Below are 72089 nucleotides of genomic sequence, written 5' to 3'. Positions count from 1 at the left end.
TGAGGCATGGGCAATTTACATGAAACAAGTCTTGTTATATACAATTGTAAATGAAGAATCACCAGAGGCAGGAATGTGATTGTAAATGGAGAAGAAAGAGTTTTATCACCAGAGGCAGGAATGGAATGCAGGAATGTGACTTTACAATTGCAAATGGGCAGAAGTGTTATCACTAGAGACAGGAAGGGAGAACTTTGTAACTTTTAATATAGGAATCAAAAAGGTCTTTTGGGATATAGGAATCAAAAAGGTCTTTTGGGAGTCTGGGATAACTACACTAAAGGATTCTAGCAGTGTGAAAATTAAATGACAGATGTTTGGATATGAGCATTATCAGGAGTATATGTTCAAAATTATTTAATATGGATTAAACACTGTATAAACACCATGTCTATTGTACAATGCAGGTGAAGAAAGCTATGGCTTACTGCTTTTATGCCCATTGAGATATATGAAAAAAAAAGATATGCTACACTGGCTTCAGAGGGTTCTCAGTGGTGAGCAGATATTTTTTTAAAAATGTGACATATGCCATAATATCAACCAAGAGCAGAAAACACCATATGCATGAAAGATGATAGGTTAAAGATATAGTGTATTTTGAAGAACAGATTCAGATAAGAATGGTAGATTTTTAATACCGGTATGTCAAATCAAAATAGATAGCATCACCATTTCCAAAACAAAACAAAATTTTATAAACAGTTTGTCAATCACTTCTTGAAATTGTAAAATGAGATATATTAATTTTAGAGTATGTAAACGCTTTTGTTTTTTGAAAAAAAAATATTAGGCCAGTGAAATGCTGTGGACATAGTATATCTAGACTTCAGCAAGACATTTGATAGTAGACCACAACCTACTCTTTGGTAAGCTAGAAAAATGTGGGATAGACAGCATCACCACCAGATGGATTTGTAACTTGCTGACAAACCATACTCAATGAGTAGTTCTTAATTCTACTACATCTACATGGAGGGAAGTAAGCAGTGGGGTACCACAAGGTTCTGTCTTAGGCCCAGTACTCTTCAATATCTTCATAAATGACTTAGATGAGGGAATAGAAGGGGAAACTCATCAAATTTTCAGATGACAGTAAGCGGACAGGAATAGCAGACAGAAAAGCTCAGAATCCAAAAAGATCTTGACAGACTTGAGCAATGGGCCCTAACCAATAAAATGATATTTAATGTGACAGTTTTATTCTTGGGCAGGAAAAACCAATGGTACAAGTGCAGATCAGGTGAAACCTGGCTCAAAAACAGGTTTTTGAGAGGGACCTTGAAGTCCTAGTAGATGATCACGTAAACATGAGTCAGCAGTGTGCGGCAATGCAACCCTTGGTTGTATAAACAGAGGCATAGAATCAAAATCACATGAAGTATTAGTACCACTTTATAAAGCTTTAGTAAGGCAACATATGGAATACTGCATCCAGTTTTGGTCACCACATTACAAAAAAAGATGTTGAGACTTCGGGAACGTGCAAAGAAGAGCAACTAATATGATTGAAAGCCTGGAGACTAAAACATATGAATAATGGTTGCAGGATTTGGGGAAGGCCAGTCTAGAGAAAAGAAGGACAAGGGGGAACATGTTAGCAGTATTCCACTATCTGAGAGGCTGACACAAGGAGGAGGGGGTCAATTTATTTTCCAAAGCATCAGAAGGCAAGACAAGAAAAAACGGATGGAAACTAATCAAGGAGAGAAGCAACCTGGAATTAAGGAGATACTTCCTAACAGTGAGGACAATTAAGCAGTGGAACAGCTTGCCCTCAGACATTGTGGGTGCTTCACCACTCAAGGTTTTAAACAAGAGACTGAAAAGCTACTCGTCTGAAATGATATAGGGACTAGAAGACCTCCAAGGTACCTTCCAGCTCTATTCTATTCTGATTGATTGCTTTCTATAAAGCTTGATAAACCAAGGATATGTAGAACTTTGACAAAAATTATATAATGTTGAAAATTACATTACATTACTTTTTATAGATACATAGAGATATAAATATCTCCTTTTCCTTTTTCTCCTTCTCACAAAACATTTAAGAAAGGATACTTGGTCGATGTTAACTTTGTTGCTAAGTTTATGTAAATTGAAGTGTTCAACTCATCTATAAAGACAACATTCCAGTAATTGTATGCTTATAGATAAAATTTGAACCGTTGGTCAGAAAAGTGAACGTTGAATAATGTATTATTAGTAAAAAATGAAGTGCCAATCTGAATTAAAGAATTTCTTCCAAATTAATTTGCCACCTGAGTTTCTTTATTCACAGCATGGAAAATTAGGAAAGTGTTTATAAGAGATCTATTCATTCTAAAGCATAGAAAGAAAGCTATTCAAAAATGGAACATATGAACAATTTGAAAAAAAATGAATCAAAACACAAGCATAACCCAATGCTATTTTTAAAAAAATAAGGTTAGTCATATTCACTTAGATCTTCTGAAAGCAAGAAAAAAAGAAAGAAAATAAAATTTTTATTAAACATGTTTAAAAGGTAATAAAACAGACAGATAATTGGCTTAATAACTGAGAATGGGAGAAAGCTATTAACTGAATCTGTATAGCAAGAGATATATCTCATTTGCAGATGAGATGAGAAATCAACTTGTTAAATATTTATTACTATAAGATTCTGAAGGAAATCTTCATAAAGTCAGTTAACTCAGGTAATTAAACAAATAAAACAGAATCATACATTATCTTCATCATGGCAAGCAACTGTTATATCTGATTTATAAAGAAGGGAGTGATCCAACCATCCAGAATTACAGAAACCTATATATTTACTTGAAGACTAAATAGGGCTAAATAGTCCTATGTATGAATAATAAGCTCTGATCAAATACTATTTATCCAAGAGAGATCTATAAAGGGCAAAATATAATGCATCTTGAATGCTTTTGATGGTACCAGTCAAAAAATAAGAAAAAGCAGAGACTATTTTCTTAATGGAGTAAAAAACCTTTGGACTGGCTCTTTAGTTCTGTCATCATTCAAGAAGATGAACTATGGTCCATTATCATTGATCGGAAATAATTTCACTTTTTCAAGTGTTCAAATCTGCTGTAAGGAAGAGAGTACCCTCTTTTCTTCTCCTTGTTACTGGCTCTAGAACTATTTGGAAGAAAGATTCAGCAGAATAGTAAAATTTCCAGAATGAAATGGCAAATAAGAATATAGTAATGAAATTGTACTTAACAGTTCTCTAAAGGATTCTCTACATTTGCTAATGGAATATAAACAGCAACACATTATGGACATTCACATTATCAGCAGCACATTCAGTAAGAATAAAACATTTATTTAGAAAATTGATATGGCTGCCCACTCACTCTACTGACTGGGAGGCTTACAAAAATATGATTAAATGGAATTTATACAAAGACAAACAATATTTCAAATAAGTAACAGGGTGTAACATTAGATTTAAACCAATTATATCCTCAGGAAATAATTTACTAGAAATAATAAGTGTAATGTATTGGGCTTGCTTTGTTAAGGGAACACCACGTGGTAAATGCTGGAAGGCTGTTAGAGCAGGGAAGCTGGCTAATGGCTCCCAGCTCCTCAGGCTGCCACCAATGCTTGGACTGTAGGTTCCGGACAGCCACATGCTGGGCCTGCGGGAAAACTGGCCATATCGTGTCCATCTGCAGAGGTCGCCAGAGGGACCAGCTGTTGTGGCCCTGACCCCCGAGCCTGTCCTACCTGAGGAAGAGGACTCTGAGGATGATGGGAAGGAACTGACAAGGCCTCCCTCTCTGGGACCCTCCCCTCTGGCAAGGCCTCCGTCTCCATCTGAAGGCCGACAGGAGCAGCCTGTGATTAGCCAGGCTGGGAGTGAGCCAGAGCAGCTGCAGCAGATGGAGAGTAGCGGAGATGAATCATGGCTAGATCCCCAAGAACGGTGCAGAGCCAAGCGTTTACAGCAGGGTAGGAAGAGTAGGAGGGTCAGGGATTAGCTGAGTCACTGAGCCACACCCCACAAGGTACAAAAGGAGGTGTGGCTGCTCTCAGGACTTTGTGACGAACAATAATTTAATCAACTTCTGGTCACATCTTCGGAATTCTGTTGGATTTCCTACCTGTTTGAAACCCTGGCCTGAATTCTTGACAACGCTTCTGTACTTTTGTTTCTGGACTGTTTGCTTGTTTGCTTGGACTCATTTTGAGTAATTGTTTGGAAGTTATCTCATTCCAGCAGACGCTTGAGATAACGAGCCTATTTTAGCTGACTGTTTGTATTTTGCTACCAAGGCCTTATCAGAAGGCAATTACTAAAGCCTGAGGAATTCATTATTCATTAATTTTATTTATATACCGCCCTTCTCCCGAAGGACTCAGGGCGGTGAACAGGGCAGATATAAAAAATACAAAAATACAAAAGTTAAAAAACATTAAACATATGCCCAAGCTAAAAACAGTAAATACATATATTAAAAATGACAATTAAAAAACCCAACCCATCCCCCATCAGGCCAAGCCGGCTTGTTCAAATAAATGTGTCTTCAGCTCGCGACGGAAGGAGCGAAGGTCGGGTGCCATCCGGAGCTCAACCGGCAACGGATTCCATAGTTCCGGGGCGCCCACAAAGAAGGACCTCCCCCTGGGGGCCACCAACCGACATTCTCTGATCGGTGGCACCCTGAGGAGGCCCTCTCTGTGGGAGCGTACAGGGTGGAGGGAAGTTGATGCCGGCAGCAGGTGCTCCCTAAGGTACTCTGGCCCCATGCCATGTAGGGCCTTAAACACCATTACCAGTACCTTGAATCTCACCCGGAAGACAACTGGCAACCAATGCAGCTCACGGAGCAGAGGTGTAACATGGGAGTATCGGGAGACTCCCAACACAACTCTCGCGGCTGCATTCTGTACCAGTTGGAGCCTCCGGGTGGTCCTCAAGGGCAGCCCCATGTAGAGAGCGTTGCAGTAGGCCAGACGAGAGGTCACGAGCGCATGAGTGACCGTACATAGGGCATCCCGGTCTAGATAGGTCCGCAACTGGTGGACCAGGTGAACCTGGGCGAATTGACCCTTGCTAGTTGTGCCTGTTTGTCTGTCTGTTTATACCTGGGGGGGGAACAGAACACTGTCCTGTGAATCACCAGTCAGAAGATCCGACCAGGAGAGGTACTGGAGCCCTGGGGCCATACAGCGTGGGGTTTTGCTCCAGCCACAGAAGCGTTTGCCATACCGGGGCCTGCCGCCCGATTAAGCCCAAGTATAGACTTCAGGTGGAGCTGCAAGGGGTCCCCTGTAAGATGGAGCTGGACACAGGCTCTGCTGTTTCTATTATTTCCCTTGAAACATTTAATTACATTTGTAGTCGCAGTAAGAGATGGGCAAAGCTGAGGCCTTCTGACATCGTACTAACTGATTTCCAGAATGCCAGAGTCGCAGTCAAGGGTGAAGTGACTCTAGCTGTTAAATTTAAGGGATGTTCAAGGCACCTAGGGGGCCAGAGAACGAGCCTAATTTGGCTCAATTGGTTTGATGCGCTAGGCATCCAAGTAACCGGAATCAACCGGACACAAGTCGCGAGTCTAGCAACAGTATGCGAGGAATTCGCAGATGTATTTGATTCAGCTCTGGGAACATACACGGGCCCGCCAATAGCATTCAAGCTAGACTCGAATGTAGTGCCAGTCAGGATTAAGCCTCATAGGGTCCCATTTGCCCTCAAGCACAAAATAGACACTGAATTAGATAAACTTGTTGAACAGGGCGTTTTGCAACCAGTAGATGGTGGGGAGTGGGAAACTCCTATTGTAACACCACTAAAACCCAACGGGGAAGTCAGAATCTGTGCAGATTATAAATGCACAATTAACCGGGCCCTCAAACAACACGCATACCCAGTTGCAGTAGTAAGTCACATCCTGGCAAACTTGCAGGGTGGCACCATTTTTGAGAAATTAGATTTGGCTCAGGCCTATCAGCAACTGCCTGTTGATGAGGCCACGGCCGTAGCACAGACAATTGTAACCCACAAGGGGGCGTTTAAAGTAAAGTGCATGCAATTTGGGGTCAGTGTAGCCCCGGGCATTTTTCAGGGCATCATGGAACGTACACTCAAGGCCATTCTGGGGGTTTGCCCCTATTTTGATGACATGCTTATTGCCGGAGAATCCACTGAGGTGCTAGCAAGGAGGCTCAGAGCCATCATGCAAAGGCTGCGAGAAACAGGCCTCAAACTTAAAAAGAATAAGTGCAGTATTGGGGTCCCTTCAACTGAATTCTTGGGGTTTTGCATTGATGCTGATGGCATCCACCCTGCTGAGTCTAAAGTAAAAGCCATCCAGATGGCACCTAGCCCTAAAACAGAAGGAGAGCTGCAGGCATTCCTGGGCCTCCTCAATTTTTACCATGCATTCCTTCCTAACAAGGCCACAGTGGCGGAGCCGCTTCACAGACTCTTAGATAAAAATGCTCCATGAAAGTGGAATAGCATTCACAAAAAAAGTTTTCAGGAATTGAAGGCACTTCTGTCGGTCAGTTCCACCATCATTCATTTCAAGGAGTCTAAACCAGTTTGCTTAGTGTGTGATGCGTCCCCATATGGGGTGGGTGCAGTCTTAAGTCACTTAGAGAAAGATGGAACTCAAGTTGACAAAGAGGCATTGGCCATTGTAGCTGGAGTTAAAAAATTCCATGACTACTTATACGGTAGGGACTTCACGGTCTTCACAGACCATAAACCACTTTTGAGGTTATTCACTACAGACAGACAGACACCCCACATATTATCTCCTAGAATGCTGAGATGATCCATTTTTTATCAGCTTATACGTTTAAGCTGATTCACAAACCTGGCAAGGATATGGGCCATGCAGATGGCCTGAGCAGGCTTCCACTGCCACAAATTGAACCAGATCCAGCCCCAGTGGCCCACGTTTTGTCCATTTAGGACTTGCCAGAGTTTCCCCTCTATGCAGGAGACATAGCCGCAAAAATGGCAGCAGATACTGTAAGACACTAAGTAGAGTGCTTTCTTGTGTACACACAGGTTGGCTAGAGTTTTAGAGCTATTTTACAAGAAGACATGAGCTATCAGCTCACAAGGGTTGTATTCTTTGGGGGAACAGGGTCATAGTTCCTACCTCACTAAGAGACAGGGTTTTGCAATCACTGCATGAAGGCCATCTGGGTATTGGTCACATGAAAGCATTGGCTAGAAGCTATTTATGGTGACCAGGATTACATAAAGCCATTGAGGCCCAGGTGCATGGGTGTTATACATGCCAGCAATCAAGGCCTGAAATGCCGCACGCTCCAGTTCACAGGTGGGAGGAGACTCACACTCCCTGGTCTAGGATTCACATAGACTTCGCTGGGCCCTTTCAGGGACAGCTCTTTCTTATAGTGGTCAACAGCCACCCTAAATGGCTAGATGTTTTACCAATTGGAAACATGACTACTGCTAGGACCATCCAGGTGCTTAGGAAACTCTTTGCCATGCACGGGCTGCCGGACATCGTAGTGTCCAATAATGGGGCCCAATTTACTGCAGCAGAATTTCAGGCATTCCTGAGAGCAAACCTCATTAGGCATGCGACGTCGGCCCCATTTCACCCATATACTAATGGTCAAGCCGAATGCATGGTGCGCACCACAAAAGAGTTGCTGAGGCGTATAGTCACTGGGGACTGGCACCACAGACTGGGCAATTTTTTGCTTTGCCAACATTCGACGCCATGCATGGCTACTGGGAAAAGCCCAGCAGAGCTGCGCTGGGGGAGGCGACTGATCACGAAACTGGACAGGTTGCGCCCAGACTGGGTAGCAGCAGAAGCCTCTCACCCCAAACCCCAAGGGGGCTGCAAGTGGGCAACAGGGTGTGGGCCAGAAACTACAGGCATGGGAACATGTGGGTGCCAGGAAAAATCACTGAAACATCAGGCCCTCTCTCATACGAAGTGGGCCTAGAGGGTGGGTGAGTTGTCCATCACCATATCGATCAGCTTAGGAAGCGTTTTCCAGAATAGCCACAAAGTGAGGACTTCGTCATATGTCCTTACCAAGGGTGGCAAACCAGCAGCCAGGCCGATCCATGCATAGACTGTGAAGGCTCAAACAGCCAAAACAACAGGGAGTTGGCCGTAGGGGAGGAAAGCCTGTGTTATGTAGTGGGCTCATTAGTAATACCACGTGGGTTGCTGGAGCAGCTAACGGCTCTCCAGCAACCCAAACTACAAGTCTCCAGTGCTGCTATTGGCTATCCCTAGGCAGCAATGGTTGCTTCAAACCTATTGGCTGCCGCCTAGGGGCTAGACTATATATTGTGGCTAGTTGCAGCCATTTCCCCAGTTCAGATTCTGTAAGAAATAAACCATGAGTTTTCCTGTACTCATTTACCTCATTTTCATTCCTGCGCCAAAGAACCTGCTACACAACACTGGCAACAAAGGTGGGATCCTGCTTCCCTGAAAAAGAGCTGAAGTCTACGAGGGGAAGGAAGCGCATGCCAGAGGGAAAAGGCATTCCCCCCCTCTCTCAAGGTCAGCTAGCAAGCTATGCTAGCAATCTTGTGCTCAGTTGACTCATTCCCTGAGCCTGGGAAGCAGGATTCGGAAGAAAATGCAGGAACCAGCAAATACAGAATGCCGAAGGTTGGGAGACTTTGAGAATTCAACGTGAAGCACCCAGAGGAATGGCCATCCTATTTGTCCCAGGTAGAAAACTATCTCTGGGCAAATCAGATCACAGAAGAAGGACTGAAGGCCGCAACACTACTCTGCCTGTGTGGCCCAGCAACCTTTGATTTGGCCGAGAACCTCTTCTCTCTGACGCCAATAGAATCGGTCTCCTACGCAGACCTAGAAAGAAGCTAACCGAACATTTCCAGCCCAAGATGTCTGAAATGGCTTGGAGGTTCAAGTTCGACCAGAGAGTATAGCAACCCGGTGAATCAGCTTCAGAATTCATCGCGAGCCTGAGGCAGGCCGCTCACCTATGCAAATTCTCAAATTTAGAAGAGAGACTATGAGACCAGCTCGTCTGCGGCCTACGGAACCAAACACTTTAACAGAGACTCTTTGCCAGACCGAACTTAACATTTACAGAAGCACAAGATGAAGTAATGGCCGACGAAGCCGCCGGGAGCGCAGTTCAAACAGTACAGCCCACCAAAACGACAAAGCATGAAGAAACGGTCCACCACGAGGACGCCAAATGCACCAAGGAATCTTCCAAGGAAGAAGAGCCTGAAATCAACAGACTCCAAAAGCAACCCAACGTGCAACATCGCAACAGCCAGCAGCAAGAGAACACTTACCTAGATGTAAAGGGTGTGGCAGCAACCATTTTTGCGCCGATTGCAGATTCTGATCAGCCACGTACAGAGTTTGCAGAAGGACAAGCCACATCGCAGCGGTTTGCAGAGCCCACCAGAGAGACCGGCCACCCAAACACCAGTCAGAAGAACCGACTAGGAGAGGTACTGGAGCCCAGGGTCCTGTTAGTGTGGGGTTTTTCAGAAGCTGTAGAGTCTGGGGTGGGCCAACCTGAAAAGGCCAGCCAGAGATCACCGAGCCCTCCTGAATCGCTTGAACTGAGAGACACTGGTCTACCCAGCCCAGCAGGCAAGCTGGTAGGCCAGGAAGTGCCTGGGTCCCCCAGGCATTCCACAAGGGCTCACAAACCTCCTGCTTATCTGCAAGATTTTGTCCTGAAATAATAAAGCTATAATGTTGTATGTACCTTATTGTACTGTCTGCTTATCTACAAGATTGTCCTGAATAATGAAGCTATAATGTTGTAAATACCTTATTGAGCTGCTAGCTAGGAAACACCTGCATTAGCTAAGAGGAAACCTGTTTTCTCACACCATTGTGTATACCTTTTGAAAAATTGTATTGCTGTAATTGCTTTCTGTTGTTGCTATAATGTTTGTTCATTCTAGGGGGGGAGAGGTGTAATGTATTGGGCTTGCTTTGTTGAGGGAACACCACGTGGTAAATGCTGGAAGGCTGTTTGAGAAGGGAAGCTGGCTAATGGCTCCCAGCTCCTCAGACAACCCATCTCTGCTATTGGTTGTCTCTAGGGCAGCAATGGGTTGCTTCAAACCTATTGGCCACCACCTAGAGGCCAGGGTATAAATTGCTGCATCTGCAGCCCTGCTCCTTAGTTCAGATCCTGCAAACAATAAACCATGATCTTTGCTGAACTCACTCGCCTCGTCTTCATTCCTGTGCAACGAACCCAGTACACAACAATAAGCATTTGTTTGAAAGAACTAATTATTTGCAGATTTGGAAGAGCATTCAGACAGGCATACTCAAATGGAAAATAATAAGCCTACCTTAGCTAGAAAGAACAGGGCTGATTTCAACCAAGGTGGTTGGGCATTGGCTAAAAGAAAGAAGTATCTATATTTTTAAAAAAAGAAATCAATTTTCCAGTGCAACAAAGCATCTAATGTATGGGAAAAGGCCAATTTGTGCATATAATCCTATGCTTTGTTTAGTAATTCAATGGCTTATTTTTCTTAATTACTGTAAATTATTATTATTATTATTATTATTATTATTATTATTATTATTATTATTATTATTATTATTATTATTATTAATTTTATTTGTATACCGCCCTTCTCCCGAAGGACTCAGGGCGGTGAACAGGGCAATACATATTAAAAAACAAGATACAAAAATTAAAAACGATTAAACAAAATGCCCACGAATAAGTTAAAACACATTAAAAAGTAGGTTAAAACAGATTAGTAAAACCCAACCCCATCCCATCAGGCCATGTAAAGAAGGACACAATTTCATGAGGCATAAGCTACATCAAGTGATGAAGAAAAAGAAATATTGCATAACTTGAACTGCACTTAATATTTACAGTAATTTTTGCAAGCTAAAATACTTTGCTAACATTTAGGAAAAACTCTCTCTGAAATATTCCTTTCTGTTTGATTAAAACAGGCCACTGTCTAAAATATGTTAACAAGCAAGTTATGTTAATAAAATATATTTGTTGTTAGTAAGTTACTCTTTCCTTTATGTTCACTTAAAACACAGAGAGAGAGGGGCTTCTATTTTTCTCAGATAAAGCTGTTCTGAAGAAGAAACCATTATGATATATCTTATCAGGCAATTATGGGAAATAGGTCAGAAAAGCTGAGACGATTCAAATATCATTCTCAAGTTCCAAAAATCAATCACCAGCATCACTTAGAAAATAAAAAGAAACTTTCCAGACCCAGGGGACAGGGAATGAAGAAGAGCTCTTTCTAGAAAACTTCAATGGCTTTTCATGAAAGCAGTATTGACTCTCAATTACCTAGAGATAGAGTATTGTTAAAAGGAACAAAGAAGTGACACCTGGAGAATATCTTTCTCTAAATAGCACTTTTGATTTACTTACATGCTGTCTGATATTGTGATCTGGATGGTTGATTTAATCTAAACTTCAAAACAAATATACCTCAATAACTCCAGGAAAAAAAGTGCTAGAAAAGAAGCATTTTGCGATTTTTAGTATACAAAAATCTACAGCGTGATCATGCAGATCCATGTTCATTGGCCAACAATTGATATAAGACAAGCATACTTAAAGAACTTTAAGGATTGGCCTAGCTTCGTTATTGAATTATGTACAGCACCATAGAAAGAACTATGTAGTTGTAAAATTTAACAGTCAAAATGTTCCATTATGAATGGAGAAAGGAAAGGAATGGTTTGTGGAATATATGCAAATAACTGAAATCTAGGACAGTAACTAAAAAAGAAAGAAATACTTCCGTATCAATACATTCCCTTTCTTCTGAGCAGTATGTCCTTATGACTCTAAAACATGTGTAAAACATGAGCAAAATGCACTTTGTAATATTTGTGTTCGACTCTTTCACATTCTATTCCGGCTTTGGTATCTGGTTTTTGTAGTTAGTCAGCCTTGCTTCATTATTTGATGGCTTCTTCCCAAAAGTCATGCTCAATCTTGGCAAGATGCTACATGTAGACAGTTGGCTGCTATCCTTTCTGTTTCATCTATCAAAAACAATGTATTCCTGCAACTATTGAAGCTCAAATTAGATTCCTGAATAGGATGTTGAAAATCAGGATTGCTATGAGCAGCTTTCACCAAAATACTATTCCATTTTTGTTAAATGAGTTAAGCTGAACAGACATTAAACAAATTGTGTTATAATATTCTGCCTTGCATCTGTTTTTTTATAAACATCTATCATTTCCATTTCTAGAACAGATGCTATTTTAGGGAGAGGTTGTTATTTCACATTTGAATTTTGTAACAAGCCTTAAATGGATACTTACTGTCTAGTCCTGGCAATGAGTTTATTTTTAACTTTCTCAAAGAAAAAAAAATCTCTATTCACATTTATTTACCCCAATTCTTCAGATTCTTTAATTCATTGAGTTTTCTCTGCAGCTCTCTTATCTTTTGCCTTATTTTTAATGTAAGTTGATTAATAAACCAATCACTGTCCCAAAGGTGCTTTTCAAAAGGCAATTGGACTTTCTTTGTTTTTCCTTGAAGGTGTTTCACTTCTCATCCAAGAATCTTCTTCAGTTCTTCATACTTCTTGAATGAGAGGCAAAACATCTTCGAGGAAAAACAAAGGAAGTCCAGTTGCCTTTTGAAAAGCACCTTTAGGACAACCGTGACCTGGATGACTGAGATTCTCCATAGACATCAAACCAATTATTGCCTTGGTCAATGTTGATTTTGACTTTATACAGATTTAGATATACATTTAGATGTGGTGGCAATGTAGCTGTGACATTGTCACCCCATTGATCACCAGGGTTGATTTGGCTGAGCTGGTTGGCTAGATGCATGTCCCCTTCCTCCCTTACCATTCCATGTGCATCCCTCCCAAAGCTGCATTTTTGGTGGAAGAAGACAACCATCCCAAATAGAAGGAGTGTACTGATTTTCAGTTTAACAGTATATGATGGCTCTGCTCCCTGCTAAAGAAACTCCACAGAAACTCAAAGTCCATGTGTTATTCTAATTATTTTCTCCACTAAAATTTCTTTAATACATCTTTTATTATTTGCTTATTTATATACATATTCCATGCCAGTATTACTTGGTTATCTTCATCTTGACAAGACTTCCCTTTTTTGAAGTGAACCTTCTAATCTAGCATATCTCTATCATTTATCACTGTGTAATATTAATATCAACCTCTTGAATTTGATGAAACTTTTCTTGATCAAAATTATATGTTAAACTTTATTTTTATGATTTTCAATAATTTCTCAGTTAACCTGACCTTTCACCTTCCTTTTTTTTCAATCCTTTCTGTTAAAAAGTGTTGCCTTTTTAAATAAATTTTGACTGTACTTCTTTGGAAATTTTCCACTTAATAATATGTTAAATTTGATGGCATTTGGTCAGTGCATAAAGTCTACAGCTATAGAAGCAAGAATCAATGATGGTCATGTTCTGTCTACTTCCTTGCACTATTATTTGCACATCTAAGAATTATTACATCTATTACTTCATCTTTGGTAACCATTTTGGTAAGATACAAAAATTAAATCATCAACTTACTCTGATTTTTCACCATTTTTCTATAACTTAACTTTATTTTCCCGAAAAATGCAGTTTATTCTAATACAGATCTGTGCTCATTAATGCATCCTATAATCTATTTAACATCTTCTTCAAATGATTTAGGATCTTAGCCAACAAACTTATATTATTTAAGTATTAAAATGCATAATAATTTATGCCCCCAATCAGCAAAACACTGATTTCACAAGAAGCATTTTAGTTTCCATATTTTTAGCAAATAAACAAAGAACTCTGTCATTCTTTCCAAGTATACCATGTCAAGAAAACAGATATCACGAGCATCACTGAAAGAAGGCACTGAAACACATAGCACATATCAGCACGAGGAGAGGCACTAAGCACCAGATCTATAGAAGCAGGGGTCTACTAGACAGGATCCAAGGTGCAGTCTATGCCTCAGAAACTGTCCAATACATAGTGGCAGGCTATAAGATTGCAGGCAGGAACAGTATACACTGAACAGCGTAACCAAATAGCTGGCATCGTGTATAGGAGCATCTGTAAATTGAAATGGGAAATTCCGCAGAAGCTCCTGGTGAATAACATGCTAAGATTTCCAGATCCATTAGGTACTGCCCAATCAACCTAATATCATGATAGTAGATAAGGACCAGAAGATAGCAGTGGTGATAGATATAGTTATGTCAAGTGACAACAATATCAGGAAGAAGGAGTATGAGAAGCTGTAGAAGTACAGGGCCCAAGAATGAACTAGAAAGCATGCAGAAAGTAAAGGCCAAAGTGGTCCCAGTGTAATAGGAGCACTCAGGACTGTGATGTCTAGGCTAGGAAAGTAGTTCCAAGACATCACTGGAATATGATGTTCTCTGTTCACTAAAAACAACTAAAACACTGTGCAGGACTTTCAAATTGCCAGGCCTTTGTCTATGGAGGTTTTCAGTCATCCAGGTCATGGTTATCCCAAACATGCTTTTTTTTCCCCACAAGGCAACTAGACTTTCTCTGAAGACATTTCGCTTCTCATCCAAGAAGTTTCTTCAGCTCTGGCTGGATGGTGGGGAATGGAAGGATTTATACTCCTTGCAGACAACTGGTCATTTCCATTCTTTTAGAGAGTCGTTGAAGCCCCTGCAGGCTTTAAAAAAAAAGTACCATGCCTTTGTTAGAGGACCTGAGCTAGACCTATACGAGAGATTACACACATAAACATGTATGTAAATGTGCAATGTATCTATACAGTATATAGCTTATAATAATTTAAAGAAAGATTCAAAAGATGTCATATATATGATGCTCTTTCCAACTGGTTGAATTTACAGCTACTTTTCTTAATAACCTGCTGTTTCTCTTATTTATTTGCTTATACATTTTAATTAACATGTTAATTATCATGAATTTTAATTATTTTTATTCAGACATTATATCTGTGATTTTAATGCATTGTAAGCCATCTGAGAAAACTTGCTGTTGAAGAATGGTTCTCACATTTTAAAAATGCATGCATTTTTAAAAATGCATGCATGAATAAAACATGATGTGTATACTGATAATGAGCGTTAATGAAGATCACTATAAACATAAAAACTCTTAAGTTCACACTGTCTACCTTGCATTATTTATTTGTTTGTATAATATAATTTTCTATCTAACGCCTCAAAACAGAATACCCAATTCTCTCTCCTCCTATTCTCAGTAATCTATGAAATACTGTAAATAAGAAATGGTAACTGGTCCAGACGTATTCTGGAAATATAGTAACTGAATATTCAGTCTTGATCTCTCCAGTTCTAACTCAATCTGTTATATTCACTATTAGGAATTCTCTTTGAAATACATGTGCTTTGGCTTAAAAGTTTAGAATAAGTAATAATACTCATATAATTCATCTTCCTATTAAAATGCAATTAATCATCCAAGGACCTAGGTTTCTACATGTCCTGAATGTTTTAGCCGCAGAGATCTCTAAATTTATTACCAATGTGCAATTTTTAATGTGACAAAAGAAGAAATTTTTAAATAAATCAACTATATTCTATCAAAATGAAAATAAGTATTTGTGTTGGCCACTATTTTTTGAAGAATGTGATCTCTAACACAGGTAGTACTCAAGTTACAACCATTTGTTTAACAATTATTTGAAGTTACATTAGTGCTGGAAAAAATGACTTACAACTAGTCCTCACACCTACATCTACCACAGCCTCTCTGTGATCATGTTTGTAATCATGAGTCAGTCATCTGGCAACCAGCATGCATTTAGAATGGTTATAGTATCCCAGAATCATGTGATCAACATTTATGACCTTCCCAGTTATGCTAATTTGGAGCAGCTTGTGAACATACTTCCACACTGCTGATATGGTAACATTCAATATTCTAACTTTAATGATTCCTGTAATATGGTGGCTTGGTAAATTTACTACTTTTATGCTTACAGTAGTGTTGACAAAGCATTCTTGCATGTAGATTTATAATGATTTGAAAACGTGCTGCTACAAGAACAAAATGTTACTATTATTAACAAACCAAGAGCAGCTCTGTATAAATCACAAAGATTTATTTCTTTAATGATATTATATGTTACTTTCTCTCTGTGTCACTTAACAATATAAATCTGTTATTACTACCCCTAATCTGTCAGAATCATCTGTCCTTCTGGAAGAACCAAGGAACAGCACTGCTGCCAGATATGTGCACTTGGGAAATATAACAATTCCTAACGTATTATAACATATTAACTTAAAAACAAATTCTCCTTATATACTTTTTTTTTTAAAGCAACCATTAATTGCATGTTATAGCACACTGGCTCAATACCAGAAAGAATGAAAACAAATTGTTATATTAAGGAAGGAATTTTGAAAACCAATCTTCCCATACTTTCTCAGTTACCCAAACTGCTATTATTATATATTAAACAGATTTCTTGATTTTTTTGTTCAGCAGGCAAAATTTAATCTAGAAACAGCATCATGAACTCAAAATTACTCAGTTTCAATTACAAGAGTCCTTGACTTATGGCTACAATTGAACCCAGCATTTCTGTTGCTAAGTGACACATTTGTTAAATGAGTTTTGCCCCCATTTTACAACTTTTCTTGCCACAATTGTTAAGTGAATCACTGCAGTTCTTAACTTGTGAATCTGGCTTCCCCACTGATTTTGTTTGTCAAAAGGTCGCAAAAGGGATCACATGATCCCAGCATACCAAGCCCATCATAAATGTGAGCCAGTTGCCAAGTGTCTGAATTTTGATCATGTGACCATGAAGATGCTGCAATGGTCATATGTGTGGAAAAACAGTAATAAGTCACTTTTTTCAGTGCCGTTGTAACTTTGAGTGGTCACTAAGTGAACTGTTGTAAGTCAAGGACTATCTGTATAACTCTCACATCATATCTAATTCATCATTACCTAGGAAATATTGCTATGCATTATTTTGATCTTTTATAAACACTCTGAATACAGCAATTGTAGTAGAGGGTTTCCAAACATAAATAATACAGGTCAGTTAAACATAAGAACAGAAGAAGAAAGATTCCGTAAAGAACTGTGTTGGATTTGAACCCCTGAAGACTGTTTCTCTTCATAATAAACTACAGTGTATCATAGGAATGCAACTTTCATTGGGCTGAGGGTGCATCAGGTTTTGAACAGGAGTTCAGGAGTCATACTGAAACAGGAAGCGGGACACTATATAAATAATTAAATATATGAAATGGGTTGACAATTACATCAATTAAATATTAATGTTAGTTCAGGTGGTCCTTGAATTATGACCACAATTGAGACCCAAATGTTTGTTGTTAAGTGAGACATTTAAGTGAGTTTGGCCCCATTTTACAAGCTTTCTTGCCACAGTTGTTAGGTGAATCACTGCAGTTGATAAGTTAGCAATCTGGTTGTTAAGCGAATCTGGCTTGCTTTTAAAACGCAGAAGAAGCAGGGTGCACCATGTTCTCAAACTGCTCCTGATACTTGGCTGAAATCTTAAAGAACCTGTGGAAACTCCAGGTAAATTGAAAATCAAAGGGGATTATCTGTTTAAAGAATCTTTTATCTCTGTAAAGATATATAAAGGCCTAATACCTTGGATAGATACTTATTGTTTTTGTTATGTAAGTCTAATACTCTTTATTTTTCTGTCCAAGTTCAGTAATTATGTATCCTTCAGAATTTTATGAACATATAGGATTGTCTGGGGAAAAGATACTTTCTTAATTTCAAATTTCTTGTGATATACAATATTAAAATCCAATCCACTGTCCCATCTTTGTTATGATGACTTTGGGCTTGTAAACAAGTGAATTGTACTCTAAACAGAATATTGCAAATTCATTTGAGTCAATCCGAGTGGTAATGAAAATGCATAATGACCAGCTAGACCAGGGGTGTCAAACTGCCAGCCATGGGCCAGATGCATCATTGGGAAACCACGCCCACCCCATTGCCGGCAATGGCAAAAAAGCTCTGATACATTGCGCAACATGCCATGACGTCACGAGTTTGACATGTCTGAGCTAGACATATCAGGAGGAGTGTAACTCTCAGGAAATTATAATTTTAATAAGACAAAAACCAAAAAATAAGGATGGATTGATGGATGGAGTATAACCATATTTATTTTATGGTTTATTTTCATTTTAAAAAATCCAAGTCAATCTCATCTCTTTCTGATTTCATGACAAATCCATATAATTTTCTTGGTAACAGTGTGGAAGTGGTTTCCATTGCCTCTTTCAAAATGAGATGAATTCCTGGTGATTCTACCCATGCAGTTTTCTTTGTTGTGTCATAGAAAAGGTTTGCCATTGCCTTCAGAAAAGTCTTTGTGTTTCCTTGAGTAATCAACAGCATATGATTTCAGGGTAATGCCCCATCCAAATGCTAAAAAGGGCCAACCCTGCTCAATTTCCACCACAAAGGCGCTGCCGGCTATTAAATATATAAAGATAACCTTGACTTCTGCTTAACTCTGGTGACTTCATGTAGTTTAGGGCACATTTTAGAAGTAATGTACCATTCCATACTTCCAAGGTATTCATTTGCTTACTTACTTACTTCCAGTCAAGTCTATAGTCCTGGGATTTTCTAAAGGTCTTATCGAAGTGTTAACAAAGCCTGTCCCTATTTAGTATACAAGCCCAGACATGTTACTACCTGCTGAAATTCAATTCACTTTAAATTACATTAAATCATTTTAATTTTTGTTTCAGCATCAGTCCTTGTTTTGTGTTCTTTTGTTCCTTACTCCTTTAATCTGGAGATTACCATTCAAAGTTTAAGTAGGCACTCAGGCCAAAAATGTTATTTACTCTTGAGTTAAAGTCAATTGTATTACTTGATCTTATTCAAAATGCAAGATTTAAAATGTATTAGATGATAAGTCTAGCCCCATGACTTCCATGACTGAAAAAGGGGGATTGTCATTTAAAGATGACAAAAGTTTCAGATTTAGGCTGTGTCACATGATTCATATTATCCAAATATTAAATGATCACAAGACTTATGATGTAGAAATTACAGTTGTGGAATAAATATAAAAAACAGCCAAGAAAACAAACACAAGACTCCACTGAATAAATCAACCCAGAATTCTCATTCAAGGTATAAATTACCAGGCTCAAATTATCCTAATCAGGAGAAAGTTACCTACTGATGATAATTGGGATCTGGAATTCTGTTGCTAAACAATGATGTTGTAAGGCATGGTGTCACATGACCACACCAACTTACAACAGCAGTGCCATAAATCCCATGCAGTTAAAATGTCCCATAGTCACATGATTGTCATTTCTGCCTTCTGCTAGGTCCCATACTGACTGCTTGTGGGAAACCACAATGAAGTTCACAAATGGCAATTATATGATTGATAGTGCTGCTGTGACTTCATAATTGATCCAGTTGCCAAGTGCCTGAATTGTGATCACATGACTACAGAGACACTGTGACCTCCTCAGCTATCCATATAAGTATTTTTGTTCAATGCCATTGTAACTTTGAACATTTACATTATGAGTGGACATTAAATCAGGACAACATATATGTGATACCTAGCTCTTTGGAGAAGGGTTTAATTCTGGGAAAGGTGGAAAGAAAGAGAAGAGGATAACCAGTAGCAAAATGAATGGACTCAGTTATAGCAGCAAAGGCTGTACTACTGGAAGGCCTGAAGGACCAGGTTAGCAATAGGCAGGGAAAAAATTATATCTTTATGATTGCTGAGAGTCAGTGCCAACTTGATGGTACATAGTCAATCAATCAATATGCTAAAATCTTCATCTACACTCTTCAAATCTTAAAATAATAGTTGCAGACTCTGCACATTGATGGAGCTTCTAAGACATGTGATCACCAAACTGGAAGATATTAATCTACGGCTGTTAAACAAAGACAACACACCAGTGTTTTCTGATATTATTTTCCAAATTACTTTATTAATCATATTTTACATGCCATCAGATCTATACCCTGAAGTGCAAGTACATGTTTCTGAGGTATTAAAATTGGAGAAAACCATGCACAAGTTTCATGTATAAAAAAAAACACAGTGCTTATCAGGTAAGGTATTGGATGGGTATTTGGAACTCAGAATTAAGTAACATGACAGTTTTTTTAAATATTATGATATTCAAATCACCCTGACATTTTCTGTACATTCACACAGCCATACACAACATTGCTTAGAGCAGTGTGCACAGTACAGTTATACAGTTTGTCCACTGTAATGTTGAGTACAGCTTCAAATTGTTAGCATAAAATTAACATCCAAATTGCATCCTATCATGCTATGCTGTGTTCTGCATTATGTAGCCTATGACTGGCATACACTGTCAATCAATATTTTGATTTACAGTACAGATTGTCTCTAACTTCCTATTCTTTGATGCCTGATATTAAAAATTAAACCATTGGATAATAAAGCAGCAAAATCCAGATGTTTTGAGACTCTATTTCTCTAACATTAATTGGCTGAGAATTCTTGAAATTATAGTCCTAACACATTTGAAAACTCCCAGGTTCAGAAAGACATGTCTAAAGTGTATCAGAGTAGTTTGAGGTGTAAAGCAAAAATAGTAATAATATTTGGCTTTGACCAGTTGTTTTCAAATTCTTTTTCCTCAGTCAGTGATCTGCTCATATTAAAAAGCCTATTTCTCTGCATGTAGAACGTGAAAGAATTAATTTAGCCATGAGACACATGGCTATCTACTTCAGATAGTTTAGAACACTATTTTCCAAACTTGGAAACTTAAAGATATGTGGATTTCAACTTCTAGAATTTTCCAGCCAGCATGCTGAGTTGAATTCCACACATCTTAAAGTTGCCAATTTTGAAAAACACTGCTTTAGAACAAAAAAGAGTCATATAGATTAAGCAATTAAAATCACATATTTCAGATCATAATTCAGAAATAATCCCTAGATTTTAATTTCTAGGATTGGTGTTAGAAACAGAAACTGCTAAGAAATAGGTAGCATATTAGAGTGCAACAAGAAAGAGACTGACAGTATGCTAGTCTTGCTACACCAGTGGCTACAAACCACCATGCAAAATTACTCACAATGCAGCAAATTACAGTAATGTTTTGCTAGATTCTCACTGTGGGAATTTTAAATGGGAGATCCTAGTTTGTTGCTACTAGCACCAGTTGTCCATGAATGTAACCAACTTAGTTACATTCCACTAATAACTACCACTGATCCAGGAAATAGAAATAGAACACCTTCTATTTCTGTTTTGATTGATATGACCTACATTTAGATCTGATTTTTATCAAAGATGCAGAGTAGAACTGGATGATAACATACCTCAATTTTGTTTCAGCTGTAATGTTAAAGGTAAATAAAGCTGCTATCAGTCAATCTAATGAAGAAATTAGGATTATGAATTAATAGCACTACTGTATAACAAATATTTATGTGAAATTTCATTAAACTTCAAATTTTTCTATAATCTTACGACATTAACGTAGGGAGCCATTAATTAATGAAAGTTCAAGCAGGCCATTTCATTAATGCAATGTGCAGGCTGCTTTCTTTAAGCTTAATTTGCTGAACATGTGGAGGTTTGTCCAACCTGGTCCTTTATAAATGTATGCAAATCATTTGACAAGCTGTAACCCAAAGTTTCATACCTAACCAAAAGTACATCCTGTGTACAAAAGTTTAAATTACCTTACTGTAAATCAGTGGGTTAGGATGCTGAGCTTGTTGATCAGAAGGTCGGCAGTTTGGCAGGTCGAATCCCGAGTGCTGCGTAACAGAGTGAGCGCCTGTTACTCGTCCCAGCTTCTGCCAACCTAGCAGTTCGAAAGCACGTAAAAATGCGAGTAGAAAAATAGAGACCACTACGGTGGGAAGGTAACAGCATTCCATGCGCCTTTGGCATCTAGTCATGCCGGCCACATGACCACGGAGACGTCCTCGGACAAGCACTGGCTCTTCAGCTTTGAAACGGAGATGAGCACCGGCCCCTAGAGTCGGAAACGACTAGCACACATGTGCGGGGGAACCTTTACCTTTAACTTTTTAAATCAAAATGAGAATCATAAATCTTGCAGACACTTTACTTTCCTTTCTTAAGTAGTAGTAAGTTTGGACACCCTTTTCTATAGATTGTTCCATTAATAAGCAGGAAAATATTGAGCCTAAGTGAAAATCTATTTTCACCATCCTAGAGATAGAATGTAGAAGGGAGAGGAAGAACACACAAGTAATGTTCATCAAATAAGAAATGAAATACCATTTTCTTGTTCAAAATCATTCATACTAGCTATTTTATGTTTCACATTATCCTGCCCTTGGAACATCTCTAGAAAAGTCTCTCAAGGATTAATTTTGAGTAGAATAAATGATAGCAGTAATTTCCATGAATGGAACAGAAAGAACCTCCATACTTAATTAGCTTACTTCATGACAGGTACCATTAACAGGAGAGGAGAGGGGAGAGACAGTTTCTACTGGCTTCCTGCAGTTGACTATTTGTTTAATTCTTTGTGGCTAATTACATTAAAACAGTTTAAAAATAGGGAAACAATTTTCAAACAATTCTAAAGAAAAAATAAACTATAAGAATAAGAGAGGGATGTCCGTGCCCTGTCCTGCCCTCACATATCTAAAACGATGAAGAGTTTCAATCTATATAATTGAGTTTTGAATTTGCAATATAAAGTATTTAGTTTAGGCAAGGTACAGTCAAAATATTCATTATAACAGATGCTATGATGAAACAAAGCAAACTATTATCTTTACAACATTCAATCTCATTTCCCAAACTATTATAATCATAGCCACTTTTTATTTTGGGTGTTTTGTGTTTCCCAATATGAATTCAATTATATGTCTATAAACATATAAAATTCAAAAATATATGCCTCTAGAGATATGAATAGAAAGTTTTGACATGTATAATCTTGTAGAAAGTAAGTACAGAAACTGTCTTTTCTGAAAAGGATAGTTGAACTACGAAATTTTCATGCCATTCTGGTTTATACAGATGTATAGATTTAGACAAGGATTTTGCTTTGTTTTACCTTTATGATTCAGTTTCTATTATCAGTTATCCCATTGGCAAAACATCAAAATACCTATTCTTTCACATACATGGTACATCAATGACAGAAAACAGCTACAATGTTAATTCTATTACTTTTTATCTATGTAAAAGCCTAACATTACTGGAAAGAATAACTGGAATCTGATAACAATAAAGTGATACCTTGGTGACACTTCAAGGCAAATACATTTTATGGCAATTGGAGAATGTTCAAATTATTTGCTCCTTCTAGTTGAAAACTGGATTTCTTAGACCACTCAAAATAAGGTTACTGCTGTGCCCTTTTCTGTAGAAAAGGAGGAAGGACAGTACACAAGAAATGGTGCTGATAATTCCTAGAATTACTATTCCTGAAATCAATGCACTGGTGACTGAATTCAGCTGGAAAGAGAATCCATTTGGACTTCCTACAAAGGAAAGAAATAGAGAAGAAAGAGTTAAAATATTTCACAAGATCTGAGAACAATCCAGCTAAAGATATTTGACTTCTCAATATTCATAGTTAAAGTATCAATGGGCAAAAATAACCCTATGCAGGAACATCTATAGAGATTTCAGGTGAAAAGAGTCAGAATCAAAATAAAATACATAATTTGTGAGATGGGCAGTATATAAATTTAAAATTAAAGTAGAACAAAATAAAACAAAATAAAATAAATGCCTGATGTCTTAAGTATTTTTGATCATAAAACAAACCCATCCCACAACCAAAGTGCTTGCTTTCAACCGTTTTTGTTGTTAGTTGCGAAGTTGTATCCAACCCATTGCGACCCCATGGACAACGTTCCTCCAGGCCTTCCTGTGCTCTACCATCTTCTGGAGTCCATTTAGGCTCACACCTACTGTTTCTCTGTCGTCTCCTTCTTCTCTTGCCCTCAACCTTTCCCAGCATTAGTCTCTTTGCTTTCAACAGAACTATACCATAAATTCTAGGCCCAAAGGAAGTGAGTTCTCAAAGTTCTCAAAGAAGTTATAAACCTCATTTTCTCTCTGGAATTGGCAGACTTTATTCTCTTCCACTGATTTAGATGAAATAGATTTTTTTTAAGATACTGGCAGTAAATCAGTGAAAAAAATACCCAACCATTTCCCATTCAGCCTTGCACTCAGCAGAATTCTGGATTGAGCAGCGGTTCTGCTTTATTGATCTCAGCTCAGTGCCTTCTTTCTTAATATTAGGGCACAGTAACATTTCCATATCATTTTTTTTCTCACCATCTCCCATGAAATTCAGCCAGCGATATATCTGATCATGACATATTATGTCTAATCACAATAATATCAACAGAACTATGACTGGCTTTTTAAATATCATATGCTTTTTTAAAAAAAAAAGATGGGATCTACTAAGCTTTTAATTGGATGTTTAACATTTTCTGTCATTTAAATTAGCAGAAAATGTTGCAATGTATCAGCCTAAATACAAAGTATTTGACTAGTAATTAGGATAACATTCAAATATTTCTTTTAAAACTAAGGGTAATTTATTGCTATTGCTATAACTTACCAAGCTGTGAATTGTTGGTTGGGATCTCCTCTGTTTGAAATACAAAAATAGATTCATTTTAGTTTGAAGGTATTCATTTGCTTGTGTTCAGACAAAATCATTGATACTTTAAACAGGAATAACTGATCTAACACCCCAAGTCTAAATTCACAGTTAAGAAGGTATTCATCAAAACAAAAAAATATATCAGGTTTCAAAACAGAAAACTCTATCTATAAGGTAAACATTATAACCATTGTGCTATTATAGCATTTAAAATACAGCACACTATAAAATACACTGGAATGAAGTAGGAAAATAAAAATGTGGGCTTTTTAGTTCCTTTATTGCAGCTACATAATACATAGGTTGATGACTTTAGGGATGATGAGTCACGGAAATGAAGATCCAGCTATATTTATGCAGGTTCTCTGCAGGATTCTGATGTCTGCATAATCTCTTTTCTGAATCTATGAGATCTATGCAGGTAGTCCCAAGTTGAGAACATCCAATTTACAGACAACTCATACTCTCAAACCGATGAATCTATGAAGCTGCACAATTTAAATCTATTACTCAAAGCAAAACGAAGTCCTTGCTTCTAAAAGCAAAGCACCCATATCTCTTGTTCCTCTGGTGATTTTAGAGGCTTCGACTCAAGTCATGATTGAGTCCTGCAAAACCCTTTTCTAATTATGAGAATTTTCAAACAAGTTTACATAAAGAAACCTGTTCCAGAGAAACACTTCAGTCTTCTCCTTCATGAGCAGCATGTCAGTCAAAACTGCCTTGCATAGACATAGTAGCCATATGAGAATTAAACAATCAAATACAAGTGTAGAGTCTATTCTTGGACAAGAAACCATTCTTGAACAGGAAATTATCCACATTATATTTTAGAAATCACATAGGATGGTTGTCCTTACCAGTTCTCGTAATTATGGGGCCAGCAGATATTACTGCACTTCCAGAAATGCTCTGAGAGATCCAAGTGGTTCGCTTCACCACATCTCTTTTTTTTCTATTACTGCAGGTCTAGAAGTTTCAATCAAAGTAATTATGATTCAGAGCAGGTAGAAATAATGGTTTCCTTTGGTGTTCCATTTTAACTTTACATAGAAACTGGATCTTTCAAAAAATAAAACTAGAAGCAAAACCCTCTTGCTTAAAAGAATCTTCCGTGCAAGAAAACATTTGAAAACTGCTGAATATAGTAGTTTATTGTTGGTTATTTCTTAGCATATTCAGAACGTATTTTATTGTATAATGGTTATATAAAGCATTGTCTTCCCTTATTGTCCTTGTGGAATCTCATCTAACTTTTTCAAATTTTTCCTCATTTTGTTTGGTGAATAGCAGATGAAATTCAGGCTACTGAATGCTTCTTTCACTAATTCTTTACTGAAGAGTCTCCATCCAGTAGACACTCCCATAAAACATAAGTAGGAAATTATTTCCATAATCTTACACTTAAATGTTCTTCTCTGTATGTTCCAAGCTTTGCTGAGCTGTTACCAAACCCTTCAGAACACAATTACCCTCTTTACAACTTACATTCTTCTACATATTCAGAAAATCTATTTTGAAGAGTTGATCAGCACTTCAGCAGAACACGGAAGGAAACAAAGAAACTTAAAACACTAGAGAAATATTTGCTCGCTATGGAATGTGTCATTCAAACAATACTTTTTCTCAGTTGGAATACTTATAAAATAAAAATATTTGGTCAGTGATGAACATTTGAAAACATACAATACAAAAGTAAAATCAAGAGGTTGAGATAACATATTGGCACAACATGGAATCTCTGTCATAAAAATGCAATATACCCTATTATAACAGTTGTTAATTACCTGGATTACTGAGGAAAGGATATAAAACAGAGAGGGATGAAGTTACAACAGACTCCAGCAATTAAGCATAATAAAGGGAAAAGGAAGATCTGGCTCTGTGAAAGGAAACTCTTGATTTTTGTCCTGATATACTCCAGGCAGTCCTATGATCATTTTAAGTAAAAGCACCTTTAGATAAATAAATCTAAGCTAGGTGCAAAAGAGTAGCTAAAAGTTTTAATGTGAATATCTTTTATACAAAGATATGGGTAAAAATATCTCAAAAACTAGAATACTGAATCCAAATTGAAACACTATTTTATCAAGAGCAGGTTTGTTATTTGATTCACTATGAAGACATTCTATCTACATATAAATAGAACAGTTTAATTTAAACATAATAGCTTCAATCTGGGGGGAAAAGTGGAGAAAATAATATTAGGAGGGATGTTGCATTCCATTTCTAAATGAATATATATTTGTTAGAGCACAAGAGAAAAGAAAAGTAAGTGAAAACCATTTTCCCAACCTACTTTAGGCAACTCAAACACCCTTGTATTCTGAACATTGCTCAGTGGTCTCTGGATGTGACTGATTATACTTAATTTTCCAGCACTTCAGGAATTTGTGTAAAGCCTCTCCTCACATTAATGTTTTTATTTTAGATTCAGTTTTGCTGACCATAAGCTTATTGAAAGACAAATCTCAATTTTTAGGTAATCATATTACATATTGACTTTCACATCACTCTTTGATAGTTTATAATTAATAATTTCCCAAGCCCTGCCTGTCTGTTAAATGAATAATGTATCTGAAAGTGGAAGGAATCAGCCACAAACAACAAGGTTCACCAAAGCTAACAGAATTCAGTTTGATTATTTCATCTTAGTGTAACCACCACATTGAAGACTCATCTATCATTGAGGGTATGAATTTTATTACACACTAGGCAACTACTTTTAAAAAAGATCATCTATTAGCATCCCCTTCAAGTTGCAGCACTACCCAAACTCTCTGAAACATACTGGAACAAGAAAGGGGCAGTCATCCGCTCTGCACAACTTTGTCACGCAATGTAGAAAAACTGCAGACATTTTCTGGTTCTTATGTTTCACAAAGCGGAACACCTCAAAAGAAAATCGGCCCATCTGACTCTTCCCATTTTCAATTATAGTTGTCTGAGGGTCTTTGTCACAACTGAAAAGGAAATAAATGAAACAAGTAACTTTCACTGCTTGATAAATACCTTTTAAAAAGAGTAGCATTTCATTAACAATACTATATTTTAGAAATTGTTGGCATTTCTTTCTATACACCATCTGAGGATACAAGATACAGCAAGATGCAAGAACATCTGCCTCTGAGACAAACCTGCATTGGATATTACCTAGAGTTTTCACATAAGGAAAACTGATTTCCATGACAAAGTATATATTATACATTTAAATAAATGAATAACCTTTCTTTTGAACATACCCTATTTGTATTGCCTTGTTGACTATTTCAAAAGTTTAACATCAAAGATATTGCAGATATAAATGTACCATATGAGACTAGTTCCCTCGCTACAGCAGCTCATCCTTAGGCCAAATATAAACACAGAATATGAACAAAATTAATTTGCTTCACATTTAAATATGAATTGACATAATTCATAGTTACAAGACTTACATGTACAGTAAATAAGAATACACTACATTTTTCACATTTCCCTACATCGTACAATCAAAATTTCCACTTAGAACTTGCATTCAAAAGTACATGTATTAAACAAATGTTTGTCTCAAAATTCTTACATTCCTTTTTATCAGAAAAATTATGTCAGAATCACACATGAATTTCCAATGTAGTACTCCAATACCTATATAAGATTTCTTTACATCTTTATGGTGATTGTTTTTTTAAAAAAATGGAAAAGTGCTGAATTTTCAGAAAGCAAGAAAGCTAGATTCAGCAATTTATGAAAGAGAAATTCTTGCTGACCATAAGAAGAACTGTTTCAGCTCTAGTAATATATGTCAAAAATATGATCAGATTTACTGACAAATCAGAACAGACCAGTAGATAGAATGTTGGGTTTCTAAGGAAACTGTGCTTATCACAATGCCTATTCAACTGTCCACTTAACTCTGAAGCAAAAATAGCACTATTTACTTTATATATAAATTTTATCTGCATGCCACAGGTATGTGTGTTTTTGATTGAACATGTACATTCAGTAATGTACAAGGATAATTATAATAAACCACATCAATCTGTGCTGAACTGTTGGAAAGAATAGCAGTAATCATGCATGCAGACTTTATCAATATGAGTCTTAAATACCATTTTAAAATGCAAAATGAAACAAATAAGTTCCAAGAATGCTTACTGCACAAAGTCTTTTTTCATTTCTTTCTTTTTTTCTTCACTGTGTGGTGTTAAGCATTCAAATGAGTTTTTTTTATCATGGCCAGAGTATTAGTACTGCTTTATAAAACCCTAGTGAGACCACACCTGGAATAGTGCAACCAATTTTGGTCACCATACTACAAAAAAGATGTTGAGATCTTGGAAAAAGTTCAGAGAAGAGCAACTAAGATGATCCAAGGCCTGGAGACTAAAACATACAAAGAACAGCTACAGGACTTGGGTTTGGCTAGTCAAAAGAAAAGAAGAAATAGGGGTGACATGTTAGTAATATTCCAGTATTTGAGAGGTGGTCACAAAGAAGAGGGGGTCAAATTATTCTCTGAAGCACCAGAGGACAGGACAAGAAACAATGGTTGGAAACTGATCAAAGAGAGAAGCAATCTGGAATTAAGGAGAAAGTTCCTAACAGTGAGGACAATTAATCAGTGGAACAGCTTGCCTACAGAAATTGTGGGTGCTCCATCACTGGAGGTGTTTAAGAACAGACTGGACAGTCACTTGTCTGAGATGGTATAGGTTTTCCTGCTTGAGCGGGGGGCTGGCCTAGAAGACCTCCATGGTTCCTTCCAGCTCTATTCTATTCTATTCTATTATTTGATGGTAAGCATTTAACATCTGTATAAATTGTACTAAAGACTATAAAGCAGGGGTGTCAAACTGCCGGCCCGTGGGCCAGAAGCGTCATCCCAAAACTGTGCCCACCCAATTGCTGGCAATGGAGAAAAAGCTGCGATACGTTGCACGACATCACATGATGTCGGGAGTTTGACATGTCTGCTATAAAGACTATATTAAAAAAGACCAAAGCCATAAAGCCTAGTATTCTCTTTGTACAAATAATGGTCTAACAGCTATAAGGGGATTGTAAACAGATTTGAGTACATTCTTGTTTATGTTCTAACATAAATGAAATTGAAATATGCACTCCCTCCAGTACTGGAAGAAATATATATTCAGTGTGGCTTGTATCCACCTATAATATTATTCTCCATAAATTTTTACTTTGAATTCAATGCAAATTGGAATCCATCAATTGAGAATATTGGCTTAGTATATATTTATTGATGAAGGCAAATAGAATAGGTTAGACTTAGCAGATAGCCATTATTTACGTACATGCATGTTTCTGCACTGATTCCAAAGATTCAATTCTTCTATATGCATTACTTATTACATTAACTGACATTTAATGCTGTAAATAATTATTAAATGGAATTAATATTTTATTTAAGCAATTAAAACTTTTGTGTTTACTTTCAAAACAATCCATATGTTTTGTGTAATCCATCACAACCATGTAAAATATAAACATGCTGTTTAAAAATGTCTACCTAAAGAAGAGATCATATCGCAAATTGTCATTTGGATTTCCAGATGGAGTAGTGTAGCAGTAATCCATCAAAACATTCCATCTGCCAAAGAAGAAGAATTAACAGTTAAAACACTATTTCTAATTCATTAAACTATTTCATGTATGTACTGTGTTTTTACTAACCATACAACATATGTAACTTTTTTGGGTAAACCCTTACAAATGGATTTGCGCAACATGTTAACTTGGGTAGGGGTTTTTTATTTTGATTTATTGTTTGTTTGGTTAGCTTATGGTTCTATGTATTGTAAAAATTAGTAATCGTGTTAAGTATTCATGTTCAAATATCTAATGAGCTTCCACAAAGAAGAAGGGATCAAGCTGTTTTCCAAAGCAAAAATTGAGGTAGTTTCTGTGTTTGAATATAGAAGAAACTAACTGAATGAACACCTGCAGATTGTCTGGATTCATAAATCCTACTTACAATAGTGGCCAAAATTGTGGAAACCTTTTGGGAAAAGTGTACAGTAGAAATGCCACCTCTGGTTAAGTTTCCACCAATTTTTCTTCTAATTTCTTTATAACTGTAGCTTTGTTCACTTAATAATACTATTTTACATCACTTTCTGGGAAACCAGTCAACTCTTTGCACCATTACTTTAATTTTATTATGTTTTACAAACTCACTAAATGAAAGAACACAAAAAACCCAACCCAACCAACTTGATAACGATCACATAACACACTGACAAGTCCTCCCCTCAGCTTCAATACATGACATCAATAACTGAATCCTACTGTGACCTGATTGGCTCATTGCCCAAACAAGATGACACCTGCTTGGCTCTCTAAACACTCATGCTCATTGGCTACAATCAGATGATGGAAAGCTACCTGATATCAACCTAAGCAAGTTGTGCTTCCTTTTTCTGGTTATTTGGCTATAACTTTTCATAAAATACAGTACATATAATTGAACAACTATGTTGCATCACATTCTTGATTAAATTATCTTTCCATTGATATATAATTTTATGGTACTACTCCAAAAAAAAGTGGTTTTATTAGCCATCAAACCTCAAAAATACCAATTTTCCCAAAAAGTTTCCACAATTTTGGCCACTATTGTAGTTATAACACAGGTCTGAACTTGATACGATGTGAATTGAGTAGCCACCATAATTGGCAAACCATAGTTTATAGCTTATATTAATATGCAAGCCCATTCAATATACAATATCCACAACTTTAAAGTAATGTAAACTATGAACCAATTAAAGTGTAAGTACAGATTTTTGACAAGCTGAAAGAAAAGCTCAGTTCTGAATGTCATATGTCATATGCCTAAACCAGGGGTAGGCAACCTTGGCAACCTCTCTCTTTCCCCTCAGCATGGCTGGCTCAGGAATTCTGGGAGTTGGAGTCTATGAGTCATAAAAGAGCCAAGGTTGCCTACTTCTGGCCTAAACTATGTGCTCAGGTTCCTTATACATTTGCAATAATTAAAGCTGTCGATTCTTATTTAAAGAATTGAACAGCATATAATGGAAAAAATATTTTTTGCCCAATATCCTGATGTGTTATCCATGATAAGTTAGAGTTAGTGATACTGGATGAGCTAAACCAGTGATCTGCTTTTATTCAAACATTATTCAACTAAAGACCTACCAGATGTTTTAGACAACCTAATACTCTTGAATATTCTTAACCTTGGTTAGATTTCTTTGTTGCTTGTTTTGGAGAGTTCATGGGAGTTGTTTTTTGTTCAGCTGGGTTTTGTAGCTTAGCATGTTGGATGAACCTAGTCCATCTAATTATTTATTTAATTCAATCCAGGACCAATAATAAAAACAAAGTACACAAATATGGTAAATAAAACAAAACATTTGGTTCATTAACAGCAATGCTGGATGAACTTAGAAAGCAAGTTAGCCAAAAATCAGGCTGGTAAGGCACAATTTGTGAACTTAACCAGTGTGAACAATGTGATAAGTTCACAAGTCATTATAGCGCAAGGAGCTTGGATGGAGAAGTGTTAGGAATATTAAATGCAAAGCCAACTGATCCATGTAACTGGCAGTACCTTCCATCTAGGTTTGTTGCTCTTACAGCTGCAAAAACTTTTGTTTTCAAAGGTAATCCTGTATTAGGTATAATCAGCTGTTGGCTGTAGGTAGAGTCCTACAAGAAGATAGTAAATTCAAATATTGTAGCAATGTCATAACACAGAAGTCACAATGAAATTACAGAAATGTAAAATGTAGTCTGCTTGGAGCATAGCTACTGTAATAGAAAGGAAATAAGATAATTTATAGTTCTCTGCAAGGCAAGGCACACTACTTTTGAATATCAGTGGAAACCCTAGGAATTTCTCTCCTCCTAGGAAAGGGAAATAGCATTGAACAAAGTGTAATTTATAATTTGTTTATACAGTTTTCCTCAAAATTGCTCCCCCAATACCTTTTTATCTACTTAAAAGCAAACATAATCACTAACCAAATGACTGGAAAGGGACTATTGAGAAAAATTCTAAGAGAAGACTAGACTGATTTTCTACCTCTTTCTTAAAACAGCAGTTGCTGTAGGTATTTTTCAGAGGAAAAGTTATAGCCCAGGTTCATGTGTCCATGTTTTCAATAAAAATTTAATCTGGCCCTCATGTAAGACAGAAATCCATGATGATTTTCTTGTTTGTTGCAATCATTTAAAAATAAATGGAACTTGTGCAAACAAATAGCTTTTGGCTTTCACTGATTTACATTGTGTATTGGGCTCCACATAAAACTGGAACAGTGCACTGACATAATTCAATATGACCAAATGCACTTGCATCAATGCACTTAATGTTGTAGTTTATAGGGAGCATATGTCAGGATTTTTAGAGATAAGATCTTCAGAAAATTTTGTGGCAAGTACAAATGGTACCAGACAGTATGTAAATGAACTAAATCAAATATTAACCAAGACAAGTGAATGGTTAAAAAGTGTCACATTGAATTTATATATCAAACTATAAAATGCATTAACATACAAATAATCTCTCTCTTCAATTTAGCAATGTTTTTTTTTAAAAAAAATATTATTTAGAGTTCTCCTTAATACCAAAAAGATACTGAGACAGTAGGAACAGTTTTATAATCTCTACTTTTTGCTAATATATAAACCAATTTATGTTGAAATTATTGTACTAAATTCATTGGCATTCAAGACAAAACAAATTTAGATTTTTACATCTTTTTAACTACATATTTAATACTTGGTTTTGATAATTTGAAATGTTATACTAGAAGTTAAATTGAATTCTAGAGGTTGAATTGAAATTTGAAATAAGATTGGGCAGCATCTCATTTTTTTAAAAATAAATAAATAAGCAAATAAATTACACTTACAATGCAGCTTTATACTTGACCTTAAACAAAACAAAGGCATATTGAATTTACTAGGATATTCCCAGATAAGTGTGCATAAAACTGCAACTTGATAAATATTTCTGTTCTATTAGATTGAGCTATCCAAATTTTGCAAAACATATCTATGACCTTTATTTTGGTGTAATAATTTGTAGGAGTCCTTAACTAATAGATTTGAAGTTACCCCATTCTGATTCAAATTAAAGATTGCTTAGTTAGATAGTCTCTCTATGAACTTGGAACAAATACTTAAATTGATTACTTTGATTCACAGTTTGAAAGGTCTTCTCATATTTATGCATCATGGAATTTTAAACAAATGTACAGGACTCTGAATTAATTTCTTTTGCTAGGATGCTTTTATTACATACATTACAATTCTTTCATAAAGTTGTATTTATCCTTCTAGATACTAGCTTTAGTTACTAGCTGGAATAATGAATTTCAAAATTATTGTGCCTCAATTTAAGAGTTATATCTGACTCCACTTAAACCCTAAGTGCAATATACCCTGTATTGGATAGTGTTTCAGTGGGATCACTGAATATGTCAAGATATACTATATATGGAAAATACTGGAAGACAGATATAATTTTGACACATTTCCCATGAAATGCTTATATTATAGAAATATCATAGATAAAAATAACATTGAATCTCTCTATGGTGAGTGAAATCAGTAAGATTACTAATATATCTTTGGACTGACCATTGCTTGTTACAGAAACATTTTTGACAATATTCTGAATATTACATCTCTATCAAAATTAAAAACAGTGGATTTTTAGGGTTAGGGCTTGGATTTGCTCCTGTAATACAGGAAGGAAAGGTGTCTGCCTGGCTTGCCATAATGGATTGCTGAAAGCCGATAGTTGTCACAGAGTTTTCTCCCAGCAAAGGAATACGACAAAAAAACAATATGGTTACAGCATAATTTACCAGAGGGTCATCAGTTTTTCTTTTTCTCCTTGTTAGGTATTGCAATGATTAACTTTACAGTTTTATTATTTCATGACTTTTATTGCACGAGGGTATGTTTTAGTTTAATTAGTTTAAAATTCATAAAAATAAAAATGCCTATAGATACTACAAGGCTAAAAAATCAGTAGGTTGCAAGTTTTAATATCCAATTAAATAGTGAAAACATTTGTTAAAAATCGGGAGTTCCTGCTTTGAATGAAATTCCTTCTAGCTTAGTCAGGCATCAAAACCAGGTAACTTTACAACTGCAAAATTACAAGGTTATAGCAGAATGTCAATTTTGTTCTGCAAATATAATTCTCAAATTGAATGTCAAGTATCAGCATTTATTTCTTTTAAAAGAAAGAGAAGCTATTCTCCCAAATCTGTATCTTCACTTCTAACCTTACAATGTGGAAAAAGGGAAATCTGCAAGAAACTATAATCACAATTTTGCAGTGCAATGCACTGTATAATGCAATATAATGCTCTTTACTTTCCTTACAAACATTTCATTCCAATATGTGAAAGTTGAGGATAGAAGAATGCCCCAAAGTGCTACACATTCTTTTTCAAAGTACTTCACATAGATTGTTCCTTATGGAGCCACATTATAGTTATTACACCTCTGATCATGAGTCAATTTTGGATTATGAATAAACACCCCAGGGCAAATTGGTATGAATGTACTCTGTTTCAGTATGTGTCCGTCTGAAGATCATATCACAATCTGTTTATTAGGAACATCACAACGATGACAACACAAGGGAGTGTGCTCAAAAGGGAATGACTTTTGTGATTTCTATAAAAGACTTTGCTGCAGAAAGCAAATGAATAGAGAATGGATATTGGAGTCAGCAAACAATGCATCTGCACTGAGCCTTGCAATAAAACAGCTCTTAGTAACCCTCCTTCTCCCATTCACTATGACTTTGGGAATGGAGAAATCTGACAGGTGAACAGAGGCCTTTATTTTACTGTTTCCTTAACAAAGAGTTTCTTGTCACCCAGCTCTCTAGCACTAAATGGTTCCATAATGGACTTATCTGGGCTAGCATTTTTGCTGCAATCCTATAACCATTATTTCCAAAACATTTATGAATGGGCCGACTAATTTCTTATCAACATCCTTTTGTTTTATTTAAAATCTCTCAACTATCTGTTTAAAATTTGGCACACCTCTTTCCTACCATATGGACCACTTTCAATTTTTTTTATCTCAGAGTAATGTTACAAGCCCTTTATTAGCATCATGTAATCTTAAAGGTTCAAAATGCATATACACATTTTTGTCAAATTTGATACCCCTTTTTGACAAAATAAAGGTTAATTTATTTTGAAGCTTTAAATTCATTATATTTAAAACAAAAAGAACCTCTGTTCTTTTATGTTTTTCTCATGCTAGACTATGAGAATATGTAACCCAATATATAAATAAATGAAGCTAGATTATAAAACAATCCAAAAGAAATTATACAAATTCTGAATAGCAATCTCCTACACCTGTGTAACCCATTTCCTAATTCTTTGATATCATGCCTAAACTATAAACAAATGTGCCATTCAGAATAAAGATAGCCTTTATATTTTTAAAGCAGTGTACATGGCTTAACAGTGCTATTGCTTTTTTCATACCTGGAGGTTAGTGATTGTGTTAATTCTTGAGTTATCCAGCTGAGAAAACATGGTTTTCTAATGTTTTGGGATGTGAGTCAGCTGGAAAAATAAATTGATATATGGTACTCACCAATTACATGCTGTAAAACAATTTTGTTAAGCTTTTTGTTTTTAAGGAAAAAAACTGATTATAGTTAGAACAATATCTAACAGATGTTGTTACCATAGCAGCTCATCTGCTCTAAGGGGAAAATCCAAGATGAATAATTTGTATACCTCTTTGCATCAGAAAGCTATTCACCAATAAAGCTTCCAAAATGCTTTATCACAAGAAGCAAAGCTAGTTAAACATTACTGAAGGGAAGTAATCTGCTATGGAGTAAGGTACACCTGCCTTGGCCATATGATTTTATTTATTTTATTTGTATATTAGGTTTATCCTACTTTTATTACTTTTATAAATAACTCAAGGTGGTGGATATACATAATACTGTTTTCTCCTCCTATTTTCTCCACAACAAAAACTCTGTGAGTTGGGTTGGACTGAGAAAGAGTAATTAATCCAAAGTTACTCAGGCAGTTTTCATGCCTATGGTGAGACAAACTTACAGGTGCCTGATTTCTAGAATAGCATTTAACTACTATACGAAACTGGTTCTCATTTACAAGATCAGTGTATAAAACTTACTGCAGTAGCATTTTGAGCACAAAAATTGAAAATCAGAATACAAATTGGCAAAATAGTACTGGCTATGACTAGTCCTAAGAGCAGGTTATCATGAGCTTTAATGAAACCAATTTATTTCAATTTTTTCAGCACAATATGCTATTCCTTCTTCTCAAAGTTTTAAGAAATTTGCTCCTTTCTCTCTGATTGTGTACATACATTATTTTAAGAGTGGAAGTAATAGTTTTAATACAACAGATTTTAATCTAGTCTGTAGAACTGCATATTACTAGAAAGCAAAACAAGACATTTGTTTAACTACAGTTACTATTATTCTGCTATCATACTTATAGCTCATTCATTACACTCCAAATCTAAAGAACAGACTTTTAAATTAACTGCGTGAATTATATTCTAGGTCCATGATGAGATGAATAATAATCTTGAAAATGTAATTGTAATTTAGTAAAATACCAGCTGAGAGACGGAAAGATGATTTTTAAAAAAAATTATATATTTGAATGAATAAAGAAAAATTCTAATCAGCACAAAATAAGATCTGGAGGATTAGCATTCGCCTTATAAATAAAAATCAGTTAAATTCTTCACATTTCCCACTCAATGACCCTATTTATTCAATACAATTTTTTTCAATTACATATATTCAAATTTAATTATCATGCTAATAAATAGAAAGCATTATCTGCCATCAAGAACAATGTAAAATATTAGCTGTCTCAATTCCCTGCCAAAAAAGAGAATAGAATAGAATTAACATTGATTTATATTAGTGGTAGATGTTTTTGGAATACCCTCACTATTGAGAGTTAAAGTTCTGAAATGACACAGGTTGCTTCCCCAAGTTTAAAAAATTGTAATTATATTTGCTGTATCAATACTTATGACTATATATATATATATATATATATATATATATATATATATATATATATATATATATATATATATATATATATATATATATATATATATATATATATATATCAGGTCATTAGTATATGGATGGTTAGGATAACAGGGAAAGTGCCTTAATTTACAATGGAGGTGTTATTTGTGAAGCAGCTTCTGAAGCCCTTATGGAACCTACACCCAGGCTGAATAACTGAATCAGTTGAACTACTGTTGCCCGGTACAGATAGTCCAGTCTTAATGCAGGTTAATCAGAATGCTTCCATTGTAAACTGAAAACAAAATTGGAATTATTATTACTGTTGTTGGTTACCATTATCACCATCATTATCCAGATTATAATCCTTACCTATATGTTCAATAAGTTTCATTCTATCCATGTCACTGTTTTGTCATCTTGTTTCTTTTAAGTTAAAATTTGAACAAAACGTAAGAGACACAATACTATGGTTCCATATTATAATTATAATTATAATTAACATCAATAATAATTATCATTTTGTTTATACACTGAAAAAAGATTTGGGTCAAGAATTCATAGCCCAAAGTTTCCTTCTGAAAAAAGGAAAAAAGAATGAAATACACCTATCTTTCTATGTTTTAGCAAGCATTACTGGAAAGAGGGTAGGAAAATTACACAGCATACATGATGATGTTATTATATAAGTATCATCAATTTGGTGTCATTCCTATTTCTTGTTGAAACACAGAGCCATGTCACTTCTTTCTTTAAAAAATCTACCCAGAAATTGTTTTAGTAATAATTAAGAGTAATTAAAAAATTAAGAATACAAATTCAATCTCCAGTACAAAGCTTCTAATGTCTATCTACTTACAAGCGTCTACTCACAAGCAATTCCTATAAGAACAATCAATTTAAAACTGATTTATCCTGATGATTTCACTGGAATATAGTCTGGAACTAAATGAACTAGAATGAACTGACAATAGAAGGTGTACTGTACTGTATATGTTTAGAATAAAAGGGGCTGAGTGAAGGCTGCAAAATGCTTAGGAGCAATAAAGGATCAGGAGAGCAATCCATTCATCTTTTGTTTTGATATAATCTTCTTCATCAAGAATGTATGTGTTATACAGTGAAGAGCAAAGGACCTGGCTTGAAGACTGAGCCTGATAAACATGGTCATAGGATTTCTATATACCTTGAATGAATTTCATCTGTGGACACTCCAGTTGCATTCCAGGACACAGAAGAAATTCAAATGTATTTTAAAGAAATTGTACAGAATGGAGAAGTAGATCATAAAGTGGTAGATCTATAAGCATTTTGAAAACAATGTAGTGATAAGCAATGTGCTAACAATGTGCAATTGTCTAACTTTTATTGCCTGACTGATTTTCTCTGTCTTTTCATATAGCAGCTTTCCTTAATAAAGTGTAGGAATAACATATTTTTACTTTACTGAGGATTTGACAAAGAGTGCCATGACATCCTGATTAGTAAACTAATTAAATGTAGATTGGATAGCATGATTTTAGATGTATACTTGGTTTGAAAATCACAATCAAAGGTTTTTATATCAAATTGGATCAAGTTGAATGCCAGAAAATACAATCCTAGAGTCTTTACTGGTCCAAAAAATTATTAATGACTTGGATAAAGTTATGGAGAAAATGTTTATCAATCTTTCAACATTTGATGACATAGCTAATATACAAGATGAGAAAAATAAAACTCAATTTAATCTTGCTTGAGATATGTTTGAGATATTATTCTACACAGAATGAAATTTAACAGAGAGGTCCAAAACTGGTCACTTGTCAGATAAAACTCAGATGTTCCAGTATAGGATAACACCTTGGTTGGTAGCAGTACTTTTGCAAAAGATCATGGGATATTCATTGGTTATAAACTGAATATGAGCAGTGTGACACATAGCTATCAAAGAGACAGAAACAATTTTATCAAGTTTCGTTTCCAAATCATGGTGATTAGTGAGTTTCATTTTATTCTAATTTGATCAAAGTGAAATTCTAGCAACTATATCTTTAAAGGGTTAGTTTCATTTAAAAGAGCCAAAAGGAATGATTAAATGCTGGAAACTAATTGTATGAAAAAAAGGTTAAAGGTGGTTCAGCCAATTTTACTTTGGAAAAAGAAGAATATGATAGCACTTTTTAATTTTGAAAAGAGAGGATGAACACCTACTCTCTGCAGAATCCAGAACCGAGAGTCATAACAGAAAGAGGAGTCAGCTCCTAGGAATTCTTCTCTAGAGCAAGAAAGGAGCCAGGATTGCCCAGAACAGCTGCACATAGAGGTTTCCCATGAGGATGTCACCAGACAGTGTTCTCTTACAGGTTTTAGAGCTGAGCAAACTGAGGAAAAGTCATCTTGTCTAAGTCAAGGTTTGGCATCTTTAAATGTACACTGGGTTTTCATATTTCCTCTCTTAACCACCTTAGGAAATTGCTTGTTAATGGCTTTTGGATGTTAAAGACTTTCTGAAGGTTTCATTAAACCAGATACATTTCCCTTTATTGCTGATGAAAGACGTTTCATGCAAGTTTAAGGACTTTATTTTTTTAAAAATAAATAGCAAAAAGATGTCTAGAACATTTGTATAACAGAACAAATACGTTTAGAACATTTATTTCTACTTACATTGTAAAGGAGCAAATTCAAAGTGCTTATAAATGTACCATTGTTCTCTCTTACAGAAATTGCAGCTGATGACCTATGAATAGATTAGAAAGCAAAGCTATTTAATATGCCACACATTCAATGCTTTTTCTTATTAAAATAAGGCATATAAGCTATTTTTTATTTATTTATGCAATTTATTTTTGCAACAGCTCGTCATCCTCACAGAAGGAACAATGAATGCATGAAGCAAATAATTAGGAAATGAAGGCAAAATAGTCATCCAGTAATTTATAGGATAGCATTTATTTCTGAGTCATATATTAAAATTTTGTTGTGTAAAAATTAACCATGTCCAAAGTAAATCTGTTCAACAACTGTTTTGTTCAGTTATGTGCAGTGAAGCATCTAAATATCTGCTTTCTGGTTAATAAATATTTTGGAAGCAAATTTTATTGTGCAATAGCAGATGTAGTTCAAATCAAATGGTAAACTAAATCCTGGGAATCACGTTCTTTTAATACTGTTTTTCTCCATGTCTTCTTTCTTTTTTTTCCTTCTCTAAATTCTCATGAGTGATGACAATTTTATGTATGCAAAGAGAGAGGGCTAACATTTGTCTTGTGCTGGGAATGTAATATGCTTATAGAATACAACCAATTACACTTCTCTAAAATCTGAGTGGTTTCATAATAAAAATTGAGCAATCATAGTAACTTTCAATTTATAAAACAGTAGTCATTTCTTTAAATATCAATCTAATATTCATACTTACGAAGCAAGTTGTGTATTGTTGACTAGGTATTCCAAAGGATAGCTACAGCTAAATTTATACAGAAGTCCTGGTAAATAGCTGATAATTGTTGGTGGATCTGGGGTATCTATATATCCTGAAATATTACCTATTTGGACTGTGGATGCATTGCCATATACATTGATACCTGCAACCGAGGTTACCTATTAGGATAAAGCGAGAAAATTGAAATTACAGAGATGCAAAGGTTATAGTAGAGAAAAATCTATAAAATAATATAGATAGGATTTTAGTGCTTAAAACATCTTTATGGACTTATCTGAATGACTGACTCAACAGTGCACTCCATTTTGGGTTGACTTACCCAACCAACCCTATTGCTTTTCTTTGCAATCATGAGGGAAACAAATGAAGCTACAGGTAAACACTTTGGCAAACAGGCAGAATGTTATGATTTGATAAAGAATTTTGGTCCTGTCATAAAGTCTGTTGAGTATTTGTGAAATTCCACTTTAAAATGTTGGGATATATTTGGCCCTTTAGTAGAAGGTAAGTAACCTCACAAATATTTGAATAAAATAGCTGGTAATTCCTTCTTTTAATCAACAGCCCAAGTGAGGCAATTGTCCTTTATTTTTATCTCTTCAGAAGTGCCTGTTGGGATTGTAATACATTCTGACATTGTTACTGTGGTTTTAAAGTTCAGACAGAACTGCTAAGCAATCAAACTGGCAATGTTTGTATTTAGAGGAAGAGAGAAAAAACTAAAAATAATATTGCCATGTTGCAAGGCAATATCATTTGCAAATTCATACAATTGGTCCAACTCACAACATTTAAGAATATTTCAGGTAAGCCTAGCTGGAATTAAAGCCCTCTCCATTCTGTAAGAATTATTTGTGCCTCCTACCCCATCTATACTATACCAACTGAAATAGTAGAAAGAGACTTTATCACTGCCAGTCAATTCTATCACAGTCATTCTCTACCACTATAGGCGTTTAACCTATTTCCGAAAGTACAACAGATAGGCTCTGTATGTTTGGATTAATATTGAGTTTACTAGGGGAAAAGATTATTAGTATGATTTCTCTATCTATGGCTAAAGCGCCTCTTATTTTACCAGCTTCAAGAAAAAGACATGTCAAGCAGAGTCTATGTATACTTATTTCTTAACAACAGCTGTGACTGATGCTGAATCACACAACTAGTAATGTGCTAAACTTTTCCCTGCAGTATTTTTGTGTAAAAAAAAATCTTCTCTGAAGTCATTAATTGTCCTCACAAGAATATTTTTTGTTTTGAAGAACAGTTTAGAGTGATGTCAAGCCTTGCCTGCGGTTGTGGAGGAAGGAGATAAGGGAAAGAAATTTCTATAAGCCCTCCTATTGTAAATTAGTGGCAACCAAGTAGAACATAGGATTTATCAAAATACATTTTAATTTATATACAAAACACCCTGGATATTACTTTTCTATTTTATATCTTAACTTTCTATAATTAGACTTGCTTTTAATCTTGAATCTCTCTCTGTAGTGGTCAGTGGCCCTACCCAAACAGTAAATTTTCCACCTCTTTTGTTTCCCATGATTAACGTCTAACACTTTTTTTTGTTGGTTGAAATCTATGAAAGCTTAACTCTGAGATATTTATTATTTTAAACTCTCTTCTCTCCCCTTTCCTAAATTAATCTAAGGTTGGTTACAATCCAATCATTTATCTCTTCCTGCTGATGCAGTGCTAGTCTTCTTTCTTAGCATTCACTATTCTTCCAATGGTATCTGTCAGAATTATCTGGGTAAATTCAGTAATCTCTTCTCCACTGTCTTCTTGCATCAGTTAGTTCTACTGCATTTCCAATGACAATTTCTGCATTCATTTCTTATCTACATACTTCTAATAACAAAAGCAATCACTGTGAATGCCCTCTTACACTTCCAAATGATGCTGAGTAGTATATTATTAGGCACTACAGGAGAAATATATCATAATTGGACAGGGATAAATATATAGATTATTATTACATACAGGTAAAAGCTTCATTGCAATGATCTTACATGTCATAATGAAAAGGGGAGGGAGGGAGGGATGGGAAGGAAGGAAGGAAGGAAGGAAGGAAGGAAGGAAGGAAGGAAGGAAGGAAGGAAGGAAAGAAAGAAAGAAAGAAAGAAAGAAAGAAAGAAAGAAAGAAAGAAAGAAAGAAAGAAAGAAAGAAAGAAAGAAAGAAAGAAAGAAAGAAAGAAAGAAAGAAAGAAAGAAAGAAAGAAAGAAAGAAAGAAAGAAACAATCTTCTTGGAAGATTCTAAACATTTAAATCTAAACAGCATAGATCTTACTTATCTGCTCCTTATTATGGAATTGAGAATATTAATTGCCCAGAAATTTTCTTCCTTACTAGCAAACTAAAAGTGTCAGAATCTAAATGTAATATACAAAGCAAATATAAACTGTATATTAAAATGGTATAAGAGTTTTTGAAAGTGACAGAGCGATTAATAGATGACATTTTCCATTTCTGCCCTCCAATAAGAGTTGCCCATTATTACTGTTTGGTTTCGTAACTGAAATTGGCAAAATCATGATTGCATTCCATAATATTACAACCAAGGGCACAAAGGAATAAACACTTTGAAATGAATTAGGCAATCTATCACCAATCAGAACATTATTACTCTTTAAATTAAAAGCATTCATATTTGTATGTCATGCCCTCATTTCACACAATTTTAGGTGCCTAACAACACCTAACAATTGTATGTAGCTTCTGAAGATTCTTGTCTTACCATTAAAGAACTTCCACAGGATTCCAAAGTGCTGAGATTGATTATGAAAATTACCACTGCTGGAAATGTGTTGTTGTTTATAAATCCCCTGCAGTGAGAGTCCCCGTGTTTCCCATTTAGTGCTAAATCAGTTTCAGAGTAACCAGAAAACAGGACAGTGCAAAAATTAATCTTCATAGTAATTGCCTGAACTCCACAGTAGACGTTGATATCTTGTTCTGCTACAATAAAAAAGGAACTATTCAAATTATGTTAAGTTATATATTTGAATGTTACATTAAGGAAGTAAGCCTAATTTCAAATCAATTTTAAAACAGACAATATAAGAAGCAAACTAAAAATAATAGCAATAATAACAAATGGAGCTCTCTTACCAATGAATTCCATAAGATTGTGCCACATCTGAGAATGCTACACTCTGCATCTTAATTACATGACTTTAATGTGACTTCATGTACTTCCCTGAATGGTGGAAATAAGCAGAGTCTTCTCTTCATTCCACATTTAGTTAGTTTTCTCTCAGCATACATAGAAAACAAGCCCCAAATATCCCCAAAAGTTTCAGTAAAGCACTATATTGGTATCATTTATATTTTGCATATAATTCTCCATTAAATAGCCATGCTAAATAGCAATCATTTAATGCAGTCAGAGACAAATATAAGTTAGCAATAAATAATTAGAATAAAATAACAGATTTCAGTTTTAATCAGCATCAAAACATGGAGTTTTACATACACATAAATGATCTGAAAGCAATAATTGATGAAACACCCTTATAACAAATAGTCAGATGATTAATGATTCACAGTACTAGTTTATTTTTGGCAAATAGCAGTTATAAAAAAAATTCCAGGTTATAATTTTAGCCATTACAATCAAGGAAGCTGAGATAGAAGAAAGTTTTCTAACAACATTTTAGCACAATAAAAAATGTATCTGCTATATTATAAAACATTAGATGACTTAGATGAGGGAATAGAAGGGGAACTTATCAAATTTGCAGATGACACTAAGCTAGCAGGAATAGCCACCACCCCAGAAAACAAGCTCAGGATCCAAAAAGATTTTCACAGACTTGAACAATGAACCCTATCCATCATGAAATTTAATGTTGAGAAAAGCAAGATTTTACATCAGGGGTCTTCAAACTTGGCCCTTTTATGACTTGTGGACTTCATTTCCCAGAATTCCTCAGCCAGGCATGCTGGCTAAGGAATTCTGGGAGTTGAAGTCCACAAGTCATAAAAGGGCTAAGTTTGAAGACACCTGTTTTACATTTAGGCACGAAAAACCAAAGGTACAAGAAGAGATTAGGTGAAACTTGGTTCAAAAACAGTAACTGTCAGAAGGACCTTGGAATCCTACTGGATGATCACTTAAATATGAGCCACCTATGCCAAAATAGCTAATACAATTCTTGCTTGCATGCAAAGAGGTATAGAATCAAAATCGTGTGAAATTTTAATACCGCTTTATAAATATCCTTAGTAAGACCACACCTGGAATAGTGCATCCAGTTTTGGTCACCAGGTTACAAAAAAGACTTTGGAAAAAGTGCAGAGAAGAGCAACTAGGATGATTAAAGGCCTGGAGACTCAAACATATGAAAAATGGTTCCATGAACTGGGTATGGCTAGTCTAGAGAAAAGAAGTACTAGGGGTGACATGATGGCAGTATTCCAGCCACAAAGACAAGGGGATCAACTTATTTTCCAAAGCATCAAAAGGCAAGACAAGAAGCAATGGATGGAAACTAATCAAGGAGAGAAGCAACCTGGAATTAAGGAGAAACTTCCTAACAGTGAGGACAATTAACCAGTGAAACAGCTTCATCACTGGAGGTTTTTAAGAAGAGACTGGACAGTGACCTATCTGAAATGGTGTAGGGTCTCCTGCTTGAGCTAGAAGATCTCCAAGGCCCTTTCCAGCTTTATTCTGATTGATTGATCATAAAATCTAATCAAAATAAATGAGTGCCATCAACTCACAGTATCATACAGTATATACATATTGCAGCTCCATATTTTATCCTTTATCATTGCCATATTTGTTTTGGACATCTATTTTAATAGTGAGCATACAGGCATCTATGCATACCTGAATGCGTACAACCCATCCAGTGTTGGTGAATAAGCATGGAAGCAAGCAGTTTCTATATACTAGATTGTGTATAATGTTCAGAATTCAAAACCTTTCAAGCTTGAAATAGTTGCTCCATATTTTGAACAGATTTGTGTAGCCTTTATGGAAGTGTTTGAATTTGAAATATGGCCATTTAATAGATAGAATAGTTGTAATGTTCTGTGTGAAAATTTTGCAAAACCTTACTACATACTGTACAAGCCTCCAGGATTTCTTCCACATACAGAGAGCAATTGGCTGGCTGCAAATGGATCAAGCAGGGTTTTTCTTTCACTTATCATATATTGTCAATAAATATAACTATGACATGATGTATTTTGTTTTCCTGTTTATAGTACATAATAGAAAATTGAGTTACTCCAAAAAAAAGGTGATACATTAGATCTATGTGAATTAGAGTTGATTTGATTCAAATGGTTTTTGGCATTATTTGATTTAAGTTCATAATGTCAGGGAGGAGGCTAAACTGATTCAATTCAACTGTTTTAAAATTCATTCATAGCTTATATTGCAGAAGATCAAAACAGCTGCACCTGCTTTGTTTTGATGAGGTAAAAATTACATGGGTAATAAAATCATTAGAGAATATTAAGCATGGCTACTTTCAGTTGGCTATCTTCAGTGAATACATCCCATAAGCCAGGAGTGTCAAACTGCTGGCCCACGGGCCAGACACATCACCAGGAAATTGTGCCCACTCCATTGCCGGCATGGAGAAAAAGCTTCAATACGTGATGTGACGTCACATGATCTCACAAGTTTGACATGTCTGCTCTAAATCATCCAACCAAGGACCTACATTATGCTGAACCAAGGGAGCAAATGTCCTAGCTCAACTTAAAAATTAAAATATTGTTTTAATTTTGTTTTTTGCTTGCTTTTCTGGATCACCAATCTATGTTATGGCACTAAGGGAGCACAATCAATTTGCTGTTATAGAGTGTTAAAGTCTCCTGTTTACTGATTTCATGGGGTGCCAGGTAGACTGACCAGAAATGAATCCTATATTGGCTTCCGTTTTGCGATTGCAGCACCGGCGGATGTGCCAGGGGATTGCTCTCTCCGCTGTCTGGTTTTTCTTCCACTGGGAGACCCTGAAAAGGGTCAAAGGTCACCCTGGAGGGGTGACAACCATGAGGAGGACCCCCGATTGATCGTGGCAGGGCAGCAGCCCTTCCATTTGATCTGGGGCAGCTCCTCAGACTGATGGAGAATGTTAATGGTCGATCACTAAGCCGTTACCAGACGAGGCCAAAATTACTACCAAGCACAATAAAAGCACCACAGAGGAATTGGGTGAGACCTTACCTTATCTTCTTTGTATTCCAAGTACTTTCCTGTAAAAGCTTCTTGAAATTTCTTCTCCCCCTTTAAAATGGCGGCATTTGACTACCTTGGGGAAATACTTGAAAAGAACAACTAAAAAGACAACTAAAAAAATAACTAAAAAGACAACTAAACAACTAAACAATTGGTCTTGCACTATTTGGATATTTGGGGTCCCCAAAAGTTCCTATTTCCATGGGGACCTATTATCTTATCTACTTGTTAAAAGTTGAAAAAAATTAAAGTTTGGAAAAAGACTTTACATGCTATCAGGGACATCTTGTGGCGAAGCCAGGTACAGCAAGTGAATATCTTTGACTGAGAGACCTGCTTACAGCCTAGACTTGTCCTTGGTATTATCTAAAAGAAATAAGAAGCTGAAACAGCTGGGCGGTGAATATAACTCTTAGGAATAGTGGAGGTGAACTTTCACTGACTCTTGTTAAAAAATAGCCTCCACTAAAGGACTATCTGTAACCATCATTGAAATAGAGGAATACCACCAACAAATTTCAGCTAATTATAAGCTTATACTTGAAAAAATCCTTGAAGATACTGAAGTAATGAAATCTAGACTGAAAGACAGAGGTGCCAGCTTAAATCTACAAAATGAAGCCCTGATTCCAGCTGAAGAACTTACAATCCAAAAAGCAACAGAAGAGGAAGAAATTAATATCAAGACAGAGGACTTTAAAGAACAACAAATACAATCTACTGAGAACTTTGACCACCAAATCCTGACTGCAACTAAAAAACCTATGATCCAAAAAGCAACAGAAGTGGAAAAAAGCAATACTAAGATGGAGAGTGCTAAAGATCAACAAGTACAGCATATTGAAAACCTAGACAACCAAACAACAATCACAACATTGGACATGACTTTTTACTTAAACCAGATGAAACCTGAGGAAGAAGAAGACCAGACTGAACTGAAGACAAATATACCAAACCAAACACAAAGATTTGAAAAACCAGGGCAACAATTTAATGATTATAAATGGGCCAGTTCCTTTGGAAAATTGGTATCTGGATGGTCTCCCTTGATTCAAGTAACATATACAGGAATGAAGGGAGATCCACTTGAGGATTTAAAGGCACTGGTATAGAAGCCTGTTTGGCACAAAAAGAAAGCCAGAGTTAGATTTTAAAAATGGGATCTTGTGATTTATGGTAGAAGAGCCTAAAATCTCACTTAATGGGCTAAAGGAAGATTTTAAAAGGTATCAATTGGCTTAATATTTAGGACTTAGATTTATAAGGGAAATGAAAATTAGCTATTAGAACATAGTTTTGAATTATAATACAGAGGATGAACTGAGACAATAAAGAATATTTTATTAGTAAGTAATGAGGTACTAGGATGAGAATTAGAACATGTTTGTGAAATAAAATAAGAATGTATTTAAGTAAGTAATGTGTGTATTTTAGATATGACAATTGTTATGTAGTGAAATTAAGGAAATTTGGGTTACCCGAAATCTAAATACTATGGATATTAAAGGTTAAATTGGAATACTGTAATTAAAAAATGAAATTAGGTAAAACTAAAAAACAGGACATGGATATGTACAAGTAAAAATATATTGATAAATGTCTTAATTGAATGTGCTATAACTAGAAATGTATCAGCTTGAATGTGATATTGTAAATATTAAGGGAAATAGAGAGGGAATTTTTGATGATGCAACCTGTGACATGTACAAAAGATTGAGCTATTGTTATTGAACTATTGATTACCCAATCACCATGCTGCTTTCTAAATATTTGGATGTAAAACTGGAAAACCAATAAAATTTGTTTAAGAACAAAAAGAAAGAAATGAATCCTATATTGTCGGTATCAGGCTAGACAGAATATTAGTTGTCCTAGAGTATAAGCAATGATTGAATATTTAAGGTAGCAAAGCAGGCATCTCTGATTCTCACTTTTTGCACAAGGGATAAATGGAAGAAAACTTCAAAGCCAGGGAGGAACTTAATGGCTACATGATCATTGTCTGTCATCTTCAACTAGTCAAATTTTTCAGTGAAAACTGCCATTATATGTTCTCATTTTATGTTTTCCTGGGACCCACTAGTTATCAATATATAACTATTCAGTGTTATGTGTAGGAAACACATTTACTTGTGTTCCAGTCCAACAATAAGGCCATTAGTCATGTTCTTCTCAAAGACAGCCAGAGCCCATAAAGAATACCTACAATCTTTATATTGATAAACATTATACTATTTTCCAAATGCAATAATTATCTGTTTCTATAAAAAAATGCCACATTTTCTGCAGCTCTGCATTTGCAGAATTAAAGATATATCTACATAGATGCACTACTTCTTTTTGAAATTTTCTGTAAAATGTCTAAACTGACTAGTTTTTGGAATATAATATAATGCAGATTTTTGCAGGGTACTTTTATAATTTCTTTTCTTTCCATGAATAGGTCACAGGCCATTAAAATTATTAACTACTGTTTGTTCATACATGCAAGGAAAACTGCTATTTTATGTTCAGGCTCTTGTTCCCTTTTTGTCTATCAAAATCTTTTTTGCCTGCCAGTGAGTTTCATTTTCTCCTGCTTTTATTCTGTCTCATTCAGAATAAAAAACTCGTACTGAATCGTGCTATTATTTCTGCCAAATGGGTTAGGGTTAGCATTATCAATCAATGGTTGACAATTACCTCTATGCATTTATGTACCCAGCTGTAATAACAAGGATATTAAACCAATCAATTTTCATCAATAGTGGAGAAAAAAAATGAACATGAGATTTTAGCACTAGCCGAAGGTAAAAAAAAGTAAAAGATCCTTTGCTTAGCAAAATTCAAACTTTTTTTCCAGGATTCAGCAGGATTCTGTTTGTTGCCTTTTCATCTTTTTTGCATTTCACTCTTGTTACAATTCACTTTTTTGTCTATGACTGAAACAACTCTTCTATTGTTGTTGATTTCATTACTAAGTGTTAATAGCATACTATGGCCTCTATAGTAAGGTTAACTGCTGCTTTGCAAAACCTGTTTCAGCTGGTTGTCTTGCATTTAAGGGAATACTTAAAGAGTGACTGGTATCAACAAGTTTTTGGAACAATTCGATTACTGGTAAAGATCTATGTCAGGGGTGTCAAACTGCCGGCCCGTGGGCTGGATGCATCACAACAAAACCACACTCATCCCATTGCTGGCAATGGGGAAAAAGTTCCGATACATCACATGCATCATGTGACGTCGCGAGTTTTAAATGTCTGATCTATTTGTTCCATCTATGGTTTGAAACCAAATTGCGGATAAATCATGTTTCCCAGTCTTGATGAGGAATGCAGTCTCTTTGTAACCTGCCTCCTTAGCCTAAATAACTTTTAAGTGTCTGCTTACATATGTACAGTACATATGTCACAACACACATATGAAAGAGACAGACATTGCATCTTGCCATTTGCCCACAGTCTATTGCTCCTGCAGCCACACTACAAATCATCATTATGTGCCTTATCTTCAAAATATATAACAATGACACCGTTGGTAAAATAGTTTTTCAGTGAAATCTCTTTTAATCCAGTACTGTTTCCTAAGTTCTCCTTACATGATTCTCCTTCTGGTCTGGGATTTATTGGAACATTGTACCATTTGTCCTTTGGTATCTCATGCTGTGCTGTCAGATGGCCCCACACAGCAGCTTCATGGAATGTTAATTAAGACCTTAGAAAGTACCAAAACCTGTGGAACACCATAAAGCAAGGACTGAGGATGAAACCTTTCTCCCACAATCAACAGTAGCAGGAATCCACCCCAGGACAAGAAGCAGAACCAACACAGTACCACCGAATCCCAAACTCCAAAGTCAATCCAAAAGGAAACAATGACTGATGGTATCAAAAGCTATTGAGAGTTCAAAAGCAAGGATGGACACAATGGCCCTATCTTGCTCCCGCTAGAGATTGATCAAAAGAGCAGCCAATATTGTTAAGTTTACCCAGTCCTGAATCTTGACTGAAAGATAACCAGATAAACTGCTTCTTTCTGGATTTCGGATCTGCAAACCTATTGTGCAACCACCTTCTCAACAACTTCCCCTAAGAAGGAAATTTCGGAAACTGGACAAAGGTTGTCTAATATAGCTGGGTCTGGCAATGATTTTTTGAAAAGGGGGTGAACCATTACATCTTTAAAAGATGGTGACACAATGCCTTCTCTCAGAGAAGAATTTACCGCTGTCAGCACCAAGTCACGCATAACCTCCCTAGATATTTTGTGCTTAGCCACTCAAGTTTTGCAGATTTTTAAAATTCTGCCTGACACAGAAGGGCTGAAGATTATGAAAAAGATAAGCTTGTGCTTGCTCAGTGATACATGTTTTCCTGCAATATACGTTTTAAACACTATAATTTTCACTTGCATGCAATGAAAGCAAAGGTCTGGATGCCTATCATACATTTTGCTTCAATTAACCTGTTCTGTGCTTTTATAGATATAAACCATAAAATAAAAGTGCAAATAATAAATGGACAATCTTTTTCTAAGGTTAAAAGGCACATTTTATGCAAATCTCAACTAACACCAAGATTCTACATACAGCTCAAACCAGTAAATATCCCAATAGATTTGGTACAATATCCAGTAGATGTCTTAGTCTTGCAGCAGTAGTATTACTTACAATCAACTATGAGAAGTTAAATCATTATAAATAAATGTTGCTCATCCCAAGCCTCTTCACATGTCAAGAGCAAATAAACATACAATACCTCAGATAAGTGTTCAGATGATATTGCATCATCTATTGTCCAAATTTCCTTTTGCAACATCTTCAATTCATAATTGTTTACTATGATATCATATTTGTAAAAAGAAGTTCAAAATAAACACAATGTTTGATATAGCAATTACTATATGTCAGAGTGAAATCATGCTTCTTCACAAAACACCACTGTATCCATGACAACAAATATCTCCTACATAGTTAACATACTTTTAATAATAATATTATAATAATAAACCTTTATTGTCAAAGTACAACATGTGTACATTGAGATTAGCTGAGCCTCCCCCCGTGCTCTCTCCCCCCCAACACACAGTGACAACAAACCCTCCATCCCACCACACTATGTGAACCAACTACACCACACACCGGCCTCCCAAGTCAATTCTGCATAAGATTATGTCCCATTTAAAAGCCTAACAGCCCACGGATAAAAGCTATTTTTCAGTCTGTTGGTACGGCTGGCTATATTCCTATATCTCCTACCGGATGGTAGGAGAGTAAATAGATACCGTCCAGGGTGTGAGTCATCCCTGAGAATCTTCCTCACTCTTCCAAGGCAACGAGCCCTGGCGATGTCATCCAGTGGTGTCAGGGAACAGCCCACAATGTCTTGTGCTGTAATACTTTCCTATCTGCGGCTGTCAGACCAGCATACCAAACCACAATACCATACGAGAGGACGCTCTCTATAGTAGACCGGTAAAAGAGGGTCATTAGCTGTTGTTCTACCCTGTTCTTCTGCAAGACCCTAAGAAAGTGAAGCCTCTGTTGGGCCTTTCTAGCCACCTGAGTTGTGTTAACTTTCCAGGTCAGATCTTCACAGAGGTAGACTCCCAGAACTTAAAATTTAACCCACTCCTTAAAATTTTCCAGAGTATTTTCACATTTCAGGATAAAGTTGTCACTTGAAGTTGAAAAAGAATGCAACCATTCATCCAACTAGTTTGCCACATAGACACATTCCATTTCATCTTTGACAACTTGTGAAGAGAATCTTGATGTTTGAAGAGCAATGACCAAGTAGCTTACTCTATCCAATTGGTATTTTCAATACTAGTCACCTACAGCACACCTAAACAACTTGATAAAATTTGAATCTGCATGGATATAAGATTTCTCAACAAGTACATTACTCTTACAGTGGATGACATATTTTATGATCCATATGTTGCTAAATTATTCTCCAAACCTGCTCTTAATGCTGATTGCTATAAATTGGATATCCATCCGATTTATAGTTGTGTTATATACCTGTTACTTTTTTTTGCTGTATCTCAGTATTAAAATGTCTGTCAGCTACTGAAATATTCCAAAAAGTATTTGCTGTGTTAATTACTGAATTAAAAGGCATATTTAACATTAGTAGTGACACATGATTGTATGGCACCACTTCATGTGAACATAGTTTTCATAGTTTTTACCATTTGCATTATGTCAATATGATCTTAATTAGAGCAAACGTGAATTTAACAATTTAACAATTGTTAAAATTCTTTGGCTATGTGTTTTTGTCAAATAGTGTTGGCAAATCTCCATAAGGTACATGCCATAAAAATTGCATTGCCAACTGTTCCCACTTTCATATGCAGTCTGGTGGATTTCCTGGTCTTCCAATCTTATCTCGGATTGTCAGAAATCTTAGGAGAAAAGATTACACATAGGAATACCTGAGACCTATTATTTGACTCTGATTTTGTTGTGTCATATTTTAGATCTACAAAAATAAATGGAAATCATGGTAGATGACAGTCATCCCACAAATATTGCCATAAGGCAAAGTCTACAGTGTTATGTATGCCAATAGGACTTACACAACTATGGAACCGAAATATGTTCTAATATAAAGAGAATTTCTTACTGCTGTTCTGGTATGCTGCAACTTTGTTGTGTACTTGTGTGGTTCTTTTTTCACTATTATAACTGATGAAAAGTTTCTTCAGCCAATATGCAACAATCCATCTTTTCAGCTCCTCTGCTTACTAAACAATTATGCGCAAAGAATATAACTGCAAAATCCTTTATCTCTTAGGAAAAAATTATAAGCTAGTTATTTCTCCAAACAACTGGTACTAAATCAACTTCAATGACACTTTGAACTTTGTTCAAAAGCATACCATATCTCTCCCAAACTTTATCACTTTCACAGGTAGATGCCTTTATATGATGAAGTGGAAAATTTTTGGAACAGTGGAAAATGCACAATGGGAATTGTCCATATGGGAATTGTCCATATGACATAAAGCACATGTAATAATTGAATAATGTGTCAATATTTATCATTATGCCAAGCTGTAGATTCACATGATAAGTGTCCCCATATTTTATTTTATTTATTTTATTTTTCCCATCATTACTATGAAATGAAATCAGTGAAGATTTTTGTTGTTATTAATAGTCAGTATTCTGCAATAAAATTGATTACAACCAGATCTGCCAAATAATAATTTATACAGTCTTAAAACAATTTTGTTAGTATCAAATCAAAATATACACTGCATCATGATCCTGGCACAAGGAAGCAGCCCTCAAGTCAGAGAATTATTCCACAACTCTAGTCATTCTATAATACATTTCTAAATGATGATGATGATATCCACCTTATCAGAAAAAGACTTGTGTGTCATGTTACACTCACTGGTGTTTATTACACCACCACAATTCCTATCTCCAGAAAACCATTCATTAGACTCCAGGCTAGTTTTAGTTTTCATATCACAGAATTTGTGGAAAGTGTAATATTTCTATTGCAACATTAGTGTTAGAGTATTGTTTACTTTTTGTCATAATTAGAAGGAAAAGAAGGGATGTGACATTCTGTTTAATCTGCTCTATGATCTTACATTAGTTCCAATGAATACTTATTTACATAGAGAAATTAACCAGTCCAGACTTAGAACTGAGCAGAAAGAAGGCTTGCGTCCAGAAATAAAAAATGTATAAGACAAGGCAGAAATGGTTTAATAGTGTTCTAGTGTTAAGGAGGCTTGTTGCAATGAGTCTTTCATTTCCATCTTTTGCAGGGATCTTCAAGAGGTGTAGCAGTGAGGAAGAAGAATTTGAGTTGGAGTGTTTGGGGGTTTTTTAAGGACTAAGACATAAAGATGCTGGAAAGCAGCAAAGGTTATAAATCACTCCACCTCTTATTTCATTTGCAATAATCCCCCACTTCATTTGCAACAAAGCTCACAAAATCAAAGCTCTGAACCATACATGCATATAGTGCCATATTACTTTTGAAAGAAAAACAGACAAAAAGTTGGGAAGAGAAGAGTAACAATAATAACTATCCTGCTTGGAGTGAAGAGACAGTTCTAAATAAACATTATAGGAAAATCATTTCTAACTTCTGCTGAAGATTAAAAAATAGATATCTTCTACCCCACTCACTCCTATGAGTTTCCTCCACAGTTCTATGCATCATTTTCGTAGTTCTTACATGTACATGTTTGATGGATAAACAAAATATTGATCTTGCTTTTAAACTATTTGCAAAGATGTGCTCAGTAAAACATTTCAGAAATGAACAGTGAGAATTACAGTGGAAAAGGTGACTGGACAAACATATTGAAAATCTGAAGAGTTATTTATGATTTCTTTTATAAACTAAATTTGTCTTAAGAACTAGTTTTAGCTGTGCTAGAATTATCTTTATCTTTTACATGTTAGGATAAATATTGCTGAACAAGAAACATTTAATCTTCTCCATGCTATAATTATTTTTCATGCTCCACCACTATTTGGATCATTAATTTAAACAGGGAATTTATTAGATCATCATTATAATTTAGTGTTTTTAAAATATCAACTGATTAAATATTGTCATTAATCAGTATGTCAGAATGAATAATAGCACTGTGTTTTCAATTACCTGACAATACTGGAATATTGAACACAAATATACAATTTCTAATTATGACAAGGGACAGTGTCTCTAGATCAATTTAATAGTAGTTTCTACAGGAACAGAAGAGATTTTATCAATCCAGGAATCTATTATTAAAATAAGTGAAGGGGAATGGCAGTTACTTAGTAATTGAATTTTTTTTCAAGAAACACTGCCCACTAACTGACTAACAAAATACATTAGCTTATGTATTTTTAATATTGTTGCTTCCCACATGTTAAATATAATGAACATTTAACTAAACTATGAAATGAGGTCATATCTGAGACATTTGATCTACTGTAAATATAATATAACCTGTAATATATAATTTGTAATGATAAACTCATGATAGGATCCATTACCTCAATCTTCATGCATTTAGGGTTCTTTTAGCACAGAGCTCCATGCAAATATAATTTTATTGATTATTTTTGTATGAAATAGTCTTTATGGTTAGTTTATATGTATGGTTGAGTGCATTTCCAGAAACCATGATGCAGATAGTTAGAAGCTCTGACAAACTAAGAAGAGGACTAATATAAATTGGCACAGTCTCAATTCCCCACTATTTTTTGTTACCTATAAACTGAATATATGCACAGGACTCTTCATTTCATGTTACAATAAATATATTATAGAATGTACAGTTGGCATTACTGGCTTTACTGTTATCATAATTACTTCAATGTATAACTTGCTTAGTTACCAAAAGGGCTAGAATGAAGGAAAAAACTAAAAGGTAGGTAGGTACATATGTAATTAGGTAGGGAGATAGGAAGGTGTGGGGAGGGAGGCAGGGAGGCAGGGAGGGAGGGAGGGAGGATACCAAGCTTTGGAAATAAAATTGATTCCAACAGACAAATCACACATCATTTATCACCACCTATTAGTGTTTGTTATAGTGTTGTATCTATATTTTGATATGTTGTTATGAAAGAAATAGCAAAAGTCTTTTCCATAGTAAGATGTTGGAAATATAAGAGTGTAAAAAATGCTTGCCTATCCATCATCAAAGAAAAAAAGATATATAAGAGATTTAAGTCAAAGTAAGAAGCCAAAACTTTGATTTCAGAATTTTTGCTATGATGTTTGCTATAATTATCTCCTTTTTTGAACAATCTAATTTAAAAGTTACTGTCTTTTGGCAAAAAGAGTTCATAAATATTTGGGAATCCCAAGGTACCCAATGATAATCATTATTATCAAAAGTTATTACCAGTATTAATACATTTTAATCAATCAGTGACATTTTAGAGATACCACTAAATTTTTTTGTTATATTAAAACATCAGGAGAAGAACTTTTGGAAGGAAGTGTTTAGTTTTGTTTTTCTCATAGTCTTTTCTGCATAACATCTAAAAGCCAAATGACTGATGTGACTTGTAATTAGCATATTTTCATTCATTCATTTCAAATATAGTACTGGAACAATCTATAGATAGGGATATAGATTTATCAAAATATATACGTATAAAAGGAAATTTAAAGTCATAAAAATAGCACAGAGAAACAGTTATATATTTCTGGAAACTTAATGAAAATAACTCAGCATTATAAATTCAAGTGAAAAGTATGACATAATATTATTAAACAATGCTTTTTATAATGTTCTATATTTAATCATAGAACTGGTTGAAAGTGATATAAACTCTGTGAATAAAAAAAATGGTTATAAATCAATGCCAAAACGAACAGTGCTTCTATTAAGGCATTTACTTATACTATACAGAGCTATGAACAAATTTTCCACATGTTCCTATTTTATTTATTTTTGCATGGGTAAAATAATTTTGAAAATGACATGTATATAAAGCATGGGAATAAATATTCTCCTTCTAATGGATTTATTATGCAGGACATATATGTATGTATGACTTATAATTGATTTTCAAATATGGTTTGAAAAGATTGAATCTATTCTGCATAATTAACATATACATACATTTTTGTTACCATTTATAGTAGATAAACACACATGTATACAAAAGTCTACACTGGCCTTCAAATCTGTGAATAAAATTAAATTAATGCATCAGCATATGCTCCACTCTCACTGTGTATAATATTAATGCTACAGAAGCACAGAAGGCCAGCTTTGAACTATTTATTGTGATATGCGTATTTTTATTCAAGAACCCAGTGGAACTATTAATAATAATTTTCAATATAAAGATGCATCCTTAATAAACCCAATCTTCAAAGACTTCTTTTCTACACTCACTTCAGCTATTTCCTGTATTTAAATCTAGAAATGATTTAAAGAGGAGAAATGAGCAAAGATTGAGGACATTAGCATAATACAATATACACAACCTATTCATTCTAAAGGCAAGGGTGAAGGCAACTGCTTCAACACATTGACATAATGAAAAGAGTTAACTATCTGATAAAGCTGATAAAATATTTTAAAAGTGTTTTTAGTACTGAAAATTCTTATGCATGTTTGGAAGGCTATTTTGAATCTTAGGAATAAATGCAATGGAGAACCTCAAGCAGGAACAACTTCATTGTTAATGTAGTAACACAGCTGTACAAAATACTAGAAATAGCTGCTTCACAATGGACAGGTGCACATATGAAGAATCATGAGTTTCATCTTTATAAGCTTCATACATCTGCTTTGAAAGTTGCCCATGGCTGTCTCAGCAGGGATAAAGGGATGCTTTGCACAGCCTTATAATTTTCAGAATAACAGTACAAGAGCGGGTCACTTTTACAACTTGTTCTTACTCCATTGTTGCTTCTCCACAGTTACTTGTGAACAATGGTCTATAACACAGGTCTGCAACCTGCGGCTCCGGAGCCGCATGTGGCTCTTTCAGCTGTCTCCTGCGGCTCCCAGGCCTCTGCCATGTGCAGTCCAAAAAAAAAAAAAAAGTGGGACTAAAAAAGTTCAACCAATCAATTCAAATATGCAGGGTAGGTGCATATCTCGCCTTGTCTCCACTCTTCAGTCAAACCCTGTTCTGCGCATGCGCGCATGTACGCACACGTGCACACATTTTTTGCGGCTCCCAGTTTTTCCTTTTGTGAGGGAACCGGTTCCGAGTGGCTCTTTCACTGTTTCAGGTTGCTGACCCCTGGTCTATAAACTCCAAGACTCAGCATTTAATTTGATTTACTTGAGTCTCTATAAAAATAAAAACAAGCATCTGTTTCCCCTGAACCAGAACATTCTTTTTATACATACTGTATTTTCTGGCGTATAAGACGACTGGGCGTATAAGACGACCCCCGACTTTTGAGAAGATTTTCAAGATTTTTCATCTTATACGCCGGAAAATACTTACATGCCAGTTGCCAAGTGTCCGACACAAGCCCGATTCAGCCCCGTCTGATGCAGATGGTGCAAAGCCTCCCTTTTGAAGCCCAAAGGGGCTTTTTCTTCCACCCACCCTTTGGAATAAATGCAAGAGCTGCGTTCACACAACGCGCTCTTCCAGGTCAGACTCTGCAAACGGCATGCCAGAAGCCACAACCACCGCGGGAACTCCGAGTCACCGCCTTTCGGCAGCCTGCACGGCCAAGCACAATCTGGCTTTGAGAGTACATTTGCAGACAGAGCAGCCGCCGCGTCTGGAGCCAAGCCCCACCCAGGAGGCGGTCGGCCAGGCGGGCCCGGAAGACGCGCTGGAGAGCCGGGCTTGGAGCGGCCATGCCGAGGCTGGCTGGCGAGGGCTGCTGCGTGGTCTGCGGGTGAGAGGGGTGCCAGGCCACCAAGTACCACTGTCCAGACTGCCTGGAGAGATAGCGGGTAGCAGGGCGCGCTCTGCTTATGCTCAGATGCCAATTGGGTGAGGGGGAGGGGCTTCCTGCCGCTCCCGGGGTCTGGCGTTTGTAAGGGGGAGGGGATGCTTTTTCAAAAGGCAATTAGACTTTCTTTGTTTTTCCTTGAAGACATTTCGCTTCTCATCGAAAAACTGAAGAAGCTTCTTAGATGAGAAGTGAAATGTCCTCAAGGAAAAACAAAGAAAGTCCAGTTGCCTTTTGAAAAAGCATCTTTGTAAAATTAATGTATACTCTATAAGGTGCATCCTATACTATTCAAAACCAATAGCTTTTCCAGTTCTCATAGATTTAATGGTATCATTGTTTGAAGTCATAAAGGTTCGTATAAAAATATTATGTGACTAGGTGTAATATTTGAAAGACAATATTGTTTAAAATGTGATCATTATTTCTTAGAAATTTTCTCTCAAATAATAATAATATGCAAAATATTTTTTAAAAAAGTCTAGAAAGCTAAAAATCAAATTTCTACTGGGATTTCCTTATGAGGCATATTGAAAATGGACTACATGGATTTATTTTGTTCACATAAGGTGGACGGTCTTTCTATTAGTAGGAAATTAAAACCATAATTATCAAGATCACTATCACTATCATCAAAGATTGTCCTTCCTTGAATTCAGTCCTGTGGCAATAAATTTCTCCAAAACATCTGGTGCAAATACTTATTTGTGTAATAATCTACCTATAAACAAAAAACTGCTAGAAAAAAATTCAGATGATGATGATGATATTTTTTATTATTATTATTATTATTATTATTATTATTATTATTATTATTATTATTATTATTATTATTATTATTATTCACAGTCATCCAGATGTTCAGACTGGATTTGGCATTTTTATCTACCTATCAAATCCTTATCAAGGACCTGAGATAGGCAGATGTAGATGTTTGATGGTATTACAGATATCGTCGCAGGATGGAAGCAGTTCCTAGTAAGACTGCCTTTTGCAATTGACTGATGACAAATTTGTCAATGCCATATTCCAAATTATTCCAAATAATTTCAAATTTGTCAATGCCAAATTATTATTATTATTATTATTATTATTATTATTATTATTATTATTATTATTATTATTATTATTATTATTATCAGATGAGTTTGCCTCAGTAACTTTCATTTCTGAACTGTCAAAGGGTGGGAGGAAGGCATCTGGAAAAAAAATCATTATCATTTTTGCCTTCTGTTTGAGAGATCTCACTTGGCAAGAGTGAGAAATGCAGAAATTTCACAAGAGCAACACCGAAGGCTGGATCTAAGTGGAAGTGAAAACCAGCTTCAAAAATAATATCTATTTCAAGCACCCACTTGAGCAGCAGTAAAAGCAAATGGCACTTTTTTTCCTCTGAATGCTGCTATAAGCTTATCTTGCTCATCATTATAAGAAATGTTTAGAAATTGGAAATTATTTCAGTGATAATTGAATAAATGGATTACTTCATTTTATTTTATTTTATTTATTTATTTTATTTTAATCCCATTTATATCCTGCCCTTCTCCGAAGACTCAGGGCGGCTTACAATTTAAAGCACAAACCAATGTGCTTAGCAATAGTCTTCATTCTATGTACCGTAGTTTCCGGCGTATAAGACTACTTTTTAACCCATGAAATTCTTCTCAAAAGACAGGGGTCGTTTTATACGCCGGGTGCTGAAAATTTAGGGACAGGGCTAGCTGGAAAACCTGGAGCAGATCTCCCATTTAGTCTGTGCAGGGAAAGCGGGACCAATTGGAGAAGAAGCTGCAGTCTGTTATTTTTTACAGGCTGGGGTCTGGGCGTCTTTTCTTCTAAAGTTGAAGAGCAGCTGTAATTTATCCCAACTTGAAAGGCAGGTGGGGAAGGCAGCAGCCAGAGCAGCGGCTTAGCTCTAAGGACACATTTGACTCAGGAACTGGGCGGGCTGGCTGGAAAACCTGGAGTGGATCTCCCATTTGGTCTTTTTTTTTAAATCCCATTTATATCCTGCCCTTCTCCGAAGACTCAGGGTGGCTTACAATTTAAAGCACAAATCAATGTGCTTAGCAATAGCCTTCATTCTGTGTATATGCCTGTTTATTAGGGCTTTCACACACACCCCAAGCAGCATTATTACAAAGTCAGCTTATTGCCCCCAACAATCTGGGTCCTCATTTTACCTACCTCAGAAGGATGGAAGGCTGAGTCAACCTTGAGCCTGGTGGGATGCGAACCTGCACTAATTGAATCTGCTTGTTTCCTTTCAAAAGATTTTCCACATCTGTAGCACAGCATTTATCACAATATTTACGCAGAGTATTTCTTGTTTTATATGAATTAATCTTCAGAATCTTCAGTTCTGCCATGTTTTGATCTAAAGCGTTACATCAAGTTCTAAACTTCAGATTCAAATTATGCACAAACTTTTATCTGCATGAATTCATTCATTCTAAAAGTTTGTAAATAATGTGAAGCCCTAACTGAATTTTCTTGTTTTTCTTTTGGAGGTTGGAACCAGCTTTAGCTAGAAGTGTTCACTGATCAGAAAGGCGAGCAGATAGTTTGTTTTTTCTGCCATCTCTATTTGGGACTGAAAATATATGGCCCATAAGCCAGCAGTTTAGACAGAAAAAAATCATGTTTTTTGTCCCCATTAAAGAATAAAGCAATCTAGAAGTAAAGAGATTACCATTTAATCCAAAATTCTAAATCTAAAGTTAGCATCCCACCACGTCAAACAGAAATCACAAATCATTTTCAGTTATTCATTATTAACTGCTCAGATTCACTAAGTTATTAAATTAGCATTTAATGAATTTTAAATTTCTTTTAAAGCTCAATTATTCTTCTATTTTATTTTGTAATTATCTTTTTTCTGAGATTAAGTAAAAAGAGCCTTGGTGGAGCAGTGGGCTAATGCCTCCTTAAGTAACACCAGCTGCCTGCAATTAGTGCAGGTTCGCATCCCACAAGGCTCAAGGTTGACTCAGCCTTCCATCGTTCCGAGGTAGGTAAAATGAGGACCCAGATTGTTGGGGGCAATAAACTGACTTTGTAATAATGCCACTTGGGGGGGCGAAAGCCCTAATAAGCAGGCATATACATAGAATGAAGGCTATTGCTAAGCACATTGATTTGTGCTTAGATTGTAAGCCGCCCTGAGTCTTCGGAGAAGGGCAGGATATAAATGGGATTTTTTTTAAAAAAAGTATAGACAATCAATTATTTTTAATATGCTATGCTGTTAATTGTATGGTATGTTTAATGTATAAAGATACGGTTAATCAAACCATCCTGAAGGTGTATTTTAATAGATCAATGCTTTTAAAAATGGTTGAGTTAACTTAGGAGCAGAACTCCACTAACCATTTATTGAATATGCCTCTCTTTGATTTAACAATCTCAAGATGGCAAAAGAATGCAAATTTATATCATTTAACATTCTGCCTTTAATTATTATGTACATAAGGCTCAAATAATCTATTCATACTCCTGACTTGGAATTTCATAATGTTTATTGGGAAGGTCAATGAGACATTTTAATTGAGAATTACTGGCAGTTTTTAACCTTTCATGATCAAAACCTTTAGGATAATATTCTTACTTAATGGTAGTCACAGAACTAGGAACTGTATCTATGTGTTTTGAATTCAGTCTCAAAAACAAAAATCATGAATTTTCTAACCATGCATCTACAATCTTCCACTATTGTTGGGAAAATGTGTTGATGTATAAAATTCACTGTTTTAATCACAACATGAAACTCTTATTTTTATTTTCATTAGTAGTGGCCATACTTCAATGAAGCAGAGCTTATATTTCTATGTTTCTTCAATGGAATTCAATCCTTAATGAATACTCTCTATATGCTTCTTTGACTACAAAGGTTGGCATTTATTACAAGTATCCTTTCAAAGCAGGGGAATAAAAACTTTACATTTAAAATATAGTAGTAAATACTTACCAGGAAACCTGCTATGTAAGATAGCATCACAGTTATATCCATTGAATTGTGCAGTCACTGACAGCAATTTTACAGACAGCAAAAGCAGGAGCCATATTTGTTCCATTGCAAAAGCTAGGGAAATAATAGGCAGATCATATTTGAAACAGAAGCGTCAGAACAGGATGCGATACTTGATCTGATTTTAGAAAGTCTACGGTATAAGTAAAGTATTCTTATAGAATGTGAATGTTTGCTTATAATTCTTTAATTAAGAAAACTCTATTTTCATTCTTCTTGCATTCCATTCAAAATATTTTATTTTATAATTTCTTTTCTTTCAAAAAAAATATTTTGTTTTAAATTCCTTTCTTACTGTGTATTTAATTCTATGTGGGACTGTGAATAAAATGTTTAAACATAATTCTTTTATTTTCAGGCTTACAACAAAGAATGACTGGATTGTTGTCAGTAGTGACAATTGATTTAATTGTTATATCACTGTTAAATATCACTGTTCAAGTCATTTAGAATAAATTAATAGTGACTAATATACAGGAATAGGGACCACTACGGTGGGAAGGTAACAGCGTTCCGTGCGCCCTTGGCGTCTAGTCATGCCAGCCACATGACCACGGAGACGTCCTCAGACAAGCACTGGCTCTTCGGCTTTGAAACAGAGATGAGCACCGGCCCCTAGAGTCGGAAACGACTAGCACGCATGTGCGGGGGAACCTTTACCTTTACCTAATATACAGAAAAGACTACCAATAAAAAGCTAGAACTGTTTAGTGTTTTGTTTAATAAAAATAACTGGCAATACATTTGTTAGGGAAATGCAAAATTAGCATTAACAAAATTAAGTAGACTATATAGAAGGTAGGCTTTCTGCTTTATCAGATAACATGATTCAGACAAAAAAGTGGAGCATATGGAAATACCTTATATTTTTATGTCTGCCATATCAATGATAAGCTTCTATGCTCATTTTTACCTGTTTTTATCTTCATTAATCAAATAATGAGAACCTATTTAGTGGTTGAGGCACCAAGCTAGAAGCCAAGAAACTGTAGATCTAGTCCAGGGGTGTCAAACTTGCAACATCATGTGACGTATCATGACTTTTTTTCCATTGCCGGCAATGGGGTGGGCACGGTTTTGGCATGACACATCCGGCCCATGGGCCGGCAGTTTGACATCCCTGATCTAGTCCCTCTTAAGTCAGGAAGGCACCTGTGTGACCATGGGCCAGCCACTTTCACTTAACCCTAGGAAAAGGCAATGGCAAACCACTTCTAAAACTCTCGTCAAGAAAACTGCAGGGACTTGACCAGACAATCAACAAAAATAAATACTGATTCAGGGACACAGTAATAAAAATAAAATAATAGTAGATCAGAACTATAGCGATAGACTACTGTTCATATAGATTTTACCTTCTAATGAGACAGTCCAAACAATTAATTAAATCAAAATCATACATTTGTTACGAATACATTTCTCCTACTATCTGCTGGTTTTTGTTTCACTGAAAAGAAATATCCAATATATTCTATTGTGTCAAAGGATAGAAAACATAGTGGAACAATAGTATTATGTAATTTGATATTTATCCAGATCCTTAAAATGTACTGTATTCAAACATCCCAAAATTGCTGTTTATGTCTACTATCTAATAATATACCTCAATCACCCTGAGTGGCTCTACTGTAAAAAATGGGATAGCAGTTAGGTCCAGTTCACTTTTTCCCCAGAAATTCTCATGAGCACATCTCAGTCTTGAACCAAGATTGAAATATTATTCATATGATGAAAATAAAAAATTATTGATAACGTACAGATTTTATATTCAGATTAGACTTTATATTTATTAACTTTATAATATATTAACATTACAACATTACACATTTTAGGTGTATCTGGTCCCATTTGGTTGGAAACATTTTGGTAAATGTAAATAAAAAACAAATGTTAAAACATTAGTAGTTAGTAGAAATAATATATTTAACTTTTTAATACATGGCATATTGTCAATATTAAAAGCAGTATTTATAAACTGAAGAATTTATTATATAAGGTATTATTCCTAATTATCAAAAAAATCATAAGTTTTATCACAGTACTACCAAAATCTTTTAAGTGTCTTTCAGGTAATAACCTCACCAACAACACAAAACAGCCACCATTATTTGTTCAGACCATTAAAATCAGTCTATTATGCTGTTCAGAAACAATTTTTAAAATACTATATGTGAAACATGACATTATTTAAGTATATTTATTAAGATCTCATCAGTATTGAAGCAATAGAAAATAATGGCACTATACTGAGTACTCATAATAAATATAAGTAAATTCAGCTGGAGCTACTCCCACTCAGATGTGTTTGGATTTCGATTTTATTTCTTCATGGTTTTGCTTTGACCTTTTCCAAAGGTGTATGTTTTGGGAATATTTCTGCAATTACTAAAAAGTACATATACTGGTACAGCTGGATGTGTGGACTCTGAAAAGAAGCAAATGTCATTGTACTCACAGCTGCCCTAATTAATTAACATTTTTAAATGCTCTGCATATTTCATACTAATCAAACCACTTTGCTAAATTTGAAGCAGTCTGAAGAATTTGTGAAGTCTCCTTTGGGGATGACCCATAGATCAACATCAAATGCATGCAGATGGCTTAGTCTGACTGATACAATCTTTGGGATTAGAGTTTTGTGGAAGAAAAGCTGTTGCTGCTATCTGTCAAGTAGTCAATACCAGATTGGAAAAATAAATACTATTCAGAGACCATGCAAAGATTCATAGGGTCAACATTCACTAATTGCAAATGTTTCTATAGATCAAAGTAATTGTCATGTTATATTTTTGAGGAAATAAACAAGAATATGAATATGTGTCTTTCATTAGCAGATGAAATAATAATTATAATTCATTTTATTATTAAATTATGGCTATTGTATTATTGATATTGCATTACCTTTCTTCTTTGAGTTATAACAATTAAAATAATATCAAAGCAGGTAGAATAAATAATATAAATGTGAAGTCATTTTTTCTGATTTTGAATGAAAAGGCTGCACCCCATTATTGCTTCATAGGTAATTATGATCTCAGGATTGGGAATATAAAACCTTGCCTTTGTTCATATAAAATCTAGTTGTAGCATTTCATATCCCAATCTGAACAACCAAAGTCATGAGTACCTCTGATATTTGTGTTTTCTGATATTTCATTAAGTAAGTGTATAAAAACATTTCTTAGTTTTCATTACTAAAAAGTCAAATTTCATGTTGATACTTTTTTAAAAAAAAATGTCTATTTTTATAGAATTTATTTATTTTAAATCTTGATCAGTATTCATTTTGGATTTAAGAGATGCTTTGATCCTGGAAGCAATTGTTGAAATATGCTTTGCCTAGTTCAAAAGGTGCTTAATTTAGCATCAAATGTTTCGTATAAATAACATAAATATGATAAAACTGTATGTACATTTTATTTCTTGAGAAAAATGAAAATCTTCCCAAAATACAGTCAGGCTTATTCCAAATTCATCTTTTCTGTCATTTAAAATGTCTTTTAAAAATATCAGAAACTCAATGATAATTGGTTTATTATTCTTCCAATTACTGTATTAATATCCAGCAGTGACAGTAGAATCTTGTTTTAAAATCTCACATTATAATGTTCCCTCCTTTGCACTTCTAATTTGGGTATATGTTAGACTGATAGCATAGTTGACATACAGACATCTGTTCTCCCTGATTCACAGAGTTTTGTTTAGATCTTCATCATCATCTCAAAATGACTTCCACAATAAGGCCCTTCTCGGAACAAAAAAGTCTCGCTACCCAACTAGATTTCAGAAGCACCAACTGAAAAGAAAAACAAACATTTCTGCCCATTGGAACTTTGACAGAAATTGATTTCACAATGCCCATGATAACTTCTAACATTGAATATAAACTGCATGATAATGAAAAAAAAGTTCAAAAACTGTTCACAATCTTTGATGTTTATAAAAAAAAATGAGGTAATATTTTAAGTGGCTTCTATAAAAAGTCACTTACCCAAATCCTGTGTACCTGCTGAGTTAGCAATACTCCATGTATCCTGTTCTGCTACATGTAATCAAGTGTTAAACATCACAGCTTAACAGAACCTTTGCAGAAAAATTCACCAGTTCCTCAGGAGAGAAAAGAGGTACCCATTATGGATTTTTTAATTATTTATTTATTTAATATTTAGGTATGTCTGGATTTTAGATTGAAAGCTGTGTCAGGTCTGAAAAAAATTAAGTGTCTTCATGCTCCGACTGAAAGTTGAGTAGGTTCTTTATGATAGCTTTTTTTCTGTTTTGTATCCCACCCATCCCCCTTTCTTTTTTTCTGATGCTTTTGATCTCCAGCTTTCCAAGGTAGAAATATTTCAACAGGTCTGTGTGGGGTAAGCAATCAATCCGGAGATATTATTCTGTCATCAGCACATTGAAAGAAAGTCTTATCTGTAGGGGAAAAAAGATAAAAAGAGGAAAGAAATGAGCAGAGAGATAATATCGGTCACTAGCTCACAAGGTTATCACTATACTGTTGTGCTTTGTGAGAAATTTCTAACATCTTTTCAATAGTGTTCATAGTCTACAACAGAGTGGGAAGGAATGAAAATGCATTCGGTACTGAGATCAAATGAGATACAGGGCAGAATTTTTACTGTAAATGTCATTGAAATAATATTTACTGTATTATAAACTAGGACAGATGATTTGCATTAGATAATTTGTATTTACAAAATAAACCAACTTTAAGACATTATTGTCTTTTTACAGGATTCCAAATTTGTATTATTAATGTAGTGATGCGTAGTTCTTGAAAATGTATATACAAAATTGTATCACTTCAATGAAACCCTATACAAAACAGCATACAATGCTAAGATTTGTCTATGGAGATTCATAGTCATCCAGGTCATGGTTGTCCCAAAGGTGCTTTTTTCATGAGGCAACTGGACTTTCTTGATTTTCTTTGAAGAAGTTTCACTTCTCATCCAAGAAGCTTCTTCAAGGAGTGAAGAAAAAAAAACACCTTTGAGATTGCTAAGATTTGTTTACAAAAAAATTGTTTACACAATTTTATGCCGATTTTTAATTCACTTTTGTGAAATGGAAATGGGAATGGGGGGAAAATCTTTATTTGAAAATACTTTACTTTACTTTTGGAGGAGCTCTTTACAGCCTTTGCTGCCTGTCCACCCTCTTGGCTCCTCCCCTATAACCCCAATAATATGAAAAACTGAGTTTTTCAATATGCATTGTCAGAAGGGATGAAAGGAATTAACAGTCAGAATAGGTTATTTCTGCCTTAGAGAGATTTAAACAATGATTTCATCCCTAAATCCTCAGAATCTTTCTTCAAAATAATTCTTCAAAATAATTCCTCAAAATAATACCAAATAAAACTAAGGTGACCCTCTGGCCAATAGATATTATACAATTCTGATGAAATAAAATGGATAATATAGATTAATAAATTAAAGTTTAATGTATAAAAATAGACCTGTAGAAAAAGCCATTTTAATTAGGGTTAGTCAAATGTCCAGCCTAATGTGGAATGTCAGTCCAGAAGGAATATTTTCCATTTGGTTCTCAAGCAAAATTTAAAAGAATGAGATGTGGGAGCAGAGAGTTCTATAGTGTAGAATTGGAAAAATACAAACAGCTGTTTTTGTTTTCCTAAAATGTTTTCCTAAACTGCTCTTTAGAAGGGCAGATCCTGAAGCTAAAACTCAAATACTTTGGCCACCTAATGAGAAGGAAGGACTCACTGGAGAAGAGCCTAATGCTGGGAAAGATTGAGGGCAATGAGGTGGCTGGATGGAGTCACTGAAGCAGTAGGCATGAGCTTAAATGGACTCCAGAAGATGGTGGAGGATAGGAAGGCCTGGAGGAACATTGTCCATAGGGTCGCGATGAGTCGGACATGACTTTGCAGCTAACAAGAACAACAAAGTGTTAAGAAGAAACAAAATAAGGAGAATTTCATCAAGTTTTTTTGAAGTACAATTCTTTAATACAGATAGAAACTTTAATCAATTTGGCTCAACTTGAAAAACTAAGTGATGACTTAGTGTTTGACTGGAACACTTAGAACACTAAGGCATCAAGAAAAATTAGGTTTGTCGGCTGGAAGAGCACAATGGTAAACCATTTCTGTACTATTGCTAGGAAAGCTGCATGGCCATGCATTCACAGATACTGAGCTGAACTCAAAATAGAATTAACTTTTTATAGTGTTATCAATATTTTTTTACATTGGCTATTCAACAGTTTTGTTCTATTTCATTTTTTTATTAATACCTAAATTTTACTCTGATTATTTCTGTTCTGTTGGGGCTTACTTTAATGAAATACAAGTTTATACACATTTTATTTTTAAAAGGAAAAAATGCTACTTCCTGACCAATAAAAATGTACAGAACTACTTATAAATGCCAATAATAAGGTGGATCCTACCTACAGGCTTGTAATCTATGTAGTCTTCTCTTTATAGATCTTGCACAGGAAGAAAAAAAACTGAGTCAGGAGGGACAAAAATATCTCAAGTGCTTGTTTTTATAATTGGAGCCAATAAGAATAAAAATTCTTCATGTAAATGATGGAATGGTTGTTTCCCTATAAAATAATAAGTAATCTTCTTATATTAATGTTTCAGTAATTGTTCTCAGGCATACAAACTTAGGCATACTCTGAGTTTCTCACTGAGAGTTCAAAATCCTTTTCTCATTTCAGCCAAAGATCAGATTGTGCAATTAATAAAAACATGGATTTATCTTTCTTTTCCTTTTTTTTCCAGCTTAGGCTTCACACAAAAAGATGCCTAATTAAATTACTTGCTGCCAATGGGGAAAAAATAGAAACCCACCAACTAATATATACATCTTATATGTAAAAAGCAAGCTAAATTAAATTTCATAATCCTGTTAAATTTTTCCAAAAATTAGTTTGACTTCACAACCCTAAATAACTTATCATTATCTCTCGTGGTTTCAGTTATTATTCTTCCGTACTAATTAGTTTATGAACAATTGTAATCATATGGGTTCCATTGGAGAAATTATGATGGGTGGTCATGAGTTCCTTACTGAGGAAAGTCTTATTTCTGTTATTTAACTAGCATAAAAGTCACTATATGTTATCAAAATTCAGAATTTCAGAGGCAGTTATTAGGCAGTTCCATCACTTTTATCCCTTCTGAGCAACTCTCATATCCCTCTGCATGCTTCTCTTTTTTCATATTTAAACAGCAGCAGAGATTCATTATTTGGAATGTTTAATTTATCACTTGGGGGGGGAATAGGATGCATGCATGCTTTGTTCATAGGGACTGAGTCAAACGAAGGAAAAGGTTGTTTTAATTTTATAGATGAGACTGATCTTTTTGAAAAATAATACAGAAGACAAAACAGATTTGATTTCTGGGAAAAGCTTCTAAGTTACCAAGATGGTAGATGGTTGTAACATCATCAACATCATCATCATTGTCATCATCATCATCAAGTTGGAAGGGATCTTGGAGGTCATCTAGTCCAACCCCCTGCTCAGGCAGGCAACCCTATATCATTTCAGACAAATGGCTGTCCAGTCTCTTCTTAAAAAATTCCAGTGTTGGAGCATTCACAGCTTCTGGAGGCAGGTTGTTCCACTGATTAATTGTTCCAACTGTCAGAAAATTTCTCCTTAGTTCTAGGTTGCTTCTCTCTTTGGTTAGTTTCCATCCATTGCTTCTTGTCCTGCCTTCAGGTGCTTTGGAGAATAGTTTGACTCACTCTTCTTTGTGGTAGCCCCTGAGATATTGGAACACTGCTATCATGTCACCCCTCGTTCTTCTTTTCATTAGACTAGACATTCCCAATTCCAGCAACCATTCCTTATATGTTTTAGCCTCCAGTCCCCTGATCATCTTTGTTTCATTTCTCTTTCTAGATGGGCTGTACTTCACAAAAACTGGTAAAATATATTTGATCAAAACATGGTACAATTAAGAAAATTTTAAACTATATGTAAAACTGAAAATCCTGAAGTAATGGCCATATGGTTTAACAGGGCCTTTTAAGCAATACATACGGTTCCTTTAGACTTGTGATCTATAAAAATTGAAGTGCTGCTGAAATAAGGCCTTTTAAACAATTGAAAATAGTAAAAATAACATGGCTTACAATATTCACCATCTTCACTGTTAATACACTAAGAGTACAGAAATATAGGAAATAAACATTGAACACTTAGTGTAGATGGTCAAATATGATTTAATAGGTATAATAAACAGTTGGGGACATCTCACACAGAAGGAAGACAGCAACTGAAAAATAGTTCAAAAGGAACAGACTTAGTTAAAAGCAAACAGAAATTGTACTATGTGCTAAGCATATCTATTCCGTTTC

The 72089-nt window shown here is 35.3% G+C and overlaps 1 protein-coding gene across 1 annotated transcript; it reads right to left on the bottom strand.

Annotated features, from left to right (window-relative positions):
• Positions 1-23305: 23305 nt before the first annotated feature.
• Positions 23306-63778, bottom strand: ZPLD1 (zona pellucida like domain containing 1; the record flags this gene model as incomplete). Its single annotated transcript, XM_081326342.1, has 10 exons — positions 23306-23484; positions 24585-24614; positions 25490-25598; positions 27421-27592; positions 30139-30219; positions 32203-32300; positions 40330-40402; positions 41084-41265; positions 43846-44066; positions 63673-63778. 10 exons carry the CDS (start codon positions 63776-63778, stop codon positions 23306-23308), a joined length of 1251 nt encoding a protein of 416 aa, XP_081182468.1.
• Positions 63779-72089: the final 8311 nt, after the last annotated feature.

This window comes from Vipera berus (assembly GCF_964194415.1).
Source record: "Vipera berus genome assembly, chromosome: 4".
Taxonomy (NCBI): Eukaryota; Metazoa; Chordata; class Lepidosauria; order Squamata; family Viperidae; genus Vipera; species Vipera berus.
This window is presented reverse-complemented; position numbering and strand designations above follow the sequence as displayed.